At 38.2% G+C, this 72089-nt stretch overlaps 3 protein-coding genes across 3 annotated transcripts; 2 read left to right on the forward strand and 1 right to left on the reverse strand.

Moving 5' to 3' along the window:
• Window positions 1-2250: 2250 nt before the first annotated feature.
• On the reverse strand, window positions 2251-12182 carry LOC115927420. The gene is made up of 4 exons (XM_030993284.1): window positions 11928-12182; window positions 5291-5677; window positions 4541-4852; window positions 2251-3871 (listed from the first exon to the last, which is right to left on the reverse strand). The coding sequence occupies exons 1-4, from the start codon at window positions 12072-12074 to the stop codon at window positions 3323-3325; spliced, it is 1395 nt and encodes a 464-aa protein (XP_030849144.1). The 5' UTR covers window positions 12075-12182; the 3' UTR covers window positions 2251-3322.
• Window positions 12183-32985: 20803 nt separating this feature from the next.
• On the forward strand, window positions 32986-35671 carry LOC105443861 (protein NLRC5-like). Its single transcript, XM_030992588.1, has 2 exons — window positions 32986-34547; window positions 35166-35671. Exons 1-2 carry the CDS (start codon window positions 33054-33056, stop codon window positions 35586-35588), a joined length of 1917 nt encoding a protein of 638 aa, XP_030848448.1. The 5' UTR covers window positions 32986-33053; the 3' UTR covers window positions 35589-35671.
• A 1594-nt stretch (window positions 35672-37265) lies between these two features.
• On the forward strand, window positions 37266-46578 carry LOC115927421. The gene is made up of 3 exons (XM_030993287.1): window positions 37266-38694; window positions 40249-40348; window positions 45066-46578. Exons 1-3 carry the CDS (start codon window positions 38189-38191, stop codon window positions 45111-45113), a joined length of 654 nt encoding a protein of 217 aa, XP_030849147.1. The 5' UTR covers window positions 37266-38188; the 3' UTR covers window positions 45114-46578.
• The last annotated feature ends 25511 nt before the right edge of the window (window positions 46579-72089 follow it).

Consider the following 72089-nt stretch of genomic DNA (forward strand, 5'->3'; position numbering starts at 1 on the left):
ATACAAATCTACGAATAAATGATTCGAATGTTAGAGCAAAAATCAATTTTTGTATTTGTGTCCCTGACCCTTTTGCGATCATTTAGTGCGTCCCAGAGCAAAACGAAACCGAGAATTATCGATGTTTTATCATAACTTAGTCACATTTATAATCAATAAATGACACATATTTGGAAAGCCGTATCAGGACAATTACCCCCTGGGCAATCACCCCCCGGAAAATTACCCCCCGGAAAACTACCCCCCAAGGACAATTACCCCCTGGAAAATTACCCCCCGGAGAATTACCCCCCGAGGACAATTACCCCCCATGGACAATTACCCCCCGGAAAATTACCCCCCGGAGAATTACCCCCCGAGGACAATTACCCCCCAAGGACAATTACCCCCCGGAAATTTACCCCCCGGAAAACTACCCCCCGAGGACAACTACCCCCGAGGACAATTACCCCCCGAGGACAACTACCCCCCGGAAAACTACCCCCGAGGACAACTACCCCCCAGGACAATTACCCCCCCCCCCCGAGGACAACTACCCCCCGTGGACAACTACCCCCGAGGACAACTACCCCCCAGGACAATTACCCCCCATGGACAACTACCCCCCAGGACAATTACCCCCCGAGGACAACTACCCCCCGGAAAACTACCCCCCGAGGACAACTACCCCCCCCCCCCCGAGGACAATTACCCCCCCTCGAAACACCATTACCTCCGAGGACAATCACACCCAGGGAATTTGCAACACTGTGACGTATAATGCGAGCTCCGCTTCAAATTGCTATTTAGAGAAAAATGTCATGAACTTTCATTTTCTTAGTTATTTATGACGGCATAGATTTGTTTCGTACAGGGGTTGTGTATAAACATATTTGCAATAATTATATTTAATTATATTTTGGGTGAATGTATGTGGAAAATTTGTTAAGGAAGAATACAGATTTTTTTAAAAGTTTTCTAGCACAGGGCAAATAGGCGGGGAGCTCACAAGACACGTCACGGAGTTGCATATTTGTGTTTGCACCTTCAACAAATCATAATTTTCTAATTTTTAATTGGTGAAACTTTTTCAAACTCTAGGCCATATGAAAGATAGAAACATCCACTACCTCCATCTCAGAAAAGGTTAAAGCAGGCATTTTTACTTTATTTTCCCCCTGAAACGTGGTCATGGTAATTCTATGAACCATATGAAATTGACAAGCTTTTGTTCTTAACGAGTTTAACAGAGATTAAAAATCGAAGGGACGCTTAAGCATTAGTGACGATGTTCGCTTCTCGCCAGCTTTGTTTGACGTTATTCAGTGTGGCCTCCAAGTCTCCTAAAACTTTGACTTTTCATGAATTCTGGAAGCAAAGGAATATGTCTACTTAGACTGTGCTTAAAATTTATTTTTTGTTTAGCTGTTTATGGTTCTCTAGTGTACGAGTTAATGTGGTGAAAATCCTATTCTTGTTTTGTCATCATTCTTTATATAAAAGAAAAGGTATTGAACTTAAAATGTTGCGGAGGTAAATTGACATACAAGATGCAATATTTTAACTATTTACATTCTCTATCACAAGTGAATAACTTTAATAGCATTTCAAACAGTGTTTCAATTTTCAGTTTTATTTTCACTTCCAACAGAACTATCAATATAAACAATTATGACAAGAAATCAATTACATAAATCATTTTGAAAATCATTAATTAAATTACAAAAGAATGTATACATGTGCTGTAAGTGATGTTTCGTTTGTTTAAAAGTAAAAAACTGTGAAAATGGAGGGATCTACTGAGAAGCGGGATGTGTAGAATGTGGATCCCTCAAAAGACGGTAGTAATAAACATATGGAATAAATACATATACATTTGGAGACAAAACAGATTAATCTGAAATTGTGAAATGAGAACTTATGAATTATAAATTCATAATTTAAAAATGTATAACAACATGCTTTTCCTACGTCTGGGTGAACATGATCCAACAGAGACATAGGACGAAGACTGACATTATATGAAAGGTCACAAACGCAATCTGTGGGGGGGGGGGGGGGGGGAGTAAAACACGAGTTGACTACGCGAAGATTTAATATGTTTTATAAGATTGTAAAAGAAACGAGTTCGCTTTTCGCTTAAAAGAATGGAGTGATGGGGCAAGTTTAGTACAAATACGTGAAAAGTTCCAAAATTTGAGACCGGCATAGATAAATGTATTTAGAAGAGGTAAATGAAAGTCACCACAATGTAATTTTTTTGTAGGGGGGTGGGGGGAGGAACACATCATGAATAAAATTGAGAGCATGTCATTACTGTTAGTTTACAAAAACTGGCCTAACTGGAAGAGATAGAGGTCATTAATTATTAACATGCTATTTTCAAAGAATATAGGATTTGTAAGGGAACGCGACTGAGAGTTGCGATTAATACGAAGAGCTTTTTCTGCAACGATAAAACTTCTGTCCAGCAAATTTTAGCGCGTATTGCCCAAAACCATATTTGAAGAGGATAAACATGATAAATATTAATGATACATTAACACAAATAAAACACCTTCCTGCTGTCTTGAAGGAAGCCAAAGGAGGAGACTTATCAAAGTCATGTACTAAAAACAGAGTTCTGACATCCCAAAGTAAAACTCAGAGGCAAAGATCATCACAATCATGCTTATCATATAAACATGAAACAGTAAAAAAAGAGAATTAAAAAAAAACTAGAAACTTTTATCCTGAAAACAATCAAATGCATAAAAAAAGAAGATATCAAATGATATCATTCTGTATTCAACAATGTATATACGTAACACATCTCTTAATGTAAAACAAAAAATCCCATATAATGTAATGCCAAGTAAATGGGAGGTCCTGCATGTTAAAACAATTCACCTGGACTGATCAAAAACTGTACAATAGCATAGGTGACTGATCGTTAGTGAAGATTATGGGACACGCCCCTTAAAAAATCTACAATGTCTCTCCCATGGTAATTAGTAACGAGCCTGATGAGCCGGAGATTGGTATCTTGGTACACTCTCCTACGTGCGGGAGGCGCCATTCCAGCTTGCGCTTGCCCGATGCTAATCATGCTTATCATATAAACATGAAACAGTAAAAAAGAGAATTAAAAAAAATAGAAACTTTTATCCTGAAAACGATCAAATGCATACAAAAAGAAGATATCAAATGATATCATTCTGTATTCAACAATGTATATACGCATCTCTTAATGTAAAACAAAACATCCCATATAATGTAATGCCAAGTAAATGGGAGGTCCTGCATGTTAAAACAATTCAACTGGACTGATCAAAAACTGTACAATAGCATAGGTGACTGATCGTTAGTGAAGATTATGGGACACGCCCCTCAAAAAATCTACAATGTCTCTCCCATGGTAATTAGTAACGAGCCTGATGAGCCGGAGATTGGTATCTTGGTACACTCTCCTACGTGCGGGAGGCGCCATTCCAGCTTGCGCTTGTCCGATCGTTACTTCGTTCATGGCATGTTCCCGTTTTAGGCAGGTCAAAAACTGCCAAAACGAGGGGTGGTCGGCACCGACGCCGATCTGGAACCTTCGGTGCCAGCCCTCCACATGATTGTTCGTGCGAAATTCCCCCTGCAGTGTCGCATTGAACATGTTCCACATTATGGGCGGGAACCTCGCTGCCTGGCGACCATGTCCCGCGGCTCTTTGAGGTCGACCCACATAAGTATCCTCAAAATAATTGAGGACAGGTTGCAGCTCTGCCCTTGCAATGCCTGCCAAGGCTTCAAACGCCTCCACGGTGTCTTCCACTGGCACAAATGCAATCGCTCCTATCATTCTCGCCTGTGTCCGGATCTCCTCATCCTCGTTGTAGAGCACCTGCAGCCCTTCTTGCTTGATCTAAAAATAATAATATAAAACTCATAACAGTACATGTACCAGCCCTTTCACACTTCAGAAATATTGTTTGTTGTCTACCCATTGAGCAAAATGCATAGATATTGGTAACTGTTCATTTAGTGTGGGGGAGGGGGGAGGAACAAACCGCTGTCCCCTATTTTTTCGCCCGAATCCGCCAGGGCTGCCCGAAATTTTCTCCCTTGCCTGACTATACGCAATGAGCGTTTCCTATAGGAGAAAATAACATGCTTGTATCCTACTCAGCTTCCTTGTGGCCTACCAATTTTCAGTATAACTATCGATTATATTCCCCCCTCCCCCTCCCCTGGCGATTAGAGGTCCGTGTTTTTTCCAGGTCAGTTTTAGGCACAATCGAAAAGAGATATAGCCCCTAGCCCCCTACCCTCTAATCATCATATAAAGTTTTTGTTACTGGGCTTGAAAGGATGATTAAAAGAAAAAATATTTATTAGAGTCCTCCCCCCCCCCCCCTCTCTCCTCAGCATTTATCATGGCTTGCAAGTCCACTTACTCAAATTTCAAACTCTACCTAATATTTGTATCACTATTTTTTTTTTTTTTTAGCCATGAGCCTTGAATGTACTATTTGATCAATAAATGGCGGGTAAAAAAAAGGGATCAACTGTCAATATATAAATATCACCATACCCGTTCATGTATCCTCTGACAGAGATGAAAAAGACATCCTTGAACGTGAGCATTTGGAAATGCCTGGGAAAATGCGTTCTTCGCTGCAAATTCGTAGTCGATCATGATTCTGGTTGGGTAGAACGCCCTTCCCTCCTGTAGTGCTGCTAGTACCCTTGTATATGACGCCTGGTCCTTATTTAGCATGAGGCAATAAACCAAAGGCACCACATGTCCGTCATATGTGGCGTGGATTGTCCACAACTGGAAGAAGATGGTCGGCACTACCTTGAACGTGCCATCAGCGAACCAACTTTCAGACGTTGACAGCAACTAGTAGCAAAACAGAATGAATACATTTGCATCGAATATTATATATTTCAAACAAACAAACTGTTTCACTTGCAAAATTGTATGTATTATTTCCAAGCTATTTTATTTACTTACTTACTGTTTTTTAATTATCATAGCATGATAATTAAAAAACATAATCGAAATAGGAGATCATGTCGTATCAGAACAATACCCCCTCAGGGGAATTGTTCTAGAACCGATCCTGTACTTTGTCGAGAATAATAACCAATTTTAATTTAATTTCAATTTCAATTTTATAGGAAGTATTTGGATATCTTTATGATGACCTCACAATTTCAATTCATTCTAATGAATCCTGAAATCTTTTTTACTCAATACGTATGCTTTTGCAGCACTTCCTAAAATTGCGGAACCGTAGAAGGCCAAATGGCAATGAACCCCAACACTTGTTCTTACCTGAAGGTTCCTTTCCGTAGTAAACACTAAAATCCGGCGAGGGTCGTTTCTTCCAGAGTCGTGATAAAGGAAAAGCTCTCCACCCAGCGTCAATCGTTGATCTACAGGGATTTCCAGATCTTCCACAGTCATGGGAATGGGGAGGGCGTTTGGGTTCTCTTGGCGCTGTCTCCGGATATTCCTCCTCATGTTGTTTAGTGATGGTAGCGCTGCCCGCCCTTCCTCTGTTACCTCGCATAGTGTCGCCATAAGCACCTGTTGTGGTCTTTCATTGGACTCAGTGGCCCTTCTCTTCGTTGCTGCTTTAACCTTCGTAGCATTGCTTCTACCATGGTTAGGCGGATGGTTATGCTCCGTTCTATCGCGGAATTGGTTATCACCCATGACCTATTAGAGAAAAAGAAAAAGAGAGAGAGAGAGAGGAAGTGTGGGGAGAGAGAGAGAGAGATTGAGAGAGATAAAACATTATTCCCATATAATATATAGGCTATTAATCATCCACTAATTATTAGGCATTATGGATGGTAGACGAAATGGGCATTTAGAAAACTAGGAATCAGACAAAATGAATAATAGACCAAATGGTAATAGATTAATTGGGGATTAGACCGAATGACTGTCGTCCTAGATGGCCGCTAGATCTAACGATAAGTAGACGAAACTATTATGGGACAAAGTGGATAGTAGACTGGCTGGTTGTTAACCAAACGGCAATTCACCCTAAATAGCTACATGTACGTTGATCTCAACACAACGAATTAAGTTTCCTAAAAAGCAACTCCTTGTGATTTTTTTGTTAACGGGGAGTCCAACATTGATAGTTAACTTCTCAAGACTAAACCTGAAAAATTAGTGAAGCGTGTTGAACAAAGTTTGAATTTTTGAAAGTTAGAATCACTTTCATCCCGTAGATACAAACTTAATTGTTTATTTGATTGTTTTGTGTTTGTTTTGGGTTTTTTCCCCTTTGTCACTATGATTTGATTTTGTAGTTAAATTTCTGTAAATATGTTCATTTATTATAACTTTCATATTTGTTTGTGAATTATATTTTCATTGTTTTAAATTTTATTCGAATTTTATGTAATCACTGCCTCGCTGAAAAAACAGCTTTTGCTGAATGCGGGCACAAGTTGTATTTGTTTTTAACCATGAATAAATTAAAAAAAAATATATATATAGGTAGGGCTCTTCGAATTAGCCGAATCGGTATTTTCTGTATAAAGTAGCGGCAGACAACTTTATAATATAATAATATAATAAATTTAATGTATATAGCGCTAAATACAAATGTCTCTAAGCGCTTTACAAATATATTATTACCCCGGTCATTGGATTCAGTGCTTACCCGCACACAATGTGTGCACAATCTCCACTCCCTGGGGAGCATTCCAGCCAGGCGTTACATGACGCTCAAAAACTGTTTGACCAACAATGACGGTCGCATCCTACCGGGTACCCATTTAACACCTGGGTGGAGAGTAGCAAGTGCAGGTTAATATCTTGCCAAAGGATATTAGTGCCGTGTCGGGATTCGAACCCTCGACCTTCGCATCTCCAAGTCAAGCGCCTTAAACCACTCGACCACGACACTCCCTTTCCCGTTTGTTCCTACACACAAAAAATTATTTCTAGAGAACCTGTAATAATATACTCTCCATATTATATTTTAAGTAGTGCCCCAAGGGTGAAGGCGCTTGGGAGAAGAAAAAAAAATCTTCATATTTGTGTACAAGACAAACGAAGGGTTATTTGTCACTACGGCACAATCCAATGAGAGAATTGCCAATTTGAGATTTGCATGGATGTATATAGTGATCTCATATATCAAACATTCATTATTTTCTTATCATTGGTCCGATTTATTCCAAACTTTTGCCATTCTGTTTCTCTGATGTATCTGCTTTCATTCCTTAAAAGCAATGGAATTGTTACAAGGGTTGGATTTCCTTTGAACCGTAAAGATACTATGTCCCTTTTGCAGCAAACATCTAATGCTGTCGAACTTTGTAGGAATTATGAATATGTCATGTATGTCCTATCTGTGAAATATAAACGTTAGCAGTGTCCTAATATTCAAATTATGCAAGGAAACCCGTTTACTTGCTAGACTTCACCGTCAGACACTATTGAGTGACTGACTGGCCTTTTTTCTTCTTTGGTAATAACATATATAAAATGAGCTGTAAAGGGTACATAAGCATTTGCCTACATCAATAACCCACTTCTTGTAATGGCCAAATTAAACTGATTGAATCACTGCGCAGCTTAAAACGTACGACCATTCGGTACAATGGTCTGAAAATCAGACTGTTACTTACTGGCTCTATAGCTCTTAAGTCGATTCGACAACTAATATTTGTTATTTTCCCACTTAAAGACATTTTCAAACCCCCGTTTTTTAGGAGAGTTCTAAATTAGTATTATCTTTCAAATGCCGTTGGAATTTAACCTTTTCATTTTTTGGCCTGCAAATGGGAATAGTACCTTTAACAGGATTGTATCTGTGCTTTTACAGAAATATTTGTGTGGAAACCAGAAGTAGCCAGTCATACTTAATCAAGCAGGTAAATGAGAGGAATGGGTCGGTGAAAGTTTAAATGAATTCCGATTAAAGATAAGATTTTATTTTGTTTAAGTTGCAAACTCCCCTCCCTTCTACTCTGTACTAAAAATCAGAAATCTTTATTTTCCTTAGACAAAATTTTCAGTTATACATGCACCCTAAATATACTATTTCAAATGTGTTTTCCTATCCAATCCTTGTATGGAAGAAATCTATTCCGTCATCAACAACGAAGAGAATTAAGTTGATTACATTTTCTGAGCAAATTGGAGAGGAGTGCGGATACGCCACAATGTTATCGATAATGTAATGTCATTATTATTACTGAAAATATTATTAATGACAATTTTAATATTTTCCTTCTTAAAGCGTCTGGTAGACGCCGTAATAGAAAATGAGGAAAATAAAAGAAAATAATTGATTACATTTTTGTTTCCTACTTCATAACTGGAAGGGGTTGAGCTCTAAATCTTTCAGAGTATTGTTCAAAAATTGTATTGCATATCACAAGCCATCTGCAGAAAAAATCTCATCGAGATTTTGAGGGCTTGCAAATGTGTGATACTATCTTTAAAGACAAAATTTGGAAAATTAGCTACATTAATGCCTTTGCTTAATTGTAGTGAGACTGTCAAATTGATGATTTGTCAGCTCTGAATGCGAACACCATGCACACCCATCGATGACCTCCTGTTACCCTGCTTAACATCCGTTAGTTCATGGATGACTGATCACAAGTTAAAGAACAAAATAATCACAATTCTAACTTCAGGTCAGCGAAAATGAACAAAAAATAACATTAACAACAAAAACAAATCTTAATATCTCTATTTCATTTAATATTGACAGAAATTAAACTTGGTATATCTTGTCAGTTACTTTTATCATATTGGACCTATATGTCATGTTTGACTGTGCACAAATTAAAGACAAAATAACCATGTTTATTCCTAAAATGTATGTCATTTCTTCCTTTATTGTAGAACAATGTTTTTCAGAAGGTCGTTGACCTCCATCCATTACTTCATAATAATATTAATAATGGTGGCTTCTTATATAGCGGACATGTCTGTCACGTTGTGACGCTCCTGGCGCTGCCCCGATTATTACCCTTGCTTTAGCAAGGCGGCCACTGCGGCGCTCTAGCATTTCAACGAATTAATTCCTACCAGGTACTCATTTACATCACCTTTGAAATGTGGCTATTCCTCTCTTGTTTGTGTGTTTGTGTGATTGTATGTTTTTCCCTTAATAAACATGCTGGCTCGGAGTGTAACCTCACTAGTCATAAGGACCGCGATTTATTACGTGGAACTTCCGATACGTGAAGAACCGCTATTCATAAAACGGAAAGAGGGCCACTATTCACAAAAGCGTGAGGACTGTTATTCTTGAGGACCGCTATTCATAAAGTGAGATAAGGGTCGCTATTCATAATTCACATCTAGGGGTCATTACTCTTAAGGACCGCTATTCATAATACGAAATCGGGGTCGCTATTCATAAACAAATTGATGTCCTTTATTGTTTAATATGACATTGCATTTTTTGTATTCTATCTTTAATTTGTGCTCACTCAAGCATAACCTAATAAATACGATGTGGGGGAAAGTAACTGACTAGCTTGCCGTCTTTAGTTTCTTTCAACAACAAGAAGTAAAGAAATACCTTTATGACTTAATAATTTTTTTCCTCTGTTTGTGCTCAGTCAACCATGAAATGATGGAAACATCGTCACTGAAAAGTGGGGTGGCAACGCATATTACGGAAAATGTTTGCGTTTTAGGCCGGTCTCCAAATTTTAAGTAATATTTTAATGTGGTTATTTGTTTAATCTTGTGCTCAGCTATAACCGTTAAGTAATTGATTACGATCTCAGTAGATCATTAATAAGCTTACGGTTCCTCTATGAACTGAAGCAACGACACTAATTTCATGAAGTTTAAACTGTGATTCTTATTTTATCCCCTTTACCTTGTGCTTATGGTAGGCAATGCCAGCCCACCCCCTCCCCTCCTCTGAAAATACCACTGCAAGGAGGTCCTCTCCGAGTGTGATGTTTGCATATAGTGCGGAAAATCATCAATTTGGCTGTCCTTAGCTACAGCAATGACATTGATCTTGCGAATCATTTTTTTTTCGGTCTTTAAAGGGACTTGGTAACATTGTTTATATGAGAGAAAATGGTGCTAAGGCAGTGACTTCATTGCTAGATGTACAATTAAAGATAATCTGAAAGTTTGAGTGAAAACGGACCATTATTAATGATAACCATTGGGAAAAACTGATCTCACTGATCGATTCCTTAATTCTCCCAACTATATTATCACAATTTAATTACATTTCAGGTGAAAGTACATCGTCTTGTGACGATTGCAACAAACTGGCTCTTCATAACATTCCAGACATTTTAGTGTTGAAAGATTTTAAAAAGCCTGTCTTATGTCTTATTTTCATGGAAAAACGGTTTGGAAAATTCAAAAATGGTTGGGAGAATTTACTGTTAATCACTGTTAAAGGGTGTTACTCAGTGTCCGCTTCAAAGAAAACCGTGCATTTATTTGTGGTTTAAGAATTTTCTCAGGATTTTTTGCCTGTAAGTACAGTAAAAGGAATATAATAAGTAAGATTTCATACAAAAATTACACCGTTTTTTTAATCAACCTTCAACAATGTTACCGAATCACTTTTTGAGTTCTTAATACGGCCGGGGGGGGGGGGGTGATTATGCCCCCTTAAGATCGCTGCCGTGAAACGGCCGATCTCCGCGAAAATTTGCACGCATGTCAAGTGAAGTGTATTATACAATACTATGATAATTTCAATTTTTTGAAAAATTCACTTATTTGCATATTTATGGTAATTTATGCAAATAAGGTCATAAATCACATTTTACCCATAAATCATATATTATTCATATTTAAGCATCCGATTTTCAAAAACATTCTTTTAAAGATGCGCAAGACTCGAAAGAAAAAGGTCAGCGAGCGTCGGGGCGCCATCCATATGCGTTCCCGAACAATTAGAAAATCGTGGAGGGGGGGGGGCATAATGCCCAGGGGCGGATCCAGGAATTTCTTCCCGGGTGCGTATATGGGGGGCACACGGGGGGGGGGGGGGTAAGAGAACATATAAATATTTTTGTTTTAGTCCCCCAAAACGCAACGACTCAGCCAGCCGCTGAATAAACGGGGGGAGGGGGGGGGGGGGGGGGTAAGCGGAGATAACTTTTTTTTGGGTCCCATAAAAATTGCTGAATAAGCGGGGGGGGGGGGTGGTAAGCGGACCCCACTTTTTTTTGGTCCCATAAAAATCGCAGAAAAAGCGGGGGGGGGGGGGGGGTTTGGTAAGCGGACACTTTTTTTTTTGGTCACGAAAATTGTAAATTTGACATTTTGTTTCGTTGGAGTCAACTTTTTAGGTCAGGCATTTGTATATATATATATATTTTTTTTTTATTTATATTTTTTTTTATTACAAACAATTATTGAATTTTGGGGCCCGTGGGGCACGTCCCTGTTTTTCAGTACATTTTGGCGAATTTAGGGCTGATTTTAACATATTTTTGAGCGGCCGGGGGAGGGGGGGACGTGCCCCCTCCCCCCCCCCCCCCCCCCGGCCTTATTAGGGTTAAGGTGTGTTGAGTCATTTATGACTCAATGGCGACCTCTGATTTTTATGGAAACGTTACGTAAGAAAAACGGACACAGTTGTGTCTCGGTGAAATCGTTTAAAAGTTTGCAGTTAAGAATTTATAAGGAGCTGTTTAGGGGAACAACCCTTTTGAGCCGACTGTCCATTAATTATATTGACCAAAGAGATCACTGGTCCTAGGAAGCCGTGCGTCTAAAGTTTTAACTTAAGTTTATGCTATGCTAGTGTCCATTTAAAAAAAATTGAAATTATTATATAAATTGTTAGGCTCTGTTCAACCTTAATCATTTTCATATTGGTAATATATTAGACAATGGGCTGTGGCGTAGAACCAATAGGCTCTGGGACTTATGTATTGTAATAAACGGTTGGTACAAGTCATTCACTCCACAATATGTTGGTACGTTTGATGCTTACCTTAATTTTTGCTCTGCATTGTCGTGTGTTCCTTCGTAGCTCACATTCAAAGCCCTCGTACCCATCTGCCAAATCTTTTTGCTTGACGTACATGTATCCTCCCAGGAGGAGCTTTCGCCCACCCCTCTCGCTCTGTATCCATTCCATCTTTGTGAAGTTTGACTTAATATGCCACGAGTATTGAATCAAATTCAATTGCCAGAAGACGCATGTATCAAATCGAATTCAATTGCCAGAAGACGCATGTATCAAATCGAATTCAATTGCCAGAAGACGCATGTATCAAATCAAAGTACGGAATTTACATTTCTTAGAAATTTAACAATACATTGCGCGCAGATGAGTACGCGTTACAGCTAGTCTCCCCCAAAATGGCCCAACAAAGAAATTAGGATGTAAGATTTCATTATTTATGCATCCTCTGTAACTTTTCTAATCAGCTGATAGTATATTTGTCTTTGTATGCATAATAGGCCCTCATCCACGATCTATTCCAAACTAAAGGTTCTCTTCATGTTTATAAATGTAATGTAATATATATATTTATATATATATATATATTTCTGTTGTCATGGTGAACTCAAATATGTTTTCTTGTACTGTAATTTATTTTGAAATAAAAATTGCCTTCAAGTTAAATATATGGTATGTACGGTGCCATATTAAAGAAAATAACTATGTCTTGTCCTTTTTTTTCTTGCTCGTTCACTAAATCAAGAAACAAATGTGCCCATACGTGTGTACATAGCTCTTGACGAATGCCAGAGTGATGCAAAATAAATAGTTTGTGAAGAATTTAAGATTGGGCGAAACTTTTCATTTCTTAAGAGGGCACTGTGTCTAACAAAAATTTGAAATAACGCTGCTCAAGAGAAATCCTTCGTAGAAAACAGCAACCACAGTGGTGTTGCATACATTATAGTTAAAGAAAAATGTGTAGTAATGAGAGGAACATCACGCGCAAGTATTTGAACGAATGTGGGTTCATGCACGGGATTTTATGGGCTCGTAGCCTTCACAACATCTCTCAATGTGTCAAATCGTCTTTTGCTATTGAATCCTGATTGTCTTCGGGGGGGGGGGGGGGGGTAGTTGTCCTCAGGCGTAGTTATCCATGGGGGCGGGTAATTGTCCTCGGGGGGTAATTCCTCAGGGGGTAGTTTTCCGGGGGGTAATTGTCCTCGGGGGGTTGTTTTCCGGGGGGTAATTGTCCTTGGGGGGTAATTGTCCTCGGGGGGTAATTGTCCTCGGGGGTAGTTGTCCTCGGGGGGTAGTTTTCCGGGGGGTAATTGTCCTTGGGGGGTAATTGTCCTCGGGGGGTAATTGTCCTCGGGGGGTAATTGTCCTCGGGGGGTAATTGTCCTCGGGGGTAGTTGTCCTCGGGGGGTAGTTTTCCGGGGGGTAAATTTCCGGGGGGTAATTGTCCTTGGGGGGTAATTGTCCTCGGGGGGTAATTCTCCGGGGGGTAAATTTCCGGGGGGTAATTGTCCTTAGGGGGTTATTGTCCTCGGGGGGTAATTCTCCGGGGGGTAATTTTCCGGGGGGTAATTGTCCTTGGGGGGTAGTTTTCCGGGGGGTAATTTTCCGGGGGATGATTGCCCAGGGGGTAATTGTCCTAGAACCTTGGAAAGCGTACATCCTCTTCTTTCATTTGATGCAACTCATATGATGCATATTTCACACATGGGTGATTAAAATGAATTTGAAGAGCGGAAACCAAAAAGTAATTTGGCGGACGGTATCTGAATTTCAAGGAGAAAATCACATTTCTAAAATGCTGGGTTTCTGCCCTTTCATATGACACCTCAGTCAGGAAAAATGAGCTAGGAATAACAAAGTTCTGATTGCTTAAAATAGTGCTTGCATTTCCATAATGTTATCAAACATATTCGTTTTCACTGGCTGCCTGCTGTAGGAACAAGCAGAATCGACAAAAGACTTAACTCCGTTTCGTTGACAATCAGCCATCAGCCGTAGACGAAAGACTTCGTGCATGATGCATGAAGTCTTTCGTCTACGGCTGATTGTCCACGAAACAGAGTTAAGTCTTTTGTTAATTCCGTTTGTTGCTACGGCAGGTAGCCAGTGAAAACGAATTCATTTACTAAAAGTATGGAAATGCAAGCACTACTTTAAACAAACAGAACTTTGTTATTCCTAGCTCATTTTTCCTGACATTTCGTTTTTTCTGGGACGCACTGGATAGCGCCAAGTAGAAGTCGAATGATAAATTATCGCCATTGAACTGATTAATGTTTTGTATTGCATTTTCAATTGCTGCTCAACTTTATCACCACCAGGCTACTCTTTATTTTGTTAACATCTTCATGACACACATTTTGTATAATCTCGATATAGTTCCCGGTCTCTTTTTTCTATTCTTTCAATTTTTAAAAAGAGCTATGGAATTATTATGATTTAAAACGCCTTTCTGACAGGCAATTTTCAAAGGCAAATCACGGTCGTGAAATCCTGCTACGGCATTCTATGTTTTTTCCTTTAGAGCGAACTTTTCATTTGTATTCGCTCCATAGAACCAAGCGTCCTAAACAGTAATCAATTTGCCAACTATAACCGCATACATGTATTCATTCACATCATTATTCTTTTTTTCTGTTGGGGGGGGGGGGGGGCAATCAAGCTTGCAATTAAACAACCATTCACCGTACACAGTCATCTTTATTTCACATTTCATACAGTCGTCACAAATATTAAAGGGAGGCGTATTAAAACAAACAACAAAAAATGAGGGGAGGCTATGGAAGAGTGTTTAAAAAAATCACTTTAGAATTATGGTTAGTATTACCATTAGTAATGTTATTAAGCATTTGATAAAAATTTTCCTTTACTAATCATGACGCACCGTGAGTTCATTGATTACCAAGAAAAAGTCAAACTCTCCCGTCTGACTATTGCAAAGAACGGCATGAGAAGAAAAGACACGACGCAAAAAGAATACATCAAGTTTTATTTTAATACAATATGGGTTATTTATTAGAACCAAGTCAAGGGAGGAGAACAAAAACAGGACTTGACTGAAAAAAAAATATAAATTCTTCCAAGCTCAGGCTGTGGCGATGTGCAACGCGTAGCGTGAATAATGACGCCGGAGAAAATGATAATTCCTTTGTCCATTATTACAACGCTAGAATAATATCGCGACGTGGGAATCATACAGATATGTTGATAATCATTTCAATTACAAACATACACAAGCGTCCCAAACATTAATCAATTTGCCGAGTATAACCGCATACATGTATTCATTCACATCATTCATATTTTATTTTTTGTTGGTGTGGACAATTAAGCTCGCAATTAAACAATCATTCATCGTACACAATCATCTTTATTTCACATATCATACAGTCGTCACAAATATTAAAAGGAGGCGTATTAAACCCCCCAAAAATAAATCATAATATATTCTGATCAAGATGAACGAGTGTGTTGATTGACCCCCAAAACAAAAACGTTCCCACCAGACAAGTTCAAGCTGTGCTGTAGCAATGTACACTGTTGGTCATAATGGTGAAATAATTATTTTTACTCCAGTTTAGGGAAGAATTTTAAAAATTATTTATTTCTAATAGATCTAGATAATGGCATACATTCTCAGATTGTATTGAATAATAATTTGCGAGTGTTTGTTTTGCGTGACTGCTAAAGCATGTGTGTGCTCCTAGGCTAATCAGCTAGAGGGCCTACGTCTTTAAGTCATAACTGACAGTAATGAGGATTAATGCCTCACAAAAGGGCACTAATAAAGCACATCGACACAGTTTTGATCCTCGGGCCTCACAGTAATGAGGCCATTGCTTAGTCCCTGAATCATGACTGTACGCAGCGGTTGCTAGGGTACGCGGCCGCCCCCACAAATCCCCCAAAACGAAGAAAATTCGATTATTCGAGTTATCGAATCGGCGCATTTGTGAGAGAATGCAACGTAAACAATATAGTTCAGGGTCAAAGTTGTTTACGCTAGCAAAGTGCAGAAAGGTCAAAAGAGAAACTATTAGTTAAGCGCATCGCGCGCGATACCGGTAAAGTGCGCGCATTCCAAGTTAGCATGCGCGGCACAACAACTGAATTCGCCTCACATACTCAACAAGTTCCACTGGGGTTGGATGTTTTTCTTTTAGTTCTCCCAGATTTTAGGAACAGGAATATTCACGTAGGAACAGGAATATACACGTAGGAACAGGAATATACACGTAGACCTATACTTTTTAGGTGTCTAACTTACACTTGAACAATTTTATTACCAAGACAACTTTTACCGTGCTGGCTCGTCGAGGATGGTTTAGCCCACACTATCGCCTGGTATAACTCTGGAAGTGATTATTCTGGATACATAAAAAGTAAAGGGGATCTATAGATCTAGACTCTAGATCAAGTCTAGATCTAACTTAGGCCTACTCTACAAACTAAACCGGACTATCGCGCTCGATCAAGCCCGAACTTGACAGTGACAATGGGGAAGAAAAGAGGCGGGCAGACGACTAAACGCAAAGATCGCGAGACCAGAGCATCAACACGGAATGTTAGTGTTACCACAGGACCCAGCACGAGAGTGACAAGGCCTAGTAGGGCCTACTACTAGCTCTAGGCCTACTAGTAGTAGGAGAGGGAGATACACGTCAAGGTCAATGCCAAGGGAGTCGGTGTCGCAAGATCAGCCAGTGACCGGCCCAGGGACGGTGGAGCAGGTGCCTGCAGCCCAGGCAGCAACACCCAGTCAGTCGTCGGGACGACCCTCGGTCGTGACACAACCGGGTGAGTTTACGACAAACAACCGTCAGCTTGACATTACAGGCATTAGATCTAATGAAAGCATAAAGACCAATTCAGCCCTCGTCCCTACCGTATCGTTCCCTTCCATAGTACCAGGGCGGGATGGAGGTCTAAATCCAGACCTGGGGGATCATGTAGACTTAGATCTAGATCTAGATCTAGATCTAAACCCGAAACCAATCGATCCGATCCCGTCTCAATCTCAATCCCCATCCCCATATCAACCTCAGTCTCAACAAGTCCCGATGCCATCTCCAATCGGACCAATGTCGCCCCAAACAGAAACCCTGGTTATCACGGCTCCCCACAATTTGAAAGAAAAAATATGGAAGGGAGAATACGTCGATTTTAACGGGTTACTAGGCAACCAGGGGATGACGGCTCGAGGGCAGGGATACGTTCCAATGGAACAGTGTCAATCGGGTTTTACTGTAGTTCAAACGGGACAACAACTCACGCTTAAACCAACAGTAACAGCGAGAAACAAGATCTACAACATTGAGGCGTGGACAAACGCCTTTTTGACATTTGCGAGTGTCTGTTTGCAGGCACATCCAAACTGCGCACAAGAGATCCTAAAATATTGCCACCTCATACGGTCGGCATCGAGCAAATACACGGGAGGCGATCACCAGCCAAACCGCATGAAGCAGATCTAGTAGATCTAGATAGTAATACAATAGATAGATTGATAGATAGTATTTCTAGTAATACTACTGGGGATCAATATAACGAAGGAACATCAATGGCCAATAATAATAATGTTAACGTAAAGTCGGTACAAGATCATCAACTACACTGACTAGCTCCATCTCCCATTAAAGTAGAAAGACTACAGTAGTAGCAGAGTTAGAAAGATATCCCAATAAAAAGGCAGCGCAATTCTTAGTAACCGGTTTCACCCAAGGCTTCATATTGAATTACAACGGCCCTCGGTTGCCTGCCGATCTACCAAATTTGAAATCGGCAGATCAGAATAAGGTAGCGACAAAAAAGAGAATCGATAAGGAAGTTACTTCGGGACGCTACGCAGGGCGATACAAGAAAAGACCCCTTCAAATTTGAGAGCAAGCCCAATTGGCTTAGTCCCGAAGAAGAACCCAGGGGACATCCGACTAATAAATCACTTATCCTATCCGAAAGGGTACTCGATTAATGATTTTATTGCTGATGACGCATGCAAAGTAGAATACAGTAGCTTTGATACTGCCGTAGATTTAGTTTCTAGGACGGGAATAGGGGCCGAGTTAGCAAAAGAAGACATAAAATCTGCATTCAGACTGCTACCCATATCAACCCAGGACTTTGAATTATTAGGAATAAAATTCGAAGGGAAGTATTACGTAGATAAGCGTTTACCAATGGGGATCCGATGCGCACCGGCATATTTCGAAAAATTCTCCTCATTTCTAGAATTCTGTGTGAGGGACAGGCTAGGAACAGATAGGATAGTTCATTACATGGACGATTTTTTAGCAGTAGGGTCGGCAAATGCAGGAGGTATTAAATGTTTAGGAATAATAACCAAATTTCGCTCAGTATGCAGTGAACTAGGTGTCCCTCTGGCTATGGAAAAATCGGAAGGGCCCTGTACAAAATTGACATATCTAGGCCTGGAGATCGACACCAGCGTCATGCAAGTTCGGATACCTGACGGTAAGGTAGCAGCCTTGAAACAGAAAATCCGCAGGGCCTTAGAACAAAAGTCTTTGGATCTGAGGAATATTCAGTCGTTAATAGGATCCTTGAATTTTGTTTGCCGAGCCGTACGGCCAGGTAGAGCGTTCCTAAGGAGGTTAATATAGATCTCCTGAAAACAGAAGACGGGTCAAAGGGTTCACGGCGTTTAACGGATGGAGCCCGTGCTGACCTCGAAGTTTGGTTGTCTTTTCTGGAACAATTTAACGGGGTTACAATCATTTAGCCTAGGCAGTGGTCAACTGACTCAGACTTGAACTTATTCACAGATGCAAGCGGAGGCATAGGATTTGGCGGTTACTTTCAGAACAAGTGGTTCAGTGGTGCGTGGCCTCAGCACGTGTTGAAGGAAGATTACTCCATCCCCCTTCCAAAGGTTATAGCGTGGAAGGTCGTAGTTTACATTAATAAAATTGAGAGTGCTCTTCCTCATCTCTCACATGAAGCAAATTAATGTAAGCTGATCATAAGTTTTCAAAAAGTCATGTATACAGTGTAAAAAAAAAAAAAAAATAAATAAATAAATAAAAAATAAATAAATAATAAACAAATAATAAGAAACCGATTATCGTGCTTACCAAATTATAGCACGGGCACAATATGATGCTCGTTTTAACCTTAAGTACTAACAAGTCGAATAGGGTGGACTATGAATAAACATATGATCGTGAAAAGAATTATGTACATGTATACTTCCCCGAAGAACTCTTTTGTTTTCACCACAGGTACTCGAGCCCAACGGTTGGGGCTATTGGGGGATAGCTTCGTCAGGAGAGCCGGCGAGAGGGCATCCTGGACAGGCAACCACAACCTGGGAGTAAATGCAAGCGAGGTTAAATGGTTTGGCAGAGGTGGCCTAACCCTACACGAATTTCCGAGAGCTCTCCAGGACTTACTAAGGTACAACCCAGCTCCTACCATCATGATCATTCACGTGGGTTCGAACGACCTCGGCCGCTATGGAGCCAAGCAATGTCGACAGGCATTAGATGATGCCCTCACCACAGCCCGGGAACTATTACCGGGGTGCCACATTTCTTTCTCAAGCATAATACCTCGTTTGTTCTACTATGGCTATGGCCGTACAGTGCACTCGCAATCAGCGATTGATAAGGTGAGGAAATCCCTGAACAAATATGGTAGAAGAAAGATCAGGCGCATGCACAATGCATCGTTCATCATGCACAACTTCATCGCGCAAGAACACCAATACTTCAACAGGGACGGGATACACCTGTCGGACAGTGGATGTGACATCTTGATACATAGTTTCGCAACGGCGGCTCGAATGGCTGGGTTAACTTAAAACTTGAAATCTCTGAGAAAACGCCGTTTAAATATAATGACTCCCTCAAAATAATGCACGTGAGTCTTGCGACTCAACGCTTTAACATTTAAGCTGAATATAAAGATCATTGCAAAGTGTATATACATGCACATGTAAATAGAACAAGGCAGAATCTGATTTGGACCATGATAAGGCTCGTTGACGCTGCTATCATGGTTGTTTTGTTGTTGGTTTTGGTATGGCAGCTCGTCAAGTATACCTACATGTATATTTCTAGTTTAGGGAATAATGCCAAAGATAATAAGATAACAGTGGATTGTACAGATGAATACGTACATGTAAATAGACGTTCGATCAAAATAGGACAGTCGACTAATGACTGAATCTTATTTGAGGCTGTGCAGCTCGACTGTACACGGGCAAACATGTTATTATTGTCTTCAACATAGTGATCGTGTTTAATTGATTTAACGTGGATTCATAAATCGTAATTGTTCATTTCAATTTTGCTCGGCAAAGTCACATAAAATGTGATAATGGTGCAGAGAATTTAAGCACCTGGCTTGGTATTAAGGTTTGGGAACCGATGGAGAAAAATAATAAAAATAAAATTGTTAGTATTTTTGATAAATGCCCTTAAAGAGATGACTATAGTTTGCTTTGTTTGAATGGGTCCAAGTGACAACAGATAACATCATTTCATTTAATTGTTCGTCCGTTTATGGCAGAAAGTAACAATTTAGAAAACAAAACAGACAAAACTATTGAAGAGGCAAAAAAAAAAAAAAAAAAAAAAAAAAAAAAAAAAAAAAAATGGTTTGTATTGGCTGTTTGGGGTTGAAAATTGTCAAGGTTGCTTATTGCTATTGATATTTATGTTAATTGTTGTTCATAACAGGGGAGAGCGGTTTGCCCAATGGCAAGGAGGGGCTCTCAGTAGGAGAGGTTGTTTAGGGGAATCCGTATCTCAGGAAACTGGGACTTCGGTTGGTTGTCTTCCTCCCGGCTGGTCACGTGACCCGGGTTCCCCTACTAGTATCTCGTTTTTATTTAGCCTCTCCCCTCTTCCCTGTACAATAGTGCGGGTACAGATATCGCCCCTTTTTAATTTCATTGCATTTCTGTTATTTGATTGTGACATTAATTGTTGGACGGTTTGAAAGGGGGAAATTCTATCCCCAGTGGAATAAATGTTGAGAAAATGGCAAACAATGTATCCATGTTGTATTTCTTCTCACAATTCGATTATTCGAGTTATCGAATCGGCGCATTTGTGAGAGAATGCAACGTAAACAATATAGTTCAGGGTCAAAGTTGTTTACGCTAGCAAAGTGCAGAAAGGTCAAAAGAGAAACTATTAGTTAAGCGCATCGCGCGCGATACCGGTAAAGTGCGCGCATTCCAAGTTAGCATGCGCGGCACAACAACTGAATTCGCCTCACATACTCAACAAGTTCCACTGGGGTTGGATGTTTTTCTTTTCCCGCCTCCCCACCCTTCTACTCCTCAGACAATAAGAAAGGAAGAAATAAGAAGTAGAAAGTGAAAGAGCTAAAAGAAAGGGGGAGGGAAATGTACACAGCAGGGCTCGGGGAGGATAGATTTGAGACATGTGGCCAAAAACAAAAAAGTGATGATGATGATTATGGTTGGTTGGTTTAGCTAGTATGCTTTTAGTGAATGGATGGTTGGCTGGGCTTGTAATAATTCGTGTTATGGTTGGCTGGATGGGCTTGTATTCTTAATTGGAACAAAGTTTTGGTTGGTTGGTTGGGCTAGTGGTGTTCCAATAAATGGCTGGTTGGTTGGGCCAGTAAGCTATTAATGAATGAATGGTTGGCTGGGCTAGTATAATGATTCGTTTTAAAGTTGGCTGGATGGGCTTGTATTCTTAATTGGAACAAAGTTTGGTTGGTTGGTTGGTTGGGCTAGTGATGTTCCAATAAATGGCTGGTTGGTTAGGCCAGTAGACTATTAATGAATGAATGGTTGGCAGCTGGGCTAGTAATAATCAGATTAATGGTTGACCGGATGGGCTTGTATTCTTAATTGAAACAAGTCTTGGTTGGGTAGTTTGGATTGAAGATTCATCTGAAAATTCGGTTTTGGCATTCTTTATTTTGAAAATATGCTGAAGGGTTGTGGCTCGTAGAGCCTTCTTGGACGCATTTTAAATAAATGGTTGGTTGGTTGGGCTAGTATGCTTTTAATGAATGGATGGTTGGCTGGGCTTGTAATAATTCGTGTTATGGTTGGCTGGATGGGCTTGTATTCTTAATTGGAACAAAGTTTTGGTTGGTTGGTTGGGCTAGTGATGTTCCAGTAAATGGCTGGTTGGTTGGGCCAGTAAGCTAATTATGAATGAATGGTTGGCTGGGCTAGTATAATGATTCGTTTTAAAGTTGGCTGGATGGGCTTGTATTCTTAATTGGAATTGGTTGGGCCAGTAAGTGTTGTGGCTCGTAGAGCCTTCTTGGACGCATTTTAAATAAATGGTTGGTTGGTTGGGCTAGTATGCTTTTAATGAATGGATGGTTGGCTGGGCTTGTAATAATTCGTGTTATGGTTGGCTGGATGGGCTTGTATTCTTAATTGGAACAAAGTTTGGTTGGTTGGTTGGGCTAGTGATGTTCCAATAAATGGCTGGTTGGTTGGGCCAGTAAGCTATTAATGAATGAATGGTTGGCTGGGCTAGTATAATGATTCGTTTTAAAGTTGGCTGGATGGGCTTGTATTCTTAATTGGAATTGGTTGGGCCAGTAAGCTATTAATGAATGAATGGTTGGCTGGGCTAGTATAATGATTCGTTTTAAAGATGGCTGGATGGGCTTGTATTCTTAATTGGAACAAAGTTTGGTTGGTTGGGCTAGTGATGTTCCAATAAATGGCTGGTTGGTTGGGCCAGTAAGCTATTAATGAATGAATGGTTGGCTGGGCTAGTATAATGATTCGTTTTAAAGTTGGCTGGATGGGCTTGTATTCTTAATTGGAACAAAGTTTGGTTGGTTGGTTGGTTGGGCTAGTGATGTTCCAATAAATGGCTGGTTGGTTAGGCCGGTAGACTATTAATGAATGAATGGTTGGCAGCTGGGCTAGTAATAATTAGTTTAATGGTTGACCGGATGGGCTTGTATTCTTAATTGAAACAAAGTCTTGGTTGGGTGGTTTGGATTGAAGATTCATCTGAAAAATCGGTTTTGGCATTCTTTATTTTGAAAATATGCTGAAGGGTTGTGGCTCGTAGAGCCTTCTTGGACGCTGTAATTAATATTATTTGTCTGCGGTACGATTGTATAGCAGACAAATGTTGTTTGTATCGTTAATGAATGCATACTTATGTTGGGTCCGGGGCTGTGCCCCGATGGAATGTAATTTGCATAGGCAGCTCGTACAGGTGTGCGAGCTAATTCTGCCACGGAGACCAGGGCGTGGCATGAATTAGTGTGTAATTGAATCATTCTAGCTTGAACTTTCAACGAGACAACTTTTATTTACAATAAAAGTGCGTTGTGTCATGTAGTGTTATATGACTGTGTTTGAATAAGGTTTTCCAGAGTTTTTATGCTCGTTGAGTTTTATCTCTGGTTTTTTATCCTGGACCATGATAGGTCCGGTTTCCAGTGAAGGAAACGGTTTCCAGTGAAGGAAACGAGAAGAAATGTTTGTTAAACATTCATACTGAATAATCGGTAGGCTCTCAGTAGTCGTTGTCAGGCTATTTCACAATAATTGAAGTGTATTATTGTGTTATTTGTGTGTATTGGGAGTCAAGAGGGATGACAGACGAAATAATATGTGAGATTATAGGACAGACGTAGATATAAGTGCCCAGATAGATGTATCGAAGCTTATCATAACTCATCCTGCTATGAAATTATTATATGTATATTTGGGGTTGAAAATTGTCAAGGTTGCTTATTGCTATTGATATTTATGTTAATTGTTGTTCATAACAGGGGAGAGCGGTTTGCCCAATGGCAAGGAGGGGCTCTCAGTAGGAGAGGTTGTTTAGGGGAATCCGTATCTCAGGAAACTGGGACTTCGGTTGGTTGTCTTCCTCCCGGCTGGTCACGTGACCCGGGTTCCCCTACTAGTATCTCGTTTTTATTTAGCCTCTCCCCTCTTCCCTGTACAATAGTGCGGGTACAGATATCGCCCCTTTTTAATTTCATTGCATTTCTGTTATTTGATTGTGACATTAATTGTTGGACGGTTTGAAAGGGGGAAATTCTATCCCCAGTGGAATAAATGTTGAGAAAATGGCAAACAATGTATCCATGTTGTATTTCTTCTCACAATGCAATAAATTATCAAAACATTAATTGCATTTCCCCCCAACAGGAAAAAATATTCTGTAGGGCCATGCATTATGGTTCAAGGCATGGCCACACAGAGTAATTTTTCCTGTGAGGGACAGGGGGAAAGTGCAATGATTTTTTTTTGTATGCCATTATCTAGATTTATTAGAAATAAATAATTTTTAAAGTAAAAATAATTATTCCACCATTATGACCAACATTGTACATCGCAAAGCTTCCACAATGATTGGAAAGATAATACCCCACCCGTTACGAAGCAAAACAGCCTATAGGCGCCCGACAGTGATAGCGCCTAGCTAAGTGTTAGGTATAGCGCCTATAGGCGCCGGGCAGTGATAGCGCCTAGCTACGTGTTAGGTATAGCGCCTATAGGCGCCCGACAGTGATAGCGCCTAGCTACGTGTTAGGTATAGCGCCTATAGGCGCCGGACAGTGAGAGCGCCTAGCTACGTGTTAGGTATAGCGCCTATAGGCGCCGGGAAGTGAGAGCGCGTAGCTACATGTTAGGTATAGCGCCTATAGGCGCCGGCAGTGACAGCGCCTACGCATAGGAGGTGTAGCGCCTATATAGGCGCCTGCAGACATAGCGCCGTATAGCGCCTGATTCGAGTTTGTGTTTTTACAAGTATAATGGCTGCTCAACGAGTGACTATGGAGGGTGGAATTGGGATGCTTGCAGCAGAGGTTCAGCGTGGAGATGAGGATCTTCGACAGTCTAAGGCAGAGATGGCGCCTGGGATAGTGCCTGTACGTGGAAGGTACAGCGCCTGGAGTTTGGCCTGTGTGCAGGCGAAGGCAGAGATAGCGCCTGAGGTTTCGCCTGTGTGTAGGCGAAGGCAGGGATTGCGCCCGTACACACTATAAACATAACGGACAAAGAAAGCGGACACATATACAGTTCCTCAGGTAGACAAAGGAACATCCCTTTACTGCTATTATGTAAAAAGGTGAATATGCATGTGACACCTGTTCTACACATTTTTACATATTAGCAGTGAAGGGATGTTCCTTTGTCTACCTGAGGAACTGTATATTTTGTCCGCTTTCTTTGTCAGTCATATTCACAGTGACATGTAAGGTACAGCGCCTGTGTAAATAATGATAGCGCCTGTACAGTGAATTTTGTGAGTATAGCGCCTGTATGGAGTTTTGCCTTTATTATGGCCCGGTATTATGATCAGAGATTAGAGGTCAGGACTGATCATGGGGCACTTCGTTGATTTCCGAGATTTGCCGGGACAGATGGCTCGATGGGTGCGAGTGATAGCAGAGTGCGATTTTAAAACCGTGCACCGTTCTGGACGCTCACTTACCAATGTTTCGTGTGAAGGTGAAGGCAGTGACCAATTGTCCTCAGTGCGTGTAAGCGGAATTTCAAGGAGTCAGCAATCTCTGATAAACAAGTAGCACCGAAAGTGGAGGTACCCCGAGAGGCAAGGACAGTTACGATAGAACCCAGCATCAGGAATGAGCAGATGAGCCAAGACCAGGCGCAAGATCCTTCAGTTCGGCGTGGATCTTGGAAGCAAAGCAGCGGTCAGGGGACCGACCGGATTGGTCAGCAATGGCTTCAAAGTCCAGGGTGGAGAAGCCCTTGGAGGAAGTGAGCCCAACTGGAAATGAAGCAAGGCGTTCTCGACAGGAAATGGGAATAGTGACCAAGGCCATAGGGTAACTGAATGTTGTCTTATCAGCTAAGCTTTGAGAGGTCGTTGTGAAGGAATTGCTTGGTGGCAAGTCTAGTGGATACGTTGGCATGAACAAGACCAGAGATAAGGTTTGCTGGAGCAGTTGAGGTTATTTTGGATAGGAACGAATGCAGACATCCGCTCGAGTGTACGGCAGTTGAAGGTAGTTCATGTGGACAGGTTGAAACCCTACGAAGTGGTACTCTTCAGCCTACGGACTCCTAGTTAGAAGCGAGTGTAAGTCAGCACGAAGGTTGAGCAGGACGCTCCTAGCCAACTTGCACATGTCAGCTTTAGGAGAGGAAGAGGAGGTGACCCCGTCGACAGGGAAGCTACGAAACTTGTTGAACCGACTGTACCTGCACCACGAAAGGTTCCTGTCCCAGCCTCCAGGAGAGATCCCGCGAGAACTAGGATTCCACCACGACCCAACTTATTTAATTTTGCCATAAACTCAAACTAAGCAGCCAGAACTTTGCCATTCCAACCAATGTATTTTGTTGTTTTTACTTGTGTATATTGTAATGAATTGTGCCTTATCTTGTTCATCTTAAATCCTGTATTCCTTCTACCCTTCACCCCTTGTCTGTCTTCAAACTCATATTTTCATTCGTTCTTTCTCTACTTCTTTTGTTCTTTCAATCTATTCGAGTTCGTATGTTGCACTTTACAAAAATGGTATGTTGTTTTGTTACTATGCCAATATTTCGTGTTTACGATAGTTCAGGGATGCATTGTTTTGCATTTGTTAGATAGCAGGAGAAAAAGGAGAGGGTTATGTTTCAATTTAACTTGTATAAGCATTGTGTTTTAGTCCATGTATTCTTCAAAATTTCTGGTCTTATTCCTTCCGCATCTTTTCTTTCCTAAACTTTCCCGGTTCTCATGACTCCTCTTTTGTTCTTTCTCTACTGTAAATAGATCATTTTGTTGTTATATCTAAGTGTATATATATATATGTACTTTAAGGGGTTTTAAAGTAATTTTGTACTTTTTTCGAAAAATTATTCGGAGGTGATATTATCTTGTTTTGTTAAAGAGTGGTCCGAGGACAGCCCACACTTGGGGAGGGGCTGTGTAACATAACTAGCCAAGTAATTTAGTAAGACGTAGAGGGCGTTATAGATAATTGTTAAATATATATGTCTACATCGTGAGATGTCAGTCAGTCGGCATTGAGCTGTCGTTGGAACAGGTTCTGTATAGTTGTGATCTGTGAGTCAGCGTCGGGCTGACGTTGCGACAGGTCCGTTACCAGGAACGAGTAAAGTTACTTGAACTACAGATACTGTGCAAGTGTTGTTTCTTTATTCCTGTCAGACATTCAGTGATTGCGGGAGTGAGTAAGTGAATGAGAGCAAGTCCACGTTATTTCTTACACGATATACTTTTGTGAGAGCCCACTGAGAGATATAGTTAATGAATGATTGTCGAGAGCGTGGACCGGGTTTTGAGAGACTGCAAGGCAGAACGCTACCCCGGCAGAGCCCGGTTACGCCACAATATGCAATAATCAGGTGAGGGTGACTATCGCGCCCTTTCGTGCCTGAATGCGTCTCTTGAGACGCGACTGTTCTATTCATCGCGCCCCGACGCGTCCGGGCAGCGATTTTTTTCCCCGTAACCCTAACGCGTCGAAATTGCCAAAATTGCCACTTGAGCAAAGACTATCAGTGTACTAGTTGGTTGTGGCGTTGTGGCGTGCGCCTGTAATCCAGCTAACAGTGGAAGTTACAAACTGATTCAGCCGAGGACGCAGGTTCGAAACTGAGTCACGTCTTTCGGATGGTGACGTTAAAGGTCGGTCCCCAGACGTAATAATCATATCTGATTGATACACGTCTGTAAAAACCCAATTACACACACACACACACACACCCACACCCACGGTTTGTACGCATGCGCGTGGACTTGAGAAACTTTGTGTCTGTTCCACAGAATTATACATGTATCATTATCGCCACTAGAACATTGCCATTGGCATCGCGCATCGTTTAGCATATTTACACAGTACAGTGGCATGGTAGTCTGCTAACACAGAATCAGATTCGAAGTGGACAACTGAGATTAAAATATTGTTTATTGGGTAATATGGATACACTGCTGGGTTAATTTGGGTTAATCCTTCCCCAACTTCACAATGACTGTGATTAGGCCTTATGGACTTAATATTGGATTAAAAATGATTCAGAAGGTCGTATTATGGGCTTCTTTTTAGTTCAAGTTCACGTAGATCAAGATCTATGATTATATTCTCATGCACTCACATCTAAGATGAAGAAAGAATCCCGATGTTATCTTAATATACATTCATGTATGTACTCTTAATTTATCTGAGATATTGATCTACTTCTATGGTGATACTCATCAACGCCTGTTCAGCGACAGACACAGCCACATGAAAAGTGTCAGCAGACGGCATGCAAAGCCTAGCCAAACGCGCGCGATGCCGATGCATGGCAGTGACGGTTACTACATGTAGTATACTCTATGGAAAACACACACACAGTTTAAGTCCACGCGCATGCGTACAAACCATCTATTCCCCTGATAGTCTTTGCCCAAGTGACACTATTGTCAATTTCGACGGGAAAAAAAATCGCGTCCTGGCACAGTCGCAACTTTGGAAGGCTTCCCTTATTTGTATTATGCACGCAAGTCAGCTTGAGCGGATGATACAACGTTTGTTTAATGTCAATGTGAAATACGAAACAAATTAAACTGAACAACTGAAACTAAGCGAGCGAAGCGAACAACCGTTGAAAAACATTATAAGATACCGGGCCCTTTCCTAGATTCTAATATTTTGTTTTCCTCAATTTGACGTTTATTTAAAAAACGTAACAAACAAATGGAACTTTGATTATTTTTTCCACCGAACCCCAAACAATTTTTTCTTCGATTCCACGCTCTCTTTTCTTTTTCAATTTCTTTCTTATTTATTTGTTTGTATATATTTAAACATTGTTTTTATTCTTAACTTTTCTTTTCCTTCTTTTTCTTAAAGGTAATACAAAGTTTCGGTATGGGGTCATGAATTTGGTTCAAATGAACATATTGGAAGCATATGCGATCCTACAATATTCAGTGTTAGTTGTCGCGGTTGAAATCGAGTTTAAAATTATGAATTATAAATAATAAACTCTACATGTTGTATAGCTACCTCTCAAGGTCAATACATTAATTAAGCTATAAAACAATGTTTCTTGACTGAAATCGACCGATTATATTCCCGTTTGGAAATTATATATCACAACTACATATTCTTTAGATTTTCATGGTCGCAGTTACCTTTGTACGGCCGTATGCGCTATTTGAAATTTATCGAAATTTACCGGGAGCACCGGTAAATTTGTATATTCAATTTTTCTCGAAAGCAGAAGTGTTTTAGGAGCTAAAGTTTCTAGTGCTTATAAAACATCCACAGGGGCATCCAAATATATCAAAATTGTAAAGAATCACTATCCTCCCAATTTTCGAAATTTCCCAAAACTTTGTACACTGTTGCTCATAACGGTGGAATATTTGTTGTTATCCCAATTTATGGAATTATTTTAAAAATAATTTAAAAATACTAGATCTAGATAATAGTATACAGTCTCAGATTTTATTGAATAATAATTTGCCAATATGTGTTTTGCGTGACTGCTAAAGCATGTATATTATGCTACTATGTTTATCAACCAGGGGACCTATGCCCTTAAGTCATAAATGACAGTAATGAGGATTAATGCCTCACAAAAGGGCACTAATATAGCACATCGACACGGTGTTGATCCTGGGCCCTCACAGTTACGAGGCCATTGCTTTGTCACTGAACCATGACTGTACGCAGCGGGGGCTAGGGTAGGGAGCAGTTTCCATAAATTTAAAAAAAAAAAAGAAAATGCAATAAATTTTCAATAATTTATTGCATTCTACCCCGGTGCCCAACATAAAAAATCTTCTGTGTGCCCATGCCTTGAGCCATAATGCATGGCCGTCCAGAGTATTTGTTTCTTTCTTTCCATCTTTTCCTTTCTTTCTGTCCTATTCCTTTCTCTTTTCTTGCACTACCTTTTTCTTTTTTCCGATTTCTCCTCCCTTTGTCCTCCATTTTCTCTTTCTCTTTTGTGCCGATAGAGGTGCCATATTTTCCTAAACTTAATTTGGAATCCCCTATACCCTCCCATACCCTTCTTTCTCGCGACCCCCCTGAGAGCGTATCTGGACACCTACCCCCTGGAATTCCACCCCTAGAACAACAACCCCTTTAGGACAACCACCCCAAGGGCAACCAACCTCTAGGACGACTACCCCCAGAACATCTACCCCGGGCAACTACCCCAAACAACTACCTCTAGGACGACTAACCCCTAGTACAACTACTGCATAGGACAACTACCCCGGACAACACCCCCTATGACAACTACCCTACGGGAAACCTACTTCCGGACAACTACCCCAGACAACTACCCCTAGGATAGTTATCCGGGGCAGTTGTCCTAGAGAATGGTTGTCGTAGGGTTAATTGTCTGGGGTAGTTGTGCTGGGAGTAGTCGTCCTAGAGGGTGGTTGCCCTAGTGTGTAGTTGTCTTAGGAGGTAATTGTCCTAGGGGGCAATTGTCCGGGGGTATTTTTCCTAGGGGGTAGTTGTCCTAGGGGTAGTTGTCCTAGGGGGTAGTTGTATGGGGGTAGTTGTGCTGGGGGTAGTCGTCCTATAGGGTGGTTGCCCTAGTGGGTAGTTGACTGGGGGTGGTTATTCGGGGGTGGATGTCCAGGGGGTAGGTGTCCTAGAACCCCGCTGAGAAAACGGGTCATCCCGGTACATCTTGAGCCCACGCGCTTGAAGAGACAGACAGACCACAAGACTGACGAAACAGACTAATACATAAGGAAGATAACAAGCATTTAGGAATTGTGAACTGTATGAGAGGTGGCTATATTAATGTCCTCCAACAGAAAAGCCAGCTGAGTTTTGATAATGATTAGAAGATACTTCCATAACCATACATATTTCTCTATAGCCTCTTAAAAATCATAGAGACATGCAATTTTGCCTATGTGTTATGCGCTATGTAAAAATGTTTAATTATTATTATTATTATAAATACTGGTTTGAAATGATTAGCATAATATAGTCTCTGAAGTGACTGACTGTACTTATTTGTTCCTTTTCTTTGCATCGTCTCTATAGTAATGGCGACGCAAGGAGGTATTGCCGATGGTCTTCTCTTCCAGCTGGCTGAAGACATCGAGACGAGTGAGCAGATGGAGGCCTTAGGACGAACTCTCGGATTCAAGGTCGCAGAAATCAATAGATACATAGAGACCAACAGAATGGAAGGACGGGTGACGTGTAAGGGAACACGTGCCATGCTGTTTGACTGGCGACAGACCATGGAGCCTTGCGACCAGCATCTCAGGATGAAACAAGCTCTCACTGATGCTAAGCTAGTCATGCTTGCTGATACACATCTCAAGGGGACACTAAGTATTAGAGGTAGGGCTATAGTAATAGAGTGCTTACAATCACTTCTTTTAGCTTTAGACTGTTGTAGAACATAATGCAGAGTATTTACATTATCACTGGCGTACCGAGGGTCTAATGGCACTGAATACTGAGTATGGTGATGCCCAGGTCACAATTGCCGCGGCGGCCGTGCGGTCTAAAATATATACGTACAATAGCAATTTTAGGACCGCAGCAGCATTCCCATAGTCACATACGGTAGCGGGAACATCTGTTACGAAAGCCGCACGGCGCATTTTTAATTTGTGGAGACTGAAAATATGCGACTGCCGAACGGCCTTTGAAGTGATGACGCACGGTCGCCTTTGGGCGTCCTGCGGCGGTCGTAGCATGTTTACACATAGTAAGGCAGACGCAAGGTATTCGTTAGATGCCCGCAAGGCGGTCGAAGGAGGACCACACGGCGATCGTGCGGCCAGACTTCACCGCGACATCCCTGTATTATATAAAACGCAAGGCTACCGTACGCCTGACGTACGATTGCCGTGGAACCGTTCTACGGCATGTTTACGGCGTGTCTAATCGCTACGACGAACCTAGAAAGGAAAACAATTATAACTCCGCGTTATAATCCCACGGCGACCCGTACGGCCTGTAAAGATAGGGATACACACTGGGACAACCCCCCCCCCCCCACACACTCAGTGTTGTTTAGGGTATGCATATGCGTGTTCCCTCCTTTTGAAAACACCCCCTAAGTCCGGTGTGTAAAGTCAATTATGTGTATGTACGAGGCCGGACTTTGGTGCGTGAAAAATACCCCTTTACCTGACATTTTGGTAACACGCATGCGGTCATTCCGACCCCGGAGTGGGGGGGGGGGGCGGACGCTAGGGTGCACCCTGAGACCTTCGCAGATTCTCTGCGGCCGCCGGAAGTATCCCTTGATTTCGGGGGCGTACGGTCGCCGTATCATAGCCGTACAGCAAATGTGACCTTGTCTTGAAGGACAGGGTTGTTCAATTCCTTCACGCTCTGTCTCTCTTTAAAAAAAGAGTTTTTGCTGCGCGTTGGGTGAGAGGGCATTTAGATATTACTGTAATTTACCGTTCATAAAGTGACCCTTAGTATAAAGCCGCCTTGCCTGATTTAAATTTATATTTAAGGTACACGTTTATTTTTGGGTTTATCAGTTTAAAGTTGGGCACGTAACATTGATACAAAATTCAAATCATGAGATTTTGCGAGTTGGCCATTAAATTGTTATGAAATTACGGACAACTCTCCAGTTTGTCGTGTGAAAAAACCCACTAATGTCTGCATTTTTTCTCATAGTACGCATCTTATCCCTTCATTTCGACAAATTGCCGTTTAAGTAATTCCGTGTGTTGGAACAAATTGGGAGAGTTATCCGCCACTATATATCACATTAACATGACCGATTCGGCTAATTTTAACTTCTCTTTAAAACGTCATGTATACGTATACCGATTGCAACTTAAACAACCCTCAAAAGGCCCTTATTGTTTGTCCTTTGTCGCCAGCTAGTCTGCTTCTCTATTTTTGTATATGCTTTCTGTCAGAGCAGTTTGCTATAAAGGTTGGATTTTTTTGCCTGTGTTTCCTTGCCTTTACTTCACGGGAAAGCGTAAAAATGTCGGCACAAAGAAACTTGATAACATTTGAAAATAAACAAACTTAACGAACCCTATTTAGTCGAATGGGGGAAGGGGCTGAAATTGTGTGATTGCATTCAGATAATGTGGTCATATATATGCTTTTATCATTACAGATATCCCCAGTGAAAAGATCTCGGAGTCCCTGACTGTTGAGCAATGTCGCGACAAGTTGATAAACAAGTACCTGAATGAATTGTGCAAAATTCAAATGAAGCCATGGGATCAGAATGACTATGCTGAGTTCAAAGATATGCACACGATGGTCACAATGGTAAAGAAGGACGCTCATGGACAAGATATGAAAATGAAGGAAATACTCCAGGGTTCTGTATCTGACATATTTTTAACGAAAGTAAATGGCATACTGCCAGCTCGAATCCTCATTTCGGCCCCGGCTGGACGAGGTAAAACAACGGCTGTTGCTAAGATGGCTTACGACTGGGTTCATAGAGAAAGGGGGTCAGCATTAGAACATCTGCCACTTCTGTTTGTTGTAAAATTCCGAAACACAGGTCAGCTTACATCGATCGGAGAAGCCATCAAAACCCAGCTTTTGAGTGATGTCGATGATCTTACACCAGAGGGTCTGGAGAGTTTCATCAGAAAGAATCAGGACATATGTCACATTATACTAGACGGGCTAGATGAGTATGCCGGTATTTCTTCTTCAAATCAAAGCTTAGTGAGCAACATTGTCAATGTCATCCGCTGGGAGGAGTTTCCAGAGTGTCGAGTTCTCGTAACAACACGCCCTCACCTAGAAAGCTTTTTCAATCAAGCGGAACTTTCAAGGGTATACACAAAGATGTGGATCGAAGGATTCTCTCGAGAGAGCTCTCGAGATTACATCGACAAATTCTTTGCTTTGAGTTTGAATCTTAATAGTGCACATGGTCTGAAGGCTTATCTTGATATCCAACCACTTATTAATGAATTTGTCAAAACACCCCTATTTTGTCTCATGGTCTGTCACTTGTGGAGCAATGGCCTACTTGACAGTGGTACTACTACTCAAACAGAATTGCTGGACAGCGTGAATGTTTTTCTAATGCAATATACAAACGCCCGATCCGAGTCGAGAGTGAAAATCACACCCGAAATGTTAAGGAAAATAATTCTTCAACTAGGCAAAGTTGCTCTAAGTGGTCTGCTCGACGATGCTAAACAGCTAGTCTTTACGGCTCATGATTTCCGTAGAGTTCCCGCACTACTTAATATGGCGTGTGAACTTGGGATAGTATCCAAGACGACTGTTTCATCAACATGCCCTCCTCAGTCAAACGCGACCACTTCCACTACAATTGAGTTTTATCACAAAATCGCACAAGAACACTCGGCTGGAAAATTCCTCGCTGATCAAACGTCCCACTTTCTGTTACATTTCAAGGTTTCTAAGTTAGATAGAGTACTACGCAAGATCAAATCATACATCGGTGACTACGAGAATCTCATCCGATTCGCCGCTGGCACGGACAACAACCTCTGTATTCGTATAATGGAGGTGCTCCTTACAAACAGCTTTTTGAAGGAGAGCGAGCGATATCGCATTCTCATTGACTGTTCATCGGAGACCAAGAGTACAGGAGGAAATGTGTCTTCGTTGGTTCAAAGATGTGTGAATGCAGAGAGTATTGTTCTGAAGTCACCGACTGTCTACACCGTCGTTGGGATGCATAATCTTCCAAAGCAACTTAAACGTGAGGTATGCAAATTTCCATTTGACAAAACGTGTTTACAACAATCATATCATAAAGAATCTTTAAGTTTTCACTTCTCTGTTGTAACTTTAAGTCAAAGACCTATTTTTTTTTAATTCCTAATAAATTGCATCTTGATAAATCATACTGCATAATATATCGATCAATACCCACGATTTATTTTCCTTATTGTTCTATGTTTGCCCAACGACGGCCTCAATCAAGGTACTGCATAACAACAAAAAAGAAAAATTATTTAAAACAAAGTAATAACAATTTTGTTAGAATAGGTCCTAGGGCCTATTAATGCTAAGAGAAAATTACGAGGGACAGTCAATATAAGCATGTAGCGTTCAATATAAGCATGTAGCGTATGTAAAACGTAGGAACTGTATATTCAACATGAAAGCAAACAAATGTATTAGTTATTAATGCAAAACCGTGAAGGGGAGGGAGGAGAGTAGCTTACCGGAGAATATTCTAAGATCAGGCTACAGTCTTGATTGCATTAATGAGATATATAATATAAACTAATTACTGTTATTCTATTCGTACAATCCGTCTTCAATTCTCTTTCTTTTACTCTCTCTTTCTCTCTATCTATCTATCAATCTTAAAACTAGGTTAGGACAGTAAAGTTCGAGGGATCTACTTTAACTGCCGACGTGACGAGTGGACTGTGGGCCTGCCTGGGATCATTTTCGATGATACGTACTCTTACCATCTCAGACTCGTCTCTCAGTTTGCCCTTATGTCTCCCTGAGCTTCCATCCGTCACAAAGCTATCAGCTGAGAGAGTAACGTCACAAAGCTATGAAGGTCTGCTCTCATCGCTCCCTGGCTTGAAAGATATCGATATCAGTATCGATGATGCAGCAACAGACATACCTCAGATCACGGCTGCTCTTCGTCGGACCGGGGGACAAACCAAGAACCTGCAGTCGCTAGGTCTGTCCGGGATGAAGTGCTTGGACGAGGAAGACTTGGTTGAAATTGTCGAGTCGTCAACATATTTGAAAGCATTGGGTACTTTGCATTTACAGTGAGTTGGAGTAGATGTTCATAGATAATTATATGAGTAAAATTAAAGTAGACTAAATTAACAGAAAGTTCAACTGTAAACTATAAAAAGGCGAATAATAGGTTTATTTTTTATGTGCTTTTGTTTCATCAAATTTTATTTAGTTAAAGGTAATACAAAGTTTTGGGAATTTTTGAAAATGGGATGGTGGTGATTCTTTTCAATTTTGATGTATTTGGATTCCCCTGTGGATGTAATATAAGCACAAGAAAATTTAGCCCCTAAAACACTTCTGTTTTCGAGAAAAATTGAATACAAAAATTTACCGGTACTCCCGGTAAATCTTGATAAATTTCAAATAGCGCCTATGGCCGTACAATGGTAGCTGCGACCATGAAAATCTCAGAATATGTAGTTGTGATATATAATTTCTAAACGGGAATAGCTAATCGTTCGATTTTAGTCAAGAAACATTGTTTCATGGCTAAATTAATATCTTGACCTTGAGAGGGAGCTATACAACATAAAGAGTTTATTATTTATAATTTCATAACTTCAGACTCGATTTCAACCGCGACAACGATCACTGAATATTGTAGGGTCGCATATGCTTACAATATGTTCATTTGAACCAAATTCATGACCCCATACCAAATACTTTGTATTACCTTTAATATGTTAATACGTATTACGAACTATCAATTCAAGATCAGTAAAATAAACATAATACAAAAACTGCTGGAAATTAAGGATAGATTTAAAATTAGTTAAATGAAAGAAGAGGGGGGAGGGGGATGGGATTGTTAAATGTTATGTTGAAAATGTAATTATTTTGTCTGTATTTATATATTTATATTTGTAGGAACATGTATAGCACCTTTAAATGTCCAAAGGAAAAATGTATGTATTTTTTACATGACAATAAATGATCTTGAATCTTGAATACTATTTCAATAAAAATCAACACGATAATTTCCCATGGGAATCCTCTACTCCGCCCCAGCCAATCAAGGGCTTCTTGCGTGAGTGCAGTGTCGTGGGGGTCTTGGGATATCATTATTGATTTATTTTCTTATATCCCTAATAATTTGCATTCCATACTGACAATGTAAAAATGTGCACACTTTTAGGCATTTGTTTGTCTTTCAATTCGCATTTCTAATGGTACTACTCACAACGTATGCCATTGTTCGTCATGCCATATTTGTTAAAGGTAATACAAAGTTTTGGGAAATTTTGAAATATGCATGGATAGTGAATATTTACAGTTTTTATATATTTGGATGCCTCTGTGGATTTTTTTATAAACACTAGAAAATTTAGCCCCTAAAACACTTCTGATTTTGAGAAAAATTGAATAAAAAAAATTACCGGTGCTTCCGGTAAATTTTGATAAATTTTAAATAGCGCCTATACGGCTGTACAATAATAGCTGCGACCATGAAAATCTCAGAATATGTAGTTGTGATATATAATTTCCAAACGGGAATAGGTAATCGATCGATTTTAGTCAAGAAACATTGTTTATAGCTTAATTAATATCTTGAGAGGGAGCTATACAAGATAAAGAGTTTTTTGTTTACAATTTCATAACTTTAGACTCGATTTCGATCACTGAATATTGAAGGATCGCATATGCTTACAATATGTTAATTTGAACCAAATTCATGACCCCATACCAGAACTTTGTATTACCTTTAAGGTCTTAATGATATCTCTAAAAATGAATATATGTATTCAACCCACTAGACCTTTTGCAATTTAGAATAATACGGTACTCACATGCGTAGTCCGATATCAATATTTTGTCATGAATCCCCAAAACATTCCCATTATTGTTGTTGTATTTTTGTATCGCTCTCAACTCTTTTTTCAAAAACTTGAGGTCTCTTGATGGTGGATGTTTCGAATACGATCGAAATTTGGGTGTCCAGGTAAGCATATATCTTAAACTAATACGTTACGACTACTAATATTTAGGAGAGCAATTTAATATTTGCGCCTGACGGGAAAACGCAAATAAAACTTTTTTTTTCAGGTAATAAAATCAAAGATAGCTCTTACAGATACAGAGGTATGATTGGGCCAAAGCTTGTCACTTGATATCCATGGCGAAGGTTGTAATTAGCATATTTCTCTTCCGGTCAGTTGTCGATGGTTAGATTGAACTGTTTGAATAGTCAAATTAGCATGCTTTTGCGTAAAAGCCTACCCTATCCGAACAACGCTGTGCGTACCTATTGTTGGCAATGTCATAGCAGCGCGCATTTGACACGATGACTGGATAGACGGCTCGAGAAAATAAAGCACAAGGCATGAGATAACAATTACCAAAAGTTTCAATCAAGACTATATCATATAGTATATACTAAATGGATTAAATGAATATTTTTTTTTTCTTGACAGGTAAGTTATATTTTACCTCGTTATCATTTTCGTGATAGCGCTGCGCGCCCTACCAGTAAATATAAGTTATGTACACTGTGATTATCATGTAATGTCCAACGATAAACATTAATTCAAGGGGAAGGGGTCTCATTATGTACCCGGTTTCGCAAAACATCATTATCGTGGCGTAACAATCTAGTCTAGTCTCTCTGTATTTCGTTATCCGTCATTCAGGTAATGAAATGTTGGCTATCTACTGAAATGACTGCCAGGATTTGGTCCGGTCTTAGATCCTTCACCTCTCTGAACCAGCTCACCATCTCAGACTCCTCTCTCAGTTTCCCTCCATCTACCCCTGAGCTTCCATCCGTCACAAAGCTATCATCCGAGAGTGTGACGTCACAAAGCTATGAAGGTTTGCTCTCATCGCTCCCTGGCTTGACAAATATCGATATAACTATCGATGATGCAGAGAGAGACATACCTCAAATCACGGCTGGTCTTCGTCGGATCGGAAGACAGCAGCTCACACACATCAAAATTACAACCCCGACATCATTCCTATCGATATCGGGGAAGAAGAGTGTATCGAGAGCGACGTTTAGAGGATTAGGTCTTCTGATCAGAACACAAACAAAGAACCTGCAACAGCTACATCTGAGCTGGGTGAAGTGTACAGATGAGGAAGACTTGGTTCACCTCATTAAGTGCTGCAGACATGTGAAAACGTTGAAAGAAATGTGGTAGGTTCTCGGTCAACTCTTTTACAAAAAAGATTACAATTCTATTAGATGATTCCATTCAGTTAGTTTGCGTTAGTAAAGCATAATGATACCAATGCGTATAAAATGGATGCAAAGGTTAAAACATGGGCGTAACCTTATAAAATTAGGATGGTTTTAGTTTTATTATCGGTCCATATTGTTATTTTTTAATTTTCAATGTACAATCGCAATAAGTAGAATTTGAAAACCTGTATTGAAGATACAAAATGTTAATATACAATTGCATGTTTATTATGTACCATCCATTTAAAAAATATTCAAAAAAAGTCCTTTTCTTAAACAAATTAATAATCATTATCATAAATTGCATAAGTATTGTTATTATTATTTTTATGATTGCCACTTCTATCATCATTATAATCGTTATTAGTACCACTACTATCATTAACATATTTTATTATTGCGTTTAATTACTACTATTAATATTATAATAATGTTATTTTGTCACTTTCTTATTAGTTATCCTCAGTATCATTATTTCGAAATGCATGTGTTTTTTTAAGCAGAATGTCGAACATTTTAGTAATTCTTTAAAAAATTGGAACTTACTGTTTTTTGTTTTTTGTTTGTTTCGTGCTGTGCAATGAACCGTTAAAAGCAAACTTCCATTTTTGTAATATAAATATTCTACATCATTTTTCGGGTGCATCGTCTACAAAACACCAAGTTCCATGATGTGGCAGGTATACACCCCCCCCCCCCTCCTTACTTCCATCGTCAGCTCTAACCCTTCGACTCAGAATGTGTGCATTTTCAAAGCTTTAACAATACCAAGCTAGGGAAAGTAACTAGTTTTCCCGGTGTTTTCATCTAAAGTGAAAAGGAGTAACTTCTCGTACCAGAAAATAGTTATTTATCAGAGATGAAAAGGGGCATTTATGAGAAGGGGAAGGGTTATTTTTTAAATTTGGGCACATATCATAAAGAAAAGGGGCACTTATTAGAAAAGAAAAGGGACACATATGCAAATTATTAAAAGGTGCGCTTATAAGATTGGTAGTTATTAAAATAGGAAGGGACACTTCTTACAAAGAAAAGGGGCACATGTCAAAGTAAAATGGGCATCTTTCATATTTGAATAGAACAATTGTCACATGTGAAGGGGCACTTATCAAAAGTGAAAAAGGGGCACTTCTCATACCTGAACAGGGCACATACTAGAGATTAAAGAAGGCACTTAAGATAATGGGAAACGGACACTTTTTGCAAAGAAAATGGGAACCTGTCGAAGAAAAAGGGGCACGTCAACATAAAAGGGGCACTTATCGTAGGTAAAAAGGAGGGAAGGGGCTCTTGTCAAGGTAAAAGGGTCAATTTTTCAATGTAAAAAGGGACGCTTGTTACAAAGTTAAAAAGGGGCACTTTCGTGGTACTTGAAACAGTGGTGGGGGCACTGTGCACCCCTATCTCCCGGGAGCACCGCCTCTGTATGTATTCCTCTCTCTCTACTTATTTCTCCTTACTCTAACACCCAACTTACCGAATGCCTCCATCACTGTTTTCTGAACATAGGTTACACAAATGTGGAACTAGAAAAAGCGGCAGACTGAACTCTCATCTCACAGGTCTTCACACATCACATGACGACGGCCTCTCTGTTTGGGTTAACCATGTAAGTATTGCTCCGTGTGGTGTCCACTGTACATTTTAACTTTTTTTCATTTTTATTTTCATATCAACTAATCTGATGCTAACATTGTTTTGTATTATCGTTTTTAATATAACATTTCTAAATTTATTTCAATCTTTAAGCCCTTCTTGTATGTTAACATTTTCTTTTTGTTAGTTCTTTTCTTCTGCCTAAACTTATCCTTCTGCCTCAAATGTTGTTCAGACTATTACTTTATATTGCGAGTTATCGTATTCGAATATCTTGTCTCTCTCCCTCGTCTATGTCCCAGTTGTTGTTGATTGGTATCCCATTTCCTAGACACCATATGGTCAACAGAACATAAAAACGTTGCTAAATAACATTAATCATTTTTAATAATTATCTACCATGTGTTCATATTACGTCTACACATGTAGTTCACTTCCGTTTCTTCTGTCTGGATTTGCACTTCAATATATTTTTTTTTAAATATTATCAAATATTTTGTTGAATCAGGTTCATAGTACGGCAATTTCGTTCGTAGTACATCCATCTCGTTTTAAAGACGTTGTCACTCCGTCTAATTGCTGTTCTAGGGCACCCTTTCTGTCCAACCCAGTCTGAACCCGTTCATGATGGTCTTAAACAGATCGTAAACAGTTGCTACTACGTACACTCCGTTCGCACACAGTTTCAGGGCTTCAGTTTTGATGAGACAGTGTCCATCTTCCTTTCGAGGGCTCTCATGCCTCCGGGTTATAGTGTTGAATTTCACTTTTGTGAGCCCTGGCCCACACGTTGCTCCCTCCCTTTTCCTCTTGTATTGTTTATGTATTGCATGATCTGTCAAAATGTATTTGTATTGTGCTTTTATGATTGGCCTAATAAATAAACAATAATAATAATTATAATAATTCGTCGCTGTTTTCACGAACTGACGGTAGTGAAAAATATTGCATTCACTTTGCGTGACGATTTTCCTCACTACCGTCACTTCGTGAAAATAGGGACGATTATTGTCCGTGATAAGTCCCCCTTTTTCCCCCTGTCGCTAACAAAGTAGACCCTTCTGTGGTCGATTCTAAAGAATTATATTATTTTGTTTAAACACCTTTGTGTATCGTAACAGGTACCATATATCTACCATCATAGTAAAAGGCAGAGGAACTGGGTCAATGCCCACAATTTATGATAACGAACTATTTTCAGAAATATAACCGCGCGCGTTTCAAACGCTATCAAATGTCCTTTCTCCGGATAAGTCATTTTAATAAGAGTGCCCTTTAAAAACTCTCTGTTGGTCCCAAAAAACTACCATGGCATATTCTACTTACATGCTAAAAAGGCGTCTTTAAACCTATCTTTCATTATAAACTATTCCCTTTTGAACTTCATAGACTATCAATGTAATCAACTGCCCTATGTTTAAGCATATAAAAGCTTAGACAATGAAGGAGTTTTCAAACTCATGGTAATTGCATTTCCAATTACTAATGTCCTTCATATTATAATTTTTTGTGTGTAAACTACCATACGTGCCATGAAAAGCTCTTTTTATCACCCCTCATCTCCAACGAAACAATACATTTCTCATAGCCTCTCTAACACGTGACCCTCATTTAAAACGACTTGGAGCTTCTTCTTTTTTATCGGGACTTTCCTCAGCACTCTCACTATGAACATGACGGACAAAGAAAGCGGACAGAATATACAGTTCATCAGGTAGATAAAGGAACATCCCTTAACTGCTATTATGTACAAAGGTTAATATGCATGTGACACCTGTTCTACACATTTTTACATAATAGCAGTGAAGGGATGTTCCTTTGTCTACATGAGGAACTGTATATTTTGTCCGCTTTCTTTGTCAGTCATGTTCATAGTCATGTGTCTCTTTTTCGTCTCTCATTACGTACATGTAATATATAGGTCTTATCAATTTTTTATGGCCCCCCCCCCCCCCCCCCCTTTGAAGGACGCTCCGCCGCTCTTGCTTTCCTTCATACCAGTTTTCAAATTTTCCTTTACTTGTTCATATTTTAAAAATTACATTATACTTCTTTTATCTCTTCTGTCTTGTATGTCCGTCCGGGGCCTCTTCTTTTCATGATACATGTTTATGTTGTCCGAGTGTCCTCGATTCTGTTAAAACTGAACAAGTTGTATTATTTCTTTTTTCTTAATCATTGTAACATAAACGTTCTTGTTAAGTATTTAGCAATAAACAAATTTATTCGGTAGGTAAATCAGTGGCGTAGCTAATTCGGGCAAGTGGGGGTCCAAAATGAATGAGAGAGAGAGACAGAGAGAGATGGAGGAGGAATTAAAAGAGAGAGAGAGAGAGAGAGAGAGAAAGCGAGAGAAGGCGAAAATGTATATGAGGATGCCTTTGTTAAGAGGGAAGTCACCCCTGTTATTTAATTGGTTTTAAAAGACAAAAGACACATGAGGCAAACAAGTCAGTGCAAAACACGATGAAAACTAAGAAAATATAAGTTTTGTTTTTTTATAGTGGAATCAAACAAACACGTATTGGCAACTCTGTGCCTTATTTTGCGAGCTCCCCTCACATTTGCCCTGTATTTAAAAAAATCCAATATCAGTTATAATAATACTGCAATAATATTAAAAATTGCTTCTTGGATAGCGCTCATAGCTGTCAAACTTGACACTCCTGGTGCCCCAAAATTCTATATTTCCCAATCATCAAATGTCCAATCATACATTCACCCTAAATATAAGTGTTGCAAATATGGTGTTATACAACCCGAGACTGAAACAAATCTGTTCCGTCATAAATAACTAAACAAATGAAAGTTTATGACATTTTTCTGTACAGAGCAAATTGGCGAGGAGCTCGCGAGATATGTCACAGTGTTGCAAATGTATGTTTCACTGATGACAACTTAACAAATTCATACCTTTCCTATTTTTGCTCAAATTTTCACTTATTTGTTTTCCTCAATTTCCTGATTTTATTTAAACCAACTTAATATCAGGATGGTCTTCCTTTTAATTTGCATTTCATCCACCCAGTTATACTGGTGCGAGTCCAATGAAGCCATTATTTGTGCCTAGTCCCATGCGATGCTACCCGAAGTAGGTCCCTGTGTTTCCCTATGATGAAAGTTTAAAATAAAACATAGATCTGTGTTCATTACCGCATATTGCTCCGTTTAGTCTCATCTCACAACGCCTTCTATCGTCAGAGCATGGTCAGAGTCAGCAGCCTAACATGTTAGCATTTGGACGTTTTTTTTTTAAATCGTTAAAAATTTATTTTTTGTTTAAACGAAAAGCACATCCACCCCGACGTACGTTAACACTCGCTCTTTCATTGGAGCCCTCATGTCTCATTGACTTTTGAAAGTTCACCCACCGTAGTTTTTCAAAATAGGTTGCAAGCTCGTCATTGCCTATAATACACATGTGAAACAAGTATCACGTTGGACTCAGTTTGTCAAGCGATTTGAAGATTATAGGTCGAGCACACGAAACATGAAAAGCATGAATTATCATGGATCACTTCTGCCTATTTCATTATGTCCATTTCATCCAACCCCCCACCGTAATTTTTCAATTTAGTAAAAGCAAACATTTAGCCGAGGTAAGCAAAAACATGAATATTCATGACACACCATGGACTATTCGGTTATTAACAGAGGGGTGCAATCGGTCATCACGTCAAACTCCCCTAATTGCCACCAAGTATTTCATATAACTATATAGTTTGGTATGTTTCTTTTACTCACTCATGAATTATTAAATATCAATGATGGTTTAAAGAAATGTAAACGAAATGTTAGTTGATATTTATTAACAAAGTAATTTATATTTAGCAAAGCAATCTCACATACAAAATTACTATCAGGTGTCGTCTGCTACGCCGATTGTCGCCTGCTTTGTTAAAGGCACATATTTATCGTTTGTACTGTAAGGTATACCAGGGAGATTTGTATTTTCCTGCAGTACAACGTATAGCAGGAAAATGTTGTATATTCGGATCCTTTTAATGATTACATCATGGAAGTGGCGAGGCGGTATGGTTTGAATAACTTAGGCAGGTGAAAGTTATTGTATTGAGAAGGAAAGGAATGTTCAGAAAGGCATAGAGAGGGAAGTGGGCGTGGTAGCCATTCTAGCTTTGCACCTACATCAGTACGAGAATACACCCGACGGCGCGGTGGCCTGTACTTATAGCGCGCGAACACATCACACTCAATGGCATACACTCGGTACCCTGCAACACAGTGGAACATTCTAAGAAATTAAAAAATTAACTACAAACTGGACCTCTTGAATCATCTGAGAAGTAACTTACCCTATTCTGATGACTTCAATGAATGTCAAGATAACAATGGCTGCTTTTCCATCCAAAAATAAAACTAGTTTGCAATTTGAAATAGTCAATTTCTCGATAATTTCACAAAATATATTTGCCGCCGCATTCAATATGACGTCATTGACAGCTGATTGGCTAGTTTGGTAGTGACGTCGAACAAGCTATGTTTGTGCTGCAGTGATCGAGCGAGCGAAAATGAGACAATCGGAGCAATATGGTTATCATAATGAAATAAGGGATTTTAAAATATTCATTTGATAATAATTTTTGTTATATTATTATTTATATTTGTGATTTTTTTCTTCTTTTTCTTCAGAATCATATTATTATGGTTTATTTTGGTATGCCGAAATTGTATGTTGATCTTATCATAATATCATTTGTCTTCTTCTACAGGATAATGGAGGGGGACGGACGTGTGTTCTCTCACATTTCTCACATTAGTTGAGTTCCATTGATGTCTACACACTACCGGTCAAGCTGACATGGACCATGCCTTATTCCCGACATACACCACTATGCTCGTTGAAGGACTTCATACGTCATTTTGTTTACATTGGTTAAGTTACACTGATGACTAGGCACTACACGGTCACGCGGATATACGTCATTATGTTCAAGGAGATGACTGTTACTGCACAATCGGAAAAATAGATCTCTTTTGCGCAGTCTTATGAATGAAAAAAAGGTTTGGCTATTTAAGCAATAACACACATTATAAAGTGTCTCCTGAAACTGTTTGAATGTTTTGGTTATATTGTTTATTTCTACAAAGTCATAAACCCTAAACAACTTTATCTTCTTGTAAAGATTTGAATGTGTTTTGCAAGTCATTATATTATAATTTGGGCAGCAGAAAAAGATTATGTTAAAAACACTGAGATAGCAAAAACTTTCAAAATCTAATATTTAAGTTCGTATTAAACTTTTTGCCTTACATCTTATGTTATTTTTAGTGCACATTTAGATTCCTCATGTAAATTCGCATCACAGGATGCATACGTAAGGAGATAAAGGCTCTTCAACGTAAAGGTCCATCACATAAGCTAACTGCATCATGCAACGCAAACGGGGTTAACTCATCGCACCAAATCCAAGAGACTTAGATAAAAATATTTGTTCAAGTTTTAATTCATCAAACGGTTATATATTTCACGAGCGTTTCCTAGTAGCTCTTTCCCTTAAACTCTCAAGTTCTTTTTGCATAAAAAAGATATAGAAACAATTATGTCAAATATGATGAATGTTCTCGCGAAATTAGGTGTTATGAAAATCAATTATGCATTAAACACAAAGATATGATTGTGGAACAAAATGTGATTTATAAATCATCGATAATATAGGCGCATCGGAGCTACTTCCGGAAAACTACAGTTTCAGAAAACCTTTAGGGAAATGTCTCTCGAGGTAATAAATATTTGTGCTACAAACAGTAAGAATATTCGAGCCGCCTTAGCTCACCTCTCATTTCGCCGCCTGTGTAATAATATTAAAAAAAGGGAACAAATAACAAAACGAACGATTAGCCAAAATGTAATAACTAAAATAATGTTCATTGCGTTCAAATGTGCTTTTGGAAATAGAACTTGCAACAGAGTTATCTACAACGAAGCGCATTGGTAAAATAAGAATGCTATAATAACGAAAAGTGAAGTTGATATCCACAGGAATACCGAGCAAAGCTATTTCCCTTCTTTTCCTTTTGTAAAAGTGATGGAACGTACCCCACCTTCACAGTGTGTTTATGAAAAGGAAAGTAGAACTGAAGCGGAATCGACTTTCAAACCCATACTTATGTCATTATCATTTATTATGATTGTTAGACTTGTACCATCATAGAAACGTTGGTAATAATGGTAGTCGCAGTAATAAAAGAAGTAAAAAAGAATGAATAATACCTATGATAATGATTATGATAATAATAATGAAAAGAAGAAGAAGGAGAAGAAGAAGAAGGAGAAGAAGAAGAAAAGGGAAGAAAGAATAAAGTGTGTAGCAGCGGTAGTAATGAAATGTCTCACTTACATAGAAAGATTAATTGTTCTATTTATGAATAGCTAAGTGCAATATTTCAGTTGCTTTGTCTACTTTTGTTTATAGTTCTTGCCAAGTAGGATACTCCTCGAATGGAAAAAATGTTTGTTTTACCTTATATTATAGTCATTCATGTATTCTCATATTTCTATAAGTATGGAACTTACTGCCAGTACTCAAAACCCGCCCCCCCCCCCCCACTCAGTGTTATTTAGGGTACGCATATGCGTGTTCCAACCGACCCCCCCCCCTTTTCAGCAAAAGTCCGGTGTGTAAAGTCAATACGGCTCCACCTTTTTCTTTTGTATACGAGCCTTTTTCAGCACCCCCCCCCCCCCCCTTTCAGCAAAAGTCCGGTGTGTATCAATACGGGTCGACCTTTTTCTTTTGTTACGAAAAGGACATTTTGGCAACACGCATGCGGTCATTTCGGAACCTGAGTGGGGGGGGGGGGGCGGGACTCAAAATCTCTTTTAAACTTTGGGCAATTCAGCAACACTTGTTGCCTTACTGATGTACATTAGATATATGATTGTTAGATACATTTGTAATATAGGTGTATATTTAACGAATGTGTATTTTACATGACTCTATAATAAAAAAATGAACAATTATATTGTTGCGAGTTTCATGCTGATATTATTAAACTGTTTATTATCGTTTATTATATGTTTGACAAGTTCACATATTTTGGGAAGGCATCTTAATTCTCCATGTTAATGGACAGTTTAATGAGCGGTACAACAAGTACGATGGACAGTTTATATGTAATCGATATAATTGTCACAACTTTATTGTGGATTGCGTCAATAATAGAGTATTTTTTATATTTATGAAATACATCCTTAAAGAGTTTAGGAATGCATACAATTTTTACTTTTCGTTTTTTTAAATAATTTTGGATAACTGCATTGTAAAAACGTTTATGCTTCTGTATAAATTATCAAAAATAAAACAAATTCTTGTTTCTCACTCCATGCCTTGTATGTGTTTAATTAGTTTTAGAGACGAATGCAAGAAAGAATGATAACTTTGTTTTCATGGATATGTAGCTGAAACCAACACTAGGGGAAACTGTAGGGAATACAAATCCAGCAGGTAAATTTCCTCTCTAATCTAAAGGAGCGGAAATTGGAATGGATTGAATCTCCTTTATTGAATTGAAACGATTTGATAACAAAATAAATTGAATAAAAAAAATATATAAAAAAACATGCAAAGTCAAAGAATACAATTTTTGTAATAAAAGTCACTCTTCTAGTAATTATATTAGGCTTAACTTCGTTTTCGAAAGGAAATCCACGATCAAAATGGTGGAACCCATTCTCAAGAAAAGAAATGCAATGCATTGGATTCCGCTATAATAAGAGTGGATTCAAGTCCAAAACGACGCTGTCCCTCATATGACTCATAACAATTCACCCATTATATATCATCGGTACCCGTATCCGGACATCCACCCCCTCCCCGGATAACCACCCCCAGTCAACTACCCCCTAGGACAACTACCCCCTCGGACAACTACCCCTTAGGACAACTACCCCAGATAACTACCCCCGGGGACAATTTCCCCCTAGGATAGTTGTACGGGTGTAGTTGCCCTAGAAGATGGTTGTCGTAGGGGGTAGTTGTCCGGGGGGTATTTGTCCTAGGTGGTAGTTGTCCGAGGGGGTAGTTATCCGGGGGGTATTTTTTTGTTGTCCTAGGTGGTAGTTGTCCTAGGGGTAGTTGACTTGGAGGATGGTTATCTGGGAGATGGATGTCCAGGGGGTAGGTGTCCTAGAACCATCGGTACCACATTGAGTCTCATCAACTCACGTTACTAAAGCATTTTTCGACCCTAGAAGAGGGGAGAAGAGCAGGTATGGTGATATCATTCAGCCACGGTGCCCAACGATACATCTATACTATGGTAACGTGAGTACCATGATTCTATCTTTAACTTGCATAATATAAACATCTGTATGGGGATAATGAAACCTATCATAATTATAACTCAACATCAAAATGATAACAAGGGCCATGCACGTCGTAAATACAGGTGACGCATGCACGTGGGTTTACACATCCACGATAAGCTTAATCTACTGATAATTGGGTGCCTGATATAAACAATTAAGGCCTATTACATCCTAGCACATACATGAATACATGGGTCTACACTATGACACTAGTATCCTGTATGAGGATCGCCATATAGATGAAGTAGAATGCTTCATTTATTATTCACACGAATACGGTACACATATTACTCATTCGACGGTTCTAATATGATATTAAGTTTATTGTTTGTGTGCGGTGTAACAACGAATTTAAACAAAGAACAAAGATAAGGCTGGGAACAAATGGTTCTTAAACAGTGGTGGTTAAAGGATACAAATGTTATACAAACAAATGTGCAGGCGTCCTGAAAAGGGGGAATGGAACAAATATTGCACAGACATAAAGATACAATGCTAATAGTAAACATGGTATTTGTTATAACTCTACGACATTTAAGACTCACATGTATGATATCTATACAAAATGATATAATTATGACATTTAGTTATCAGGTAATGGCAGGTGATCAGTCTAGTACTAGAAATTGGGATAAAAGCAAACATGAATGTTATCACAGACGTCCAAACAATTGATGACTCTTTCATTATGAAGGGATAAGTTGTTCTAGCGCCACCTTGTGACTGCTTTAGTAATAAACCACATGAAAAACTGAGCAGTCGAAACCCAGAAGCCAACGTTTAACTCGTTTATTTCTTATCTTTCCTAAGATATCACAGATACTACAATTCGAAAGTGGTGGACGATTCTCCCGTTTGTTACAAAAATACGAACATTTCATTTTTTTTTTCTAAAATTGGATTACTCGGAGGAATATTTTCTTTTCAGAGGACATTTAACAATAGGCTTTCTATGATGAATTTTGAATATTCACCAAAGGGAGAGGGCATACGGGAGAAAAATGAATGAAGTTATATTTTGTACACGACAAACGGGACAGCTGTCCTTTATTACGGCACAATCCACTGGCAAAAGTATCAACTTGAGAATCGCAAATATCATGTTTCAAACTTATTTTAAACTTATTTTAAACTTTTGCCTCTCAATCAATGAGCAAACGTTAAGGATGATAACGTTGTATTGATAGATTAGCCCCAACTTCTGATAAAACCTTGGACCCTCCATGGTATTACTAACATCCTTCTTGCAAATAGCTGAGGGTAAGGAGCATACAAAATGCATATTTAAATGTAATGCACAAAATTTTGTTAAGTGCCTCTTTGCAAAATATATTATTCACCAGTTACGAATAATTTTATTTCAATATATGCGAATCGCATACATTAGTTGTTGCTGGGTAGCACAATTATTATTATACCTTGGAAATATACCTTGGAAGTAGGCATTTAAAGTTAAACACTTATTTGCCTCTCGTTGACATTCGGCTGAAGAAGCCATATTTAGACACATGTTTAGTGGCGCTATACAGCAATTGACGAACATGGACAAGCGAAGGACTCCTCTGGGTCAAATTTATCTTTTCTTGACGATCAAAATTTCAACAAATTGGATTTAAAGCTGTTTAGTGACTTGCTCTCCACAACTACAGAGGAGAGGTTGTTCCATTTATTGATACATCTCTGTGAAAATGATCCGTGTCTAAGCTTCAAGTAGACTTTCTTCTTAACGATCTTGTATCGATGGCCACGGGTTCTATCATCAGTTGGATGGTCAAAGAAGTGTGCTAGATCAAGTTCATCTAGGCCATGCATTATTTTGTATATCTGTATCATGTCTGCTCTATGGCGTCTGTAGGCAACAGATGGTAAGTTGAGATGTTTTAGTCTCTTCTCGTAACTCAAGTGTCGTAGCATGTGTATTTGGCGAGTTGCTCTACGCTGTACCTTTTCTATTTTCATGCTGTCTTTTTTTCAATACAGGATGCCACACCGTTGAGCAGTACTCGAGTCTTGGTCTTATAATTGATTTGTATCAGGGGCGGCCGAGCGACTTTCAAAGTGGGGGGGGGGGGGGGGCACCAACAAAAAAAAGGGCACTTTCTGGAAAAGGGGCACCTACAGTGGGAAATCTCAAAGCGAAAATATGCAATTTTTAGACATTGGTATATACCCCTACATTGTGATTACATTATTAGGGATGATTTCAATATTTGTTTCTCTTCATACATCATACAAGATATCGCTTAAGCATCAAACTTTACAGTTGGATGTGATGTCTGAATATGCATTTACGAGTGAGCGAGGCGAGCGAGAAAATTTTTAAAGATATGTGAGGTCGCAGTGCGAAAAATTACATCTTATAAAGAGGAAAAAAGCCAATCGTGATGGGGTTATAAGCACATTCTCATAACGGAAGACTGAAAAGACCTTTGATAAGTAACATAATTATATAATCTTTGAATGCGAGCGAGCGCAGCGAGCGAACTTTGGGGGAAACTGCTCTTAGTCGCTTTAAATAAGGGGCACGTTTAATGATTACATGAAAAGGGGACAATTATCGAAAGGGATAAGACACTTATTAGAAAAGAAAAGGAGCACGTGTATAAGTACAAAGGATAATTATAAGAGGTGAAAATGAGGCATTTTTTCACTTGAAAAGAGGCACTCACCAGTGATGAAAAGGAGGCGTTTACGAAAATGGGAAATAGGCATTTGTTGACGGAAAAGGGGCACCCATCAAATTTTAATAGGGTCATTTATAAGAGGTGAAAAGGGGATAGGTCCCTTATTAAAAAGGAAAAGGGGCACGTATCATTATTAAAAGGGGAATTATCAGAGTTGCAAAGGGGCACTGACCAAATATGAAAAGGGGCACTTATGAAAATGTAAAAGGGGCACTTATAATAAAGGAAAATGTGCATTTGTTTAATGAAAAGGGGGCACCGTTCAGATTTTTAAAAGGGGCAGTTATGAAAAGGGGAAGGGGAAGTTTTGAGAAGGGGAAGGAGCTCTTTCTTTTTAATGGGGGCACTTATCATAAGGAAAAGGGGCACTTATTAGAAAGGGAAAGGGGAAGTTATGAGAAGGGGGAGGAGCTCTCTCTTTTTAATGGGGGCACTTATCATAAGGAAAAGTGGCACTTATTAGAAAATAAGAGGGGCACATTTTAAAATGAAAGGTGCGCTCATCCGAGTTTAAAAAAGGGGTAGTTATTAAAAGGAGAAGGGGCACTTCTTACAAAGGAAAAAAGGGGAAGTTGTCAAAGTAAAAAGAGCACCTCCCAGTTTTGAATAGGGCAATCATCAGAGGTGAAAGGGGCACTTATTAAAAGTGAAAAGGGGCACTTCTCGTACCTGAAAAGAGGCACTTACTAGAGATTAAAAAGGGCACTTATTCAAGAAAATTTCAAGATTCATGAGAATGGAAAATGAACATTTATTGCAAAGGAAAATGGGAACATGTCGAAGGAAAAGGGGCACGTGTCAAAAATAAAAAGGGCACTCGTCAGAGGTGAAAAGGGGAAAGGGGCACTTTTAATAAGTAATAGGGGCACTTGTCAAAGTAAAAGGGACACCTTTCCTACTTAAAAGGGGCACTTCTTACAAAATAAAAGGGGCACTTTTCCTATGTAAAAAGGGGCATTTTGGGGGTATCTGAAAAAGTGGGGGCACTGTGCCCCCCGCCCCCCCCCCCCCCCGGGAGGGCCGCCTCTGATTTGTATAGATGTATAAAGCCCGTTTTGTCCAAATTAGAAAATGTCCACTTGATAATCCCTAGCTGGCGATTTGCAGCAGCACATACCCCATCCACATGACGTGAAAACTTCAATTGCTGGTCAAAGGTTACCCCAAGGTCTGTTTCTACTTCAACGGCAGGAATAGGTGTGTCTTTGTCTGACATGAAATAATCATGAAAAGGATTTCTTCGACCATAGTGGATTACCTTGCACTTGTCCTGATTAAATGGTAGTTGCCACTGATGGGACCATTTTGTGAGCTTTGTTAGATCTGCTTGTAGATTTTTTGCCATCCAATGAAGAGTGAATTGGTGAGAAGATTTTGGTGTCATCTGCAAAAAGTTTGACTTCTGATGCAGTGTTACATATAATATCTGGAATGTCATTAACATACAACAAGAACAGTGCTTGTCCTACCTTATATATACAATATGCATTTTGACTATTTGAATACAATTATTCACAATTGGTGAATGAATAATTTTTACGAGGCACCTAACAAAGTTTTGTGCTTTAAATTTGATTACATTACGAAAATAGTCTTTTAAAAATTGTATGCTTTTTCGAAAATGGTCTATTGTTTGATCATTCCAGTTTTCTCTAAACTAGTCGCTGTTCAGCAAATATTAATATTGACAATATAAACAATTCATTACAATTGATAACTAGGCCTACCAATAACTACTTATTCATTTTTTTAAAATACCAAATACACTTGAACGCTTTTAAATAAAATTGCCTTAGTTTCTAACATAATTTTGTACTCACACAAATTCATCAATAACACTATTTACGGAATACATCAGTAAAAAAAATCTTCTTTGGTAACACATTTTCTTGTGAAATATCACATTTTATTGTGATATATTACTATATGCCACAACAAAATGTTCTTTTACTAAACATTCGTGTATATATATATATATATATAGTGGTAATAATTTACAACACGGTTAACGCATCGGTCTAAATCATGCTGGGTTTTTTAAATACAGATACTGAAAAGCAATGATAGTACGATTGATGAGGCTAACACTTTTGAATATTTGTTCCACATCAACAGAATCTTCAAATCACAAACTAACAAATTCACTCGTCTGTATGTCTGCAACTATTTGTTCTCTACTTTTTCATAATATTTCGACCCCTAGATAAGCTGGAGATCAAGTGCTCTGACGTCACTATCTCTAATCAAACGTTAGACGTACACATTCATTTTAAATGAAACACACTCTTCCAATATTTGGTTTGCTTTTATATTGTATAAGAGAGAGAGAGAGAGAGAGAGAGAGAGAGAGAGATGAAGAGAGGGACAGAGACAGACAAAAAGATTTTGAAAATGAAAAGACAGTACAGGAGTAGTTGTGATGATGATAATATGTTTACTTAAAGCCCTCGTTTTCATTGATTTGAGCATACCATAATAACTAGCTGACATACAGAGATGACGCAGGATATCTAAGATATATACCTTGCGTTTAATTTACTTTCGTTTTATCTTGGCATATGATATGGACAGGTTAAACCCTTCTTATCTGATACGTTTGATCCAAAAATTAGGTATACTTGTTGAGTACATCTCATGATACGTATGTACAGAATAGGACAACTAGAGCCTTAATTGGAACAAATAGGTTTCGGTTTCAAGTTTCAAGTTGAAGTCTGTATGTTTCACATTTCACAAAACATAATTCACATGAAAGACAAAATTTGAACATAATATGAAATATACTTTAAGTATGACATTAAATAATTAAGTCTTTGTAAAAACGTCGAAATTGATTCTCTTAAATGGTAGGTTTATACAGGGTGGAATATGAGGAACCTATTAAAAAGCTTAGCTTGTAGATTATAGATTTTCCTAAATAAAAAACTATTACTTGATTGAAGTGGTTGCAAAAGTGGACGTCATGTCCACCTATTACCATTGCTTTGTGCTCATGAAAACACGAGGGCTTCATTAAATCAAATTTCAAACGAATAACATTTTACCTACATATAAACTAAAGGTTTGTCTTATTCATTAAAAGTCGTTCGATAAGCCAGAGAAAGATAAACACATTATTACCTCTGGTAATAAATCCAACAACATTTAGGACTAAGGCCTAAAATAAAAACTTGTTGCATTGCCCTTTGCGACCGACCCAAAAATCTGAAAATCTACGGTCGGCATTTTAAAAAAGGATTTTTTTTGTAACCGTTTTTTTGATTTTTTAAAAATTATTATAATGACAATTTTGTTGGTTTAAATGAGATAAATGCATAAAATCAAATTATTCCAAAATTCTCACTCGTGCAAACCATGGATGATTATGAGGTGAAATGATGACGTTGAAACACATGTATTAAAGCATTAACAACTGAGAAATATCAGCCAAAAGAGAGTTGGAAAAAGGAGAAACAAAAAATATTCAAATCTGAAAAATATCGGCCCAAAGAGGGCGACATAAAAAAAGTTTTAAAAAATAAAAACTTTTCCGACCGACCGACCCATGTTTTGGCACCTAAAGGGCAATGCAACAAGTTTTTATTTTAGGCCTAATATCAACATCATGAAAGATTAAAACCAATATCATTACACTCTGTGTTTGTGCATATATTTTCAGGTTTTTAATCAATTCACTGGCGATCATCAGATCATAAGCGACGATAGAAGGGTTGGACGAGGGCAGGGACAAAAATGAACAACCTTTGACGAATAGATAACTACAAGAGTAAGACAAATAAGATGATATTAATAATTGGTACGTTGACACTAACGCACGTCCAGAACCCTCTCTAATAAAAATATGTACCATGCGTGGCAAGAGTGATGTAAAACGGTGTTGAGGGGGTAACTATTGCTCAATGCAAATGTCCACAATGAAAAAGAGAGGGGAAAAAGAGAGGAATTGTGTACAAATATATATATACATATATATATATATATATATATATATATATATATATATATATAATTACGTATGTGTGTGTGTGTGTGTGTGATTTGCAGCTTTGATTAAATGAAAACAGAGACCACGTCCACGTCTGATTCTTGTTCATGCATTTCTTTCTAATGAGAGAAATATGAAAAGCATAATGTTCGTTGAATACAAATAAAAATAGCGAAACACATACATATTTTTGACGCAGGTGTACGGCATTTTTTTTGGTTTATTTCACATATGCAATAATTGTATTTAAAAGCTTCGAAATGCCATCTGTCACGTTAACAAATAATAAACTGGATGTAAAGTGAAACAATGAGGGCGCATACATGGGAACCATTTTTTGGGCAATGTAAAATTGACACCACCGCCCATTCTCGTTATAATTAAATAATTCTTACTTCAATTTTGGTGGAATTTGCGGCATATTTACTTTCTGGATTTTAAGGATTAAATGATATCAGATATCTGGGGAATACGGTACAAAAGTGTTGTCAATTTTAGGTGAAATATTAGGTGTGCAAACATTATGGCCTTCCGTCATAAGTTTAACTTGTTTGAAAAAAAAAGAAGTTATGCTCAATAAACAGGATGAATTATGCAATTGTGTGTCAACATTGAAAATAATCCGATATCATCATTTGTTTCGCCACTATGAGATATTTTACAAAACATAAATTTAACAATCAAGTTGTGTTCCCATCAATGGGATTAAATTGTGAAAGAAACGAGGTGGTATAAAATCTTTAAAATGGTAAGGGGCTGATTAAATCCTACTAAAAGTCACATGCACTGCAGACGGAAATGCGTAGATGGACAACACACACTCGGGGCATGAAAGTTTGTCTGAACCTGAACCGTCATATTTCACATGAGTGTGACGTCATTTGAAGAGCTGTTTTCCAGGTTAATATACCTCTCTTGAAATTTTGAACGTCAGCATAATGACACGGAGATAAATCTTAATTGTAAACATAACAGTCATTTAGACATATAATAGAGTTACATAAAATAACATTTTAATATCTTCTTCTAATATTTGTCAAGTATTATTTCAAAAGATAAGGCAGATAAACAAAAAGGTCTGATTAAAAATAAACAACCTTTGGCGAATAGTTGATTAAAAGAGCACGATAAAGTAAGATAATAATTAATTTGTTGGCAGTATTAAACGCACGTCCACATCCCTCTTCAAGAAAAAAGGTAACATGTGTTGCAAAAGTGATGTATAATGGGGGGGGGGGGGTATTCGTACGCACTGAAAACGTCTTAAATCGATTTTAAAACAATTTTTTTGCTTTGGATAAATCGGATGTTATGGTGGAACATGAAACTTACGTACAAAGTCCTTGAATAAATTACAACAAAGCCTTAGTCCTGGTAGGGTTGGTGTTACCCCTTTCTAAAAATGGAGAAAAAAGATGAACAACATGATGTTTTTTGTATAATGTGAATTGAAATCAAAATAGCGATACATTATTTGACGCAGGTATACTGACTAAATGTTCTTTTTGGTTGTTTATAAATGCATTCATTTATCAGGCTTTTCCCTTTGTGAAAGTATGTTAGTACTAAAGCCCATACAAAACACCTTAAAAGTCGATTTCCTCTGGCAAACACTCGTTTTAAAGTAAAATCTTTGAAATAAGTCAATAAAGCATCCCTTGTTTTCGTGAAAGTGTGAGAATAAACACACATGCAGACAAACACACACACACACACACACACACACACATTTCACGTGATTTTTCAATCTCGATATTCTTGCTGCCAATCTGGATGTCGTGATAACTTTATGGAAATTATTGTGTTTTCAGGAGGTTCACTCCTCAATATATCCTGTGGTTTGAGATCGAGGGACCTTCCATTAGTCCATTTTATCTCTACCAACCTATGCACCTTGATTTCCAGTGGCACCGGGTGCCACCCCCACCCGGCCACACCCTCTCCTTCTCTATCTCTCTGAACAAGACGTGTACAAAGATAGCTGCAACGCTTGTTCGGGTTATTAAGGTGGCGATGATTCTCATTGGTTCATTGCTTGAACTTGAAGAGTAATCATTTGCATACAATACGTTTTAACACGTGACAGTAGGTTGGACAGTGTTGATATCGCAAGGCGCCCAATAATCCAAGATGAATATTCTTGCACACGCCACCTAGAAAATCGAAAAATCCTTGAATATAATTAGTTCAGGAGAAATCGTACGATGCGCACCTTAAAGAAGAACCATGCATTTATACATTTCCTCATATCTGATCGAGATGGCAAGGTTGGAAGAGCATTTGCATTGCACACCTCACTAAATCAAAAGACAAATCAAGCCTGAATTGGGAAATGTTCATGTTTTAGACATTCGATTGATATGCTGCTCATCTCGTGTCATCTCTAGTATGCTTCCACACTGAACTAATCCACCTTGTAGACATGATGCGGACATTTTAACAATCTCCAATTACAGCAAAAACTGTGGCTTCAAACCATTTCCGGCGAATCTTTTAAATTGCAAGTGGAAACTTAACGACTCTTCACTCCAAAAAGTAACGACGATCCTCAACCACCCATATACATTCCAGCGCGGGATATTTAGGAGAACCGCAGGATCCAAGATACCAACGCTCTTCGTCATCGGATAAGAGCCATTTAAAGGTAAGCATGCTATATTCATACTGATGGAGAAAGAGAGACAGAGGGAAAGTGAAAGGGAAAACGAGAGAGTGAAAGATAGAGAAAGATATATGTCAACATATACATATATATAGAGAGAGAGAGAGAGGGGAGAGAGAAAGAGACAGACAAACAGACAGATAGAGCGAGAGAAAGAGAGAGGGAAAGAATGAAAATTACCTAAAAGGGAAGGCTTGTTCTAGTGACTCCTAAACAGAGTGTGTACCTCTAAATGATTAACACGGTGCATGCATTAAATAAATCATATAAACAAATAGATAAACAGATTCAAAGCGATTAAGACATACACATTATTAAATCGTGGGGATATATTTACATTCATATGCTATTTACTTTTTCATAAATATTGTTGTAGTGTTTTGTGTAGTTGATGTTTATAAATGTTTAATTTGAAATCATATCGAATTACGAAATTTAATTTTATCCATCTTTCTTCAAAGATTACAATGTCACTATCAAATTTTAACAACGATACAAATAATACCAAGTGATTATTGTATATAAAACGTGCATACAAAAGTGTTACAAATTTTAATAGGGAGTCATGATAACTTTATTATACAAATATAAACTGTTTTTAGAGGTTCTGGTTAAAACTATGCGCAAGAGGTGACTCCAATAGCAAATGGTTATTGGAGTCACCGAGGCCCATAGTTTTAACCAGTACCTAGAATAGAAGGCACAGTATATTTGTTTTATGTTCTGCATCAAAAATATATTTAAAAGAAGAAAAAAATACAATTTGGGGAGAAAAAAATAAAATCCAGAATAAAAAAAATGTCAATATTTATCCAACAACAAATTTAAAATATTTTGATTTCATTAATTCAAAAAAAAAAAAAAAAAAAAAATTGTTTTCAACTCCCAAATAGTACTCTCAAATAGCACTCTCATATAGTACTTTGCCAGAGCAACCTTACAATAGTTGAAATATTTCTAGTCACGTGGCGAGCTCTCAACCATCAAAAACCAATAATTTGTTGATGCATGATATAAATAAAATTATGTGGACTTAACCCTAATAAGGCCGGGGGGGGGGGGGGGAGATCATGCCCCCCTCCCCCCTCCACGATTTTTCTGATTGTGCGGGAACGCATATGGATGGCGCCCCGCCGCTCGCTGACTTTTTTCTTTGGAATCTTGATCAACTTTCAAAAAAAAATTTGTGGAAAATCTGACCTACGGTTACAAGGTCACGTGACCTTTTGTATTTGCATGTCAGCCCGAAAATCGCTCATTTCCGTGATTTGTGTACAAAACATTATGGAAAAGTCATTTTTCCTAAAAATAGATCAAACATGGGTTATTGGGTCTTGTTTAAAGTTTAGGTGGTTGTTTTGGGAGTCAAAATAGTTTAATTGTAGTAAGAAATGAAATAAAACAACAAACACAATAAAATACATAAGTTAACAAAACAAAGAAATAAATAAGAAATTATCAAAACAACAGATAACATAAGGAATAAGCTGGATCTTCCAAATTGTGTTGTTTTATTATTCTGAATGGTCTAATGAGTATATGTCGTGAAAAAGAATGCTTAAATATGAGTAATATATGATTTATGGGTAAACATGTGATTTTATGACGTTATTTGCATAAATTACCATTAATATGCAAATGAGTGAATTTATGGTTAAAATGTGATTTTATGACGTTATTTGCATGAGTGAATTTTCATAAAAAAATGAAATTATCATACTATTTTATACACTTCACTTGACATGCATGCAAATTTTCGCGGAGATCGGCCGCTTCAGGGCCGAGATCTTATTGGGGGGGGGGGGGGATAATGCTCCTCTCGGCCTTACTAAGACCTTGAATAGCCCGGCATTTTTAAGGTTAACAGCTATGCTATGGTGTGAAGTAACTTCTTTTTTTTGTTTTGTAATGCAAACTTATGTATGTTGTCGATGCTATTTTGCCGTTGATGTGTTGATCATTGGATAAAATACAGTATTTTTGACATGCCCCTTCTTGTAACGATTTTGTGTTAGAATATAGCAAATGTCGTTATGCCATTTACAAAAATATGTGTATTTCTATAGAACAAGAGTTTTTTAAAGCCAACTCAAATTTAACAAAATTACCATTATTATAAAAATTATAATATATTGATGATGAATCCTGGCGATCGTTCCCCTTCTCCCTTCCCCTCTCTCTGTTAACTGTAAACCATTGTATATCAGGTCATTATGGACAAACTGGTAGGTGTTTTTATAATGGGAGTCCGCTGAAAATTATTCCAGTAGCTAACGACTCCTGTATCCTTTCCTTGGTCGTTGAGGGTGAGCGATTGATTTCAGGTTCTTTCATTATTTTCAGAGATTGTATGACACGTGGTTCGGTGAAAGTTACTCCATTATCGATATCCTACACTTAATAAATTCCGTTCTTCAAATCTAAACTTCGATTTTAACCCAAGTCCTAGCATGATATCCCTATCGTTGACTACACAAAGCCAAGAAAACACATACAAGCAGAAGCAAATGTAAGAATGATTTAATGAGGAAATCTTGATGCCCATCGGTTGAAAGCAATATGAATAAGGAGGCACCACACTTTATTTGGTGACAGAATGATATTAATCAGTTCATTTATTTTGTAATTTTATGTTTACTGAGCAGCCCTTAAAGTTACAAAAATGTAGTGTACATTGTGGGAAATGTAGCTTGTAAACTAATAAAAAACAAGTTTTAAGTTTATGCTCTGAACTGGAAAAGGGATCCTTTTTAGAAAAACCATACATTGAACCACTTACAATATTGAATAATCTTACTATGAAAATGAATTGCACTACATAAAAAACTACCTAAACGTAATTACAAATATATTTCATTTTCCGATGAATCCTCCAAACAAATGAGGGCTTCAGTGTTGACAAAAAAAAATTCATTTCGCTACATTTCACTTCGGATCTGGCCCTTTATTCAGATGTACTGCTCGTTCCATGATTGCATAATCAATGGGGTGCCACTGTAAATCACCAGGCTTTTCAAGGATACCAAATTTAAGTATGATAATAAAGCAACATGAGAGAATCAACGCTAAAACTCAAATTGCATAAATTTGTTAATGAGTTTATATGAAAAGATATCTCGAGACAAAAGGCCTATAATCTAGATCAAGAAATACGTTTGCACAAAGCTCTAAAAGTTAAAGAGAAATCACTATTTGCACAAAATGACACAAATTCAAGTTGTCAAAATGTATGAAACGGGAGGATCTGTTCTCTGTAAAGGACATTTAATAATTATGCTGCCCACAGTATATTTTTATTATTGCCCAAAGGAAGAAGGTGCATATGAGAAAAAATAAAAGTGGTGATATTTTTTGAACACGACAATCGCGAGACGTGTCCGTAAAATACGTCCCGATTAAGTGATAAAAATAGAAAATGTTCGATTAATAGATTTAGTGATCACATATTTCAAACACTCATAACTTTTTTTTTTATTGCTGCTCCGATTTGTTTCAAACTTCGCCACTCTGTCTCTCTTGTTTTTCCGCTTTCATAAAAAATAGTTATTTACAAGGTTTTGATTGCCGTTTAAAGCATAATACATTTCATAGGCACTGTATTTTGACCCAAAAAAAAAGACCCTTGGAACATAATATGGTAAGTTGTCTTAATACTCGAAATTAATCAATTGACGATACAATTTATTTGAAAAAGTAGAAACTGATCCTATGATAAGTAAAGCATGCATCAAGGAATGTTTAAGACAAATTCGCAATTTAAATTTGAACTGAAAGGGCAATCTAGCCTGTATCGAGTTATTAAAACTTTGAAGCCCAAGCTACCATGACAGCTAGTGTAAAAAAAAAACATAATCAGGGCGCTTCTGGATTGCGCATGCGCATGACTTGCCCAAACTTCGCGCTTGTTTAATAACATGACCGCCCCAAAACCAGGGGGCCATTTCAAATATCGTGCGGTCTCTCATTTGCATATTGTCTTGATGTTGACATAGATGGTTCGATCGCATGCCGCTTGAAAATTGATTTTCTGAAACGGATTATACTAGATGATTTTATTTGTGCAATAGGCCAAGGAAAAGCACCCTACATCTCTCCGAACTCTATTTTTAAAACATATGCTTGGTATTTAAAAGTAGTTAGTTGTATTTTGTTTGTTTCACCCATCTTTTGGTTTATGTTCAATTTGTTTCTCATTCAACTACTCGCTATATCATATGTAAAATGTGAAAGCATGAAAGCATAATATTCGTAATAATTACTTGAAAATGATACCCATGACTGTTGGTTGTTATGATAAACTTTCAGATGTTAGTCGGTAGGCGTCTAAGTAACTTGTATAGTCAATGTATAGTTACGGTTAATTTGATTGGAAAATAAAGAACATATGCTCAAACATACAATAAAAAAGTATGACCAAGTTAAAAACATTCAAGTACGATCATTTATCATGGTGTCCGTTTAGCATTTACGAACGATTAATTTAAAAATCAAGTTGAGTTCCGTCAATGTGATTGCATTGTGAAAGGGAAGGAGGTGGTATAGAATTATAAACATTGTAAGGGATTGATCCTTAAATATGCTTGAAAGTCTAATGCACTTCAGAAATGAGAATATGAACTACACACACTAGTGGCATGAAAGTTTGTTTGAAATGTTGAACCTTTACCTTCATATTTCACATAGTAGGTCATCTAAAGAGTTTTTCTTTAAGGTTCATATACCTCTCTAGAAATTGTGAAAGTCAGCTGAATGACACGGAGATTATTCTGAATTGTAAACAGTTCATTTATCTTGAAATGATGCCTTTTTCAAATCAATAATGATGTTTTAAGATATCAGCCAGATAAACACTTAAAGATGTCGGATACAAAGATAAACAACCACTGACGAAAAAAATGTTAACAGAGTAAGATAAAGAAGATAATAATTAACATATTGGCAGAATCGCACGTCCACAACCCTCTTCAAGAGCATAAGTATCGTGGGCGGCAAAAGTGATGGGAAATGGTGTGGAGGGGTTCTTTGCGCTCATTAAAAACCGTCTAAAATGAAAAATAAAGACATTGCATGACAGGAATTGGATGTGAGTGTGTAATGTACAGCCTATGTGTCTATTTTTTAAATGAAATGACAACACAGCCCAAGATCAGGTCAGATTAATGATAGCTATTTCTAAAGGGGGAAATAATAAAAAGAATATTGTCCTCCTTAGATATAAATTAAAATCAAAATAGCGATACATAACAAATTTTTGGACCCAGGTATAAGGATACATTTTCTGTTTGTTTCATAAAAGTAATACCTTTATTCACAAGCCACAAAATGCCATCTGTTATTCGCACAATCCTAACCTGTGTGTAAAGCAACATTTGACACTACTGCCCTTTCTTATGAAAATCAAATTGTTCTTACTTGACTTTTGATGGAATAGTTGGCACACGTACTATCTGGAATAAAATGGATCAAACATAAGGGAAATCCAATGGGAAAGTTTTGTCAAATCAACTGAAATATTAGGTGCGCAGAAACAGGGCTGTCCATCATTATAGTTTAACTTATTTAGAAAATAGAAAACAACATTATGCTCAAAGAACAGGATAATTTATTCAATTAATATTTCAATTTTGACAATAATCCGATATGATCATTTTCCTGGCCTCCATAAGAAATTTTACGAATAATCAATTTACAAGTCAAGTTCAGTTCTCGTTAATGTGATTATATTGTGAACGAAGATGAGGTGGTACAAAATCTTTAAAAGTCACATGCGCTACATACAGAAACGAGTATATGTACACTTGTGGCATGAAAGTTTGTCTGAACCTGAACCGTCATATTTCACTTATGAGATCATCTGAACAGCTTGTTTTTCTTTTTTCTATTCCTCTCTAGAAATGTTAAAAAAAGGATAATGACACGGAAAGTAATGTGAATGGTAAACAATTGTTCACTGCTCCTACCTCCTAGACTATAATTATATAAACTAACATTTCACCTACATCTACTAGTGCTTTTTCAAGTAAATACTGATATGTCAAATGATAAGCCTGGTAAACACTTCAAAACGTCTGGTACAAAAATCAACAACCCTTGACGAATAATTAATTAAGAGAGTAAGATACAAAGGGTAATAATTAGCATTTTTGCAGAATAGCACGTCAACAACCCTCTTCAAGAAAATAGATACTATGGGTAGCAAAAGTATATATGGGGGGTGGGGTGGAGAGGTTATTTATCCTTACTACAAACGTCTAAAATGTGGATCATAGATGGGGTGAGGGTATGTATAGTGGAATCATATATGTTTAGTCTTGGAATAAATTACATCAAAGCCGAAGTTCCGGTGAGATTTGTGTTACCTCATTTGTAGAACAGTAAGCTAAAATGCATAAATGCTCGTTTTAAATGAGAAATGCAAAAAAGCGATTCATATCATACTCTTGACACAAGTATAAGATTACATGTCTGTTCATTTGTTTCATTAGTGCAATCATTTATCGACTTTGTTTTTTCGCAGTTTGATAGTATAGTGCAACCACCCACACACACAGCCACATACAGGCATACATTTCACGAAGCGTTTGATTTAAAAAAATTCTTTCCATCTTTATTTTCACAACAAAATTGAATTACCTTGACTGTATGTAAAAAAATTACAAAGGAAATGAATAGGCTTAAACATGCCGATTGCTCTTTAATCAAAATAGAATATAGTTTCATGCAGAAAATGCAGAGATAAACAATTTACTAACGGTGGATGTTTAAATAATGCATGTTATGGAGTTTGGAGGACTCTTTTTCGTTTATAAAAAGATTGCTATATTGACTTGATATGAACGATTAAGAAGTTTGCTCAAAATTGATCTTCTTCTTCTTGAGTCACTGCTTCACAAGGTTTGCTCTTGATCAAAATGTCGATATCCAGTGTCGGGTGCATTGTATCGCACAGAGGGTCAGTGCTTCCCGAAATTCATGGTGTGATAAACCATTAATAGTTCAAAAAGGAAATACTTAACCTACAGCTGGGTACGTGTTTCATGTTATAAATCATATGTAAAGAGATAAACAGACAAGTTAGTCAACACTCCAAAATTCAACAACATAATGACCTGAAATATATGATTAAAGGTTAGATAAATAGTGATTACAATTAGTAATCGTGCAGATGTACACGTAAATAAGCACTTTAGATAAGCAATAAACATTCACAAGTTATTGACGCTCAATTTTGTATCACAAAATATTTCACAGCATTTCCTCTTTAACTTCAAAAGGTTGTGTTTGATTGTTTGATTTATTTCAATACGATGTTTAAGTAAACGTGCCTTTAGCCTCACGGCTGTTTTTCAGCAATTTCGTATACAAAAGAAGACAACATTAAATAGAATAACATGATCTACACTTACAAAATATTTCCCAAAAATATACAAATTACAAAAACATTAAGTAAAAGTTATATAAAGATTATTATTCAAAAAATGAGATAGCAGGGATACTGATAAGGCTTCCCTGGGTAAACAATTTTATTGTCATAATTACCATTGTTAATACTTTTAGGAGTAGTATAATGGTTATCATTATTAGTATTGCTATTATCATCATTTTGATCATCGTGATTACTATTATTACTAACACGATTATTATTATTTTTATAACTGTTATTAAAATTATTCAGCGTAATCATGAGACGCACTTTGGCGACGGAGAGAGATTTTTTTTTCATTCTGTAATACTTAGGGAATTGCAGACACTTAAACATAGGCATACTGTGCACATATCAGGACGATTATCCCCTAGGACACCCCCCTCCCGTGGATGCTTACTTATTAGCAGTCGGATGATACGTTTATTTAGATGTTTTCTTTTATTCCAAATTCCAAGTTGATCGTGTACAAAGGGGGGAAATATCGAAAAGGTTCATGGCCGCGTAACAAGAACTTTTGCAGTCAATTGCACAACAAATAAAAATAAATGAATAAAGATCACCATTGCATGTACATATTGTTAACAAGGCTGACTGTTAACCAATCAGAATCATTATTTCAAATTTACAATTCATCACAAACCTTTGTGTTGCAGGTCTTTGTTGTATGTTTAAAACAAATATGCAGGACAACATGAACTATACAATAAAACATACATTATATAATATACAACATTCAACATAACATTTAAATAACACGTGTTTTAAATAACAATATTATATTTCTGTAACAGAAATATAATATTGTTATTTAATAGGGGATTATAGATTATTTCAACAAAATAAAACTACACATCTTTTCTGCATGACAGAGAATACAAAATTAATGCCTAAAGAAGTAAAATTACTATCTTTCATTACCTATTATTTAGAAACACCTATTCTGTACGTGTCCCCATGTATTGAAGAAATCTACAGAGTAAAAAAAATATATATCGTTATGAATGATTTTATGTTCGCATGCGCAATATCGATCCGCCACACACCCTTTCAACGATAATGAATTTATCATAATTATTATTTTTTCTTATAGAATACCAAACATATTCCGCAGTAAAAATGCGGGTTTGATATTGATTATTGAAGTTCTATTTATGACATATGTTCATTTTACATTTATTTGAATAATGAATGATGTAAGTTATTAACAATTTGATATGACTAGGCTTAGTGTCAATCGAGAAAACATTGATATAAAAAACTGCTTTTTTAATTTCCAATGCATTAAAGGTAATACAAAGTTTTGGTATGGGGTTATGAATTTGGTTCAAATGAACATGTTGGAAGCATGAGCGATCCTACAATATTCAGTGATCGTTGTCGCGGTTGAAATCGAGTCTAAAGTTATGGAATTGTAAATAATTAACTCTTTATGTTGTATAGCTCCCTCTCAAGGTCAAGATATTAATTAAACTATAAAACAATGTTTCTTGACTAAAATTGACCGATTAGCTATTCCGGTTTAGAAATTATATATCACAACTCCATAGTCTGAGATTGTCATGTTTGCAGCTACCATTATACGGCCGTAGGCGCTATTTAAAAATTTATCAAAATTTACCGGGAGCACCGGTAAATTGTTATATTCAATTTTTCTCGAAAGCAGAATTGTTTTAGGGGCTAAATTTTCTAGCGCTTATAATACATCCCCAGGGGCATCCAAATATATCAAAATTGTAAAGAATCACTATCCACCCAATTTCAAAATTTCCCAAAACTTTGTATTACCTTTAAGATACAATTATGCTCAGGAGATGAATTGTCCAATGCCCCTACGCCCCTCATCGTATAATGAACTCCCTCGTCCTTACTTCTTGTGAAAGCTTGTGCCATGCGGTGTTTTCATGATTCTCGTTTAAATAGTCAATGGAGATATTCACATATTAAAGACAAAGAGACAACCTTGAATTTAAACAAAGCAAATGTTTTACTTAAAAAGCTTTATCTTTGTCTTGAAATATTTGTTTCGTGTATAGATTTTAGTAACTTGTCTCTCCCCAATATTTTTTTCTTTTTCGTTCAATATGTAATGAACACTTTGTCATTTAATTTGACTCTCCTGAACACATGAAATTAAACAAACTCTGGAACTACCACAGAACTTCTTACACTTTTTGATAAAGAAAACAAATACACAATATACATTTGTTTTACAAATTAGCCTTTTTTTGTTTGTGTTATTATTTGTTTGCCAAAAACAAAATACTAAAATTGCAACGTAAGCGGTGATAAGGCTATACAATCCCTTGTTGTCAAATCAAAGGAAACCTCACCCCCCTCCTCCCCCCAAAAGATATGTTATACCGAGAGGTTTATTGTAGCATGTATTCTTGCCCATTAATCTACAATATTTCCCACCAAAGTGTATGAGAGATGTATAAAGCTAGATATTATTTGCATAATGTGCAGTTTCTCAGCATGCCATTGGCATCACCATTTTGCTTGATACCGTGACGTACTATATAGGGTATAGTAGTGATACAATAATGAAGCTTCCCTGGGTAAACAAAATGATCATGTTATTAAATTCCATGCAGTTTTATTTTTTATCTCCGTATGTTGCTTTGACTGTTTATATTTCTTTCGTTGGTTGATATTATTGTATTTTACACCGTTTACCATTTGTTGTTAAAGTGTTATTGCTTATGATTTTGTTAATAAAAGTTAATTTGAAATATGAAAAAAGTCTGAAACTAAACAAACAAAGCGAACAAGCGTTGTAAAAATATTATAAGATACCGGGCTCGTTCCTAGTTTCTAATATTTTGTTTTCCTCAATTTTAAAGTATTGTTATTCAAAAGATTATCCAAAATGGACTTTTTATTATTTTCTCCCCCAAACCACTAAACATTTTTTTAAAATCCTTTCTATCTTTTCTGTTTCCAAATCTTTCTTATTTACTGTTTTTGTTAATCCTTATTTTTTTTTTTTTTTTTTTTTGGTGGAAATGTTTTCGGCGATGGCAGCCGCCCCCAACCATAACTCCAGTTTGAGTATTAGAGGTAAAGTTCTGTTACAGTTTAAACTGAGCTGTCCTGTTCCTCTTCATTCTTATTTCTCTTTTCTCAATTCTAAATATTTTTTCTCCATCCTGTTGTTTTCTCTTTTCTTTTGTTTAGTTTCGTTTCGTTACCGTTCCTCGAATTCGTTCCTCTTCATTCTTAAACTTTCTCATCTTATAACCCTCTTCCCTTCTATTTTCTTTACCCTCCTGTTCTTTCTCTTTTTGTCTAGGCTTCTTTTTCTTTCCTTCTTTCCCTTTCGTTCTATTAATCTTCCTTTCTTTTTACCTGTTTGTTTTTCTTTTGTTGCTCTATATTCTCCTTTTCCGTTTTCTCCTCCCTCATTCCTCATTTTTTCTTTCCCTTTTTTGCCGATAGAGGTGCCATATTTTTCTAAAGAAATTTGGAATCAGGTGTTACACCCCTAATTTCCCCTCCGCCTTCTCGCGACCCCGCTGAAAGAACGAGGTCATCTTGGCTCAACCAGAGTCCACAAGTGTTAAGGCCCAAGAGACAGACAGACCCACGACTGACGAAACAAATTAATACATAAGGAATATAACAAGCATGTTGGCCTTGTGAACACTCTGTAAAGTGGCTACATAAATTTCTTCTAACAGAGTGGTCAGTTAAGTTTTGTTACTGATTAGAAGATACTTCCATGACCAAACAGATTTAGTTCATGACTCAGTTCATGCTGGATTGAAAGTATTAGCATATGGTCTCTGAAGTGACTGACTGTACTTACAAGTTCCTTTACTCTGCATTGTCTCTATAGTAATGGCGACGCAAGGAGGTATTGTCGACGGTCTTCTCTTCCAGCTGGCTGAAGACATCGAGACGGATGAGCAGATGGAAACCTTAGGACGAACTCTTGGATTTAACGCTGCAGCTATTAATAGATACACTGACACCAACAACAAAGGTGACCGAGTAACTTGCAAGGGAACACGTGACATGCTGTTAAACTGGAGACAGACCGTGGTGCCTTGTGACCAGCATCTCAGACTGAAACAAGCTCTCATTGACGCTAAGCTGGTAATGCTTGCTGATACATATCTCAAGGAGACACCAAGTACTACAGGTGGGTCTATCAGTGCTAGAGTTCTTACAATTGTCTTTCAGCTTTAAATTGTTTTTTCGAACATAAACTAAGAGAATTTCCATTTATCACAGGCGTAGCGAGGGCCCAATGGCACTGAATTTGAGATGGTGAAGGACAGGGTTGTCCAATTTCTGTCTCTCTGTGTCTCTCTGTCTGTTTTTTCTTTACAAAAAAAAGACTCTCCGCTTCGCCGTTTTTTTTTTTTTTTTTTTTTTTTGGGGGGGGGGGGGGCATTTAGATATATTATTGTAGTTCACTGTTCATGACGTGGCTCTTAGTAAAAAAAGAAAAAAGAAGCCGCCCGGCTTGCTTTCGATTTATATTTTAGGTATATGTGTAATTGTTTTGGCTTATCGATTTATCTTTCTATCAATAACACGTAAAATTAATTAAAAGTTAAAATCCTGAAATGTTGCAATTTGGCCAGTTATTTGTTATGTAGTCAAGGACAGCTCTCCAGTTTGTCGTCTGATAAAAAAATAATGAATTTTTGTTTTCCACACAAATTGGTGTTTTAGTAATTCCGTTAGTTGGAACAAATTAGGCGAGTCGTCCGCCACTATACATCACAGAAACATGACTGATTTGGCAAATTTGAAATTCCTTTACGTCATGTACGTATACCGATTGCAACTTACAAAACCCTCCAAACGCTCTTATTGCTTGTCCTGTATCGTTCACACTTTCGCCAGTCTGCTTCTCTATTTGCTGTGCTTTCTGTCATAGCAATTTGCTATTAAGGTTGGATTTTCGTTTACGTGTGTTTCCTTGCCTTTACTTCATGGGGGGAAGTAGACAAATGTCGGAACAATGAAACTTGATGTAATATGACAAAGAAACAAACTTAACAAAACCTATTTGGTCGGAGCGATTGTGGAAAAGCATTCGAAAAAGTTTTTCTTATATGCATTTATCATTCCAGATATCTCCAGTGAGAAGATCTCAGAGTCCTTGACTGTTCAGCAATGTCGCGAAAAGTTGGAAAACAAGTACCTAAATCAATTGTGTAAAATTCAAATGAAGCCATGGGATCAGAATGACTATGCCGAGTTCGAAGATATGCACACGGTAGTCACAATGGTGACAAAGGACGCTCGTGGACAAGACACGAAAAAGAAGAAAATACTCCAGGGTTCTGTATCTGACATATTTTCAACGAAAGTAAAGGGCAGACTGCCAGCTCGAATCCTCATTTCGGCCCCAGCTGGACGAGGGAAGACCACGGCTGTTGCTAAGATGGCTTACGACTGGGTTCATAGAAAAAGGGGGTCAGCATTAGAACACCTGCCACTTCTATTTGTTGTGAAATTCCGAAACACAGGTCAGCTCACATCGATCGGAGAAGCCATCAAATCCCAGCTTTTGAGTGATGTCGATGATCTCACACCAGAGGGTCTGGAGAGCTTCATCAGAAAGAATCAGGGAATCTGTCACATCATACTAGACGGGCTAGATGAGTATGCCGGTATTTCTTCTTCGAATCGAAGCTTTATGAGCAACATTGTCAGTGTCATCCGCTGGCAGGAGTTTCCACAGTGTCGAGTTCTTGTAACAACACGCCCTCACCTAGAGAACTACTTCAATCAAGCGGAACTTCCAAGGGTATACACAAAGATGTGGATCGAAGGATTCTCTAGAGAGAGCTCTCGAGATTACATCGACAAATTCTTTGCTTCGGGTTCGAATCCTAATAGTGGACATGGACATGGTCTGAAGGATTACCTTGATATCCAGCCACTTATTGATGAACTTGTTAAAACACCTCTATTTTGTCTCATGGTTTGTCACTTGTGGAGTAATGGCCTACTTGACAGTTGTACTACTACTCAAACACAATTGCTAAACAGCGTGAATGTTTTTCTAATGCAGTATACAAACGCCCGATCCGAGTCGAGAGTGAAAATCACATCCAAAATGTTAAGGAAAATAATTCTTCAACTAGGCGAAGTTGCTTTAACTGGTCTTCTCGACGATGCTAAACAACTCGTCTTCACGCCCCGTGATTTCCGAAGGGTTCCCACAATACTTGATATGGCGTGTAAACTTGGAATAGTATCCAAGACGACTTTTACATCAACATGCCTTCCTCAGTCCAACGAGACCACTTCCACTACAATTGAGTTTTATCACAAAATCGCACAAGAACACTCGGCTGGAAAATTTCTCGCTGATCAAACGTACCACTTTCTGTTACATTTCAAGATTTCTAAGTTAGATAGAGTACTACGTAAGATCAAATCAAACATCGGTGACTACGAGAATCTCATCCGATTCGCCGCTGGCACGGACAACAACCTCTGTGTTAGAATAATGGAGATGCTCCTTACAAACAGATTTTTGCACGAGAGCGAGCGATATCGCATCCTCCTTGACTGTTCATCAGAGACCGCGAGTACAGGAGGAAATGTGTCTTCGTTGGTTCAAAGATGTGTGAATGCAGAGAGTATTGTTCTAAAGTCACCGACTTTCTACACCGTCATTGGGATGCAAAATCTTCCAAAGC

The sequence above is a fragment of the Strongylocentrotus purpuratus genome, unplaced genomic scaffold, assembly GCF_000002235.5.
Source record: "Strongylocentrotus purpuratus isolate Spur 01 unplaced genomic scaffold, Spur_5.0 spur5_scaffold_20, whole genome shotgun sequence".
Lineage (NCBI taxonomy): Eukaryota > Metazoa > Echinodermata > Echinoidea > Camarodonta > Strongylocentrotidae > Strongylocentrotus > Strongylocentrotus purpuratus.

Coding starts and splice junctions, on each gene's coding strand:
- LOC115927420 (XM_030993284.1), bottom strand. CDS start 12,074: ATGGAATGGATACAGAGCGAGAGGGGTGGGCGAAAGCTCCTCCTGGGA. Junction 5,678..11,927: donor AATGCAGAGCAAAAATTAAG/GTAAGCATCAAA, acceptor TTTCTCTAATAG/GTCATGGGTGATAACCAATT. Junction 3,872..4,540: donor GTCAGAGGATACATGAACGG/GTATGGTGATAT, acceptor TATTATTTTTAG/ATCAAGCAAGAAGGGCTGCA.
- LOC105443861 (XM_030992588.1), top strand. CDS start 33,054: ATGAAGCCATGGGATCAGAATGACTATGCTGAGTTCAAAGATATGCAC. Junction 34,548..35,165: donor CAAAGCAACTTAAACGTGAG/GTATGCAAATTT, acceptor TCTTAAAACTAG/GTTAGGACAGTAAAGTTCGA.
- LOC115927421 (XM_030993287.1), top strand. CDS start 38,189: ATGAAATGTTGGCTATCTACTGAAATGACTGCCAGGATTTGGTCCGGT. Junction 38,695..40,248: donor AAAACGTTGAAAGAAATGTG/GTAGGTTCTCGG, acceptor TTCTGAACATAG/GTTACACAAATGTGGAACTA. Junction 40,349..45,065: donor TCTCTGTTTGGGTTAACCAT/GTAAGTATTGCT, acceptor CTTCTTCTACAG/GATAATGGAGGGGGACGGAC.